This window comes from Ovis aries, chromosome 13 (assembly GCF_016772045.2).
Source record: "Ovis aries strain OAR_USU_Benz2616 breed Rambouillet chromosome 13, ARS-UI_Ramb_v3.0, whole genome shotgun sequence".
Classification (NCBI taxonomy): Eukaryota; Metazoa; Chordata; class Mammalia; order Artiodactyla; family Bovidae; genus Ovis; species Ovis aries.
Window position 1 is genome coordinate 59775170 of NC_056066.1, and position 60948 is coordinate 59836117.

Below are 60948 nucleotides of genomic sequence, written 5' to 3' on the forward strand. Positions count from 1 at the left end.
ACTTAAACCTGGGACTTCCCTGGTGGTAAAGTGCTTAAGAATCCACCTGCCAATGCAGGGGACACGGGTTTGATTTCTGGTCTGGGAAGATCCCACAGGCCTCAGAGCACCTTAACCCGTGAGCTGCAACTACTGAGCCCCCGAGCTGCAACTACTGAAGCCCCCGGGCTGCAACTACTGAGCCCCCGATCTGCAACTACTGAGCCCCAGGCTGCAATACTGAGCCCCCGATCTGCAACTACTGAGCCCCCAGGCTGCAACTACCGAGCCCCCGATCTGCAACTACTAAGCCCCCAATCTGCAACTACTGAGGCCCGGGCTGCAATACTGAGCCCCCGGGCTGCAACTACTGAGCCCCCGAGCTGCAACTACTGAGCCCCAGGCTGCAACTACTGAAGCCCCCGGGCTGCAACTACTACTGAGCCCGGGCTGCAACTACTGAAGCCCATGCTCCTAGCGCCTGTGCTCTGCAGCAAGAGAAGCCACTACGATGAGGAGCCTGTGCACTGCAATGAAGAATAATCCTGGCTTGCTGCAACTAGAGAAAGCCTGGACACAGCAACAAAGACCCAGCACAACCAAAAATAATAAATAAATAAACAAACCACTACTGTAAGACTTTCAGGAAAAAAAAAAAAAGGAAAAACTGATCATGTGAACCTCATCAAAAGTAAAACCTTGGCTCTATGAAAGACACTGGCAAGAGGATGAAAGGACAAATTGTGGATTAAAAGAAAATGTTAGCAAATAACATATAGTATAAAGAATTCTTAAAATCCAACAATTAAGAAAATCTAATTAAGATGGGCAAATATGTCTGACATTCACAGACATTTGCCAAAGAAGATAGGCAGAAACTTGTACACAAATGTCTATAGTAGCTTTATACTTATTAACCCCAAATTGAAAATCATTCAAATGTCTTTAGATGGATGAATGGCTAAGCAAAATATATAAAACATCCATATCATGCAATACTGCTCAGCAGTAAAAAGCAGCTATTAACACATGCAATAACCTCCATAAATCTCAAGGAAATTATACTGACTGAAGAAAGCCAGTCTCAAAAAGACACATACTGCATGATTCCATTATATAACATAAGTGTAACAACATAATTATAGAAACGGAGAACAGATTAGTGGTTTGTCAAGGATTAGGGTGGAGGGGAGGGAGTGGGTGCAGCCCTAAAGAACAGCATGAGTAAGGGAGTGTTGTGATGGTCCTGTTAGGTATTTAGATGTGGTGACGGTTATAGAAAACTGTACAGGAGATAAAATTGCATCCCAGGAATCTCTTCAATCCCTGGCCAACCAGGACAGTTAGCCACTCAAGCAGGAGCCAGCCAGCAGCCATTGCTGCTGAGGAGGAGTTTGGGCTGCACCTGGAAGAAGAGCCAGGTCCTCTGGCTGCTTAGGAAGAAGAGCTCATAGGGGCTGGAAGTGACACACACAGGAGCCACCACATCACTGGGGTGAGCGTGGCCCAATGGAGCAAACTGGCCAGAGATTCACCAATCGTTTGCTTTTCCTCCTTAGCACATGGCATGGCTAGACTGTATTTCCCAGCCACCTTTGCAGGTATATGGGGTACATGACTGAGTTCTGACCAATGAGACATGGAAGGACATGCTCTTTACTTCCCGTAGGTGGTCCTCCATGCCCTGCCCCTTCCACAGTGAGCTTTAAGCCACGCAGTGGCCCAGTGGTAAAGAATCCTCCTGTAATGCAGGAGGCATGGGTTACAGTCCATAGGGTGAGGCACAATTTAGCGATTAAACAGCAACAACAAAGAGCACAGCACAAGCTGGAAGGAACTGAGGTCCTGGCTATCCTGCAAAGAAGGACTTGCTGATCAGGAATACACACTCTGAGCATAAAGCGGTGCAGCCATTATAGCCAGCCTCATTTACTTGTGACAGCGTCCAGTAGTTCCTTAACTGATGGCTCCTGGTGTGTACACCTCCTATTCTGCCATCAGCACCACTGACCCTGATGTCCTCCCTATGTTCGGAGAGGGCGGCTGGATGGCAGACTGGGATTCCCAGACTCCCTCCCCACTACAGTTACAGAGAACCCAAGACCCTTTGAGCAGCTCTAGGTTGGGTGGGGGCCTGAATTCTGGCTCTTAGAACCCTAGAAATACCAATTCTGAAAGGATCGGAAGAAAACACAAAATCTCATCTGTGCCACTGAATGAACTGGGAACCTAAGGCCAAGAGAGAGTATAGGAGGTACTTGAGGTCCCACAACAAATCAAGGGATGAGTGGGTGCTCACTCATTCATTTTTTTCCATTCTTTTATTCATTTCACAGATATTTATTTAGCAGTTTATGTGTCCAGTGCAAGGATAAAATAGAAGATATCGGCCCTCATGGAACTCACAAACAAGCAAATTTCAAACATGAACAGGCCTGGTGGTGCTTGGTACTACAGGCATTAAAACAGGACCAAGAGACAAAGGGCACAGGCATCCTATTTTGTCTGGAGTAGTCAGAGAGGGCCCCTCAGACGAGGTAACCTAGAGTGGAGACAGGCCCTGAGGATATCAGGAATTTTCCAGGCAGTGTGTACACGCTTAGTAATTCAGTCGTGTCCGACTCTTAGCAACCCCATGGACTATAGTCCACTAGGATCCTCTGTCCATGGGATTTTCCAGGCAAGAATACTGGAGTGGGTTGCCATTTCCTTCTCCAGGGGATCTTCCAGACCCAGGGATTGAACCCGGGTCTCCTGCATTGCAGGTGGATTCTATAGCACTGAGCAACCTGGATGTGTAGGGGCTGACTCTCCAGTTTCCTAAAGGTTGATCTTCTAGGGTCACCTTATTTCTCTGCATATCCAAATCCATGTATAAGCCTGGAGAACTCATTCATTCATTCATTCTACAAACAAGTTGCATACCTCCTCTGTGTCCAGCATGAGCCAGGTTCTGGCATTCAGATATGACCTCATCTCTGGCCTTAAAGAGTTAACAATTCAGAGGAAGGGACAGACACATTTATAGTTACTACCTCATGTGATCCAAGCTGTGACAGAGAGATTGTGGAAGCCCAGAGGAGGCCCTGGACTGGCCCGAGAATCAGGGAGGGCTTCCTGGATGAAGGGTATATTCAGGATGGGTCCTGAATTACTCAGTGGGGAAGGGGGCTGGAATGTAGGCCAACATTCCATGAAGAGATCACTCATGAAAGGCTCAGATGTGTGAGAGACTAGGAGACATCTGTGAAATACTGCAAGGAGTTGAGATCTTTGGGATTAAAGGGGTGAAAGGAGAGGTAGAGGGGAAGGAGGATATCAAAGAGGTGAGAACAAGAGGACTTGGTAGGCTCTGGTGGATGGGGACCATGCTGGGACACCTTGATGCCATCCCACCTCTGCCCTAGATTTTCTGGGCTTCCTGGCCTAGGCACCACCCATCCCTAGGCCTCAGTGGCCCATCTGTAGAATAGCCCAATTGAGAGGGATGGCTCTGACATTCTACCCAGACCCCTATGAGGTTGTTTGTTGGTGTTCGTGGAACCCTATGGAAGAAGACCGGCCAGGGCAGAGGGGCCTCACTCTCTGTGTTTCCCTTCCCCTGACACGCCCCCAAATGTCCTCATTGCACTGGGGATCTCACTAAGGACGAAAATAAGGGGCTGGAGAAGGAGATGCGGGCATTTACCTTTTTTTTTTTTTTTTTAACTCAAATTACACACACAGGTAAAAGGAAGAACAACGGTTCAGCAACAGACTGTCAAGGGTAAGTTCCCCAAGTAGTAGCTAAAAAGGTACAGACATGGGACCCAGACAGACCAGTGACCTGCTGTGTGATCTTAGATAAGTCACTCAGCCTCTCTGAGCTTCCCTTTCCTCCCTGGTAAAGTGGAATTAATCAGAACAGAATCTCACTGGGTTGTTTTGAAGACTGTATTCTGTATAAAGTGCTTAGAACAATGCCAAGCACATAGGCCTCAAAAGTGACAGGCAGTATTAGTAATTACTGTCACAGTTTTCAGTGGGCAAGGTGGCGGGATGCAGAAACGTACCCTTTGTTGGGAAGAAGGAGGAATTTTACCCTGAAAGGGTTAAAATTGGGCCAGCTGCTCCCAACCTGTAGATAAGGTTGGAGGAAACACAGTCCAGGCCCTGGGCCCCTTCCCTGGCGAATTTATGAGGTGCCGGTCACTTTGAGGCTTAGGAGAAAAGAAGAAAAAGAAAATCGGAGGCAGAGAGTGGGGTGGAGGGAGACGCTGAGAGCAGGACAGGGTCACCTGGCGTCTGAGCGTCTGTACCTGTGTGTGTGGCGTGGGGGACCATACCTGTGCCCGCCACGGGGCAGCGCAGGAACGACGCCAGAGCGCTCACAGCCGGACAGACCGACCTCTCGGCCCCTGGCCTGGCGACCCCCTCTGCCCCCACCGCGCGCCCGCCCCGAGCGGGTTAACGCGCCGCCCCCGAAGCGCCAGCTCCTCCCAGCCCGCCGCGTCCGGGCTCTGCCGACGCCCTCACTCGACCTGGAGGCCGGGCCCTGGGAGGACGGCGGGTCCCTGGCGGCGGGACTGACCCCGCGCCCGCGGATGCCCGGCGCCCCGCCGCACCGCCGCCGCAGGGTAGCCACTGGGTCGTCGGTCCTCCCAGGGCGCCCAGCACGCCCGCCTGAACCAGGCTGCCCAGATGCGGGCGCCACTCTGCCTGTTGCTGCTTGTCGCCCACGCCGTGGACATGCTCCCCCTGAACCGAAGGAAGAAGCAAGGTATGAGGGGCAGCTGGCAGGATGGCCGGGCAGTGCAGCGGGATAATCGAGGGATGGCTCTGGGGGCATCTGCCTGGTGCCCGACTCCCCAAGCCATTAGCTCTTCCAGACTGCTGTCAACCCCACTCTACAGATGGGGAGACTGAGGCCCCAGGATACTGTGGGGCAAGCTGGCCCAAGAAGGCTCTCTAGGGAAGGAAAGAGCTGGCAGGGCTGACTCCTTATGCTCACTCCCTGTAATAACAGTATTGCTGGGAGGAAGGAAAGTGACTTTTGCAGAGACAGGAAGCCTCAGGTGACAGAGGCTAGGGGTGGAAAGAACTAGGGGACAGAGTCAGTGGCTCAGAAATCATCCCAAGCATCTGTACTGAGCCAGGAGGTGAGGTAAAGAGCCCTGATACCCCGGTCTGAGTCCCAGTATAGACCCTGAATCTCTCCATGACTTTCCAGAAGGCAGTGATTTCTCGTAGGTTCCCCCTGGGTGAGGCCCTGAGCTGCGTGAGCTCAGGGAGACTGGAGTTGGACAACATTTATTCTGGGATGACCTGGAAGACATCTACATCCTCCAAGAGCCTCAGTTTTTCCGTCTTGACCTCCTAGGGCCACTAAGAGGATGAACCAAGGTTCAGATTATAAATGTACTTGGGGCACAAAGCCGGGGGCCCCTTGCACTCTCACCTTGGGACTCTTTGCCATGTTCCCTCCCTGCAGGAGTCAGAATGTCCCAGGAGGTAAGTTTGAGGTTGTCCTTGCAGAGCCAGGGTTGTCAGAGTCTGTGGGGCCGAGGAGGGTGAGCGAGTTCCACACCTGAGCCAGCAGCCCTTCGACCTCTGTCCAGCTGGCAGTCTGAGAGTTGAGGGCCAAATGCCAGCCTCTGTGCCCAGGGTTTTCCACGCATGGAGGGAGTCCCCACCACATCCTCATGACATAGGGATCATCCTATTCATAGAGCCAGGTGCCAAGGCTCAGACAGGCTAAGTAACTTTGCTAAGTTGACCAGCAGGTGAGTAAGACCCTGTGTCGTCTTTCTTTCCAGCTCTGGTGTTAGGTTTGAGCAAGTCTACATGGGAAAGAGAACAAGACTGCTCTCTGGGCGCTTCTAGCCCCTTTTAGTAAAAAGCCCTGAATAGACAAAATCGCTTCTGGAGTGAAACAGGAGGCTGAGAGTGGTTGTTGGAGAATGGAGGGGTGGGCTTGGGTGGGACAGAGAGACTGAGGCCTGAAGGACTCCAGGTCCAGGCGTGACTAGACAGAGGGGTCCAGGGAAGGGAGAGGCGGGTGGACTTCAGGTGAGCTGGGGGGAGTCTGCGACCTCATGAGGACACTGGTCTGTGAACGGCCCTTTTATGGTAAAGCTCATAGCCTCTGGAGTCAGCCTGCCTTTTTCAAATCTCTGCTTCCTCAGTTACCAGCTGAGTGACCTTGGGGACATCACTTTGCCTCTTTGAACCTCAGGTTACCCAACTGAGGGTCTATTAGAAGCTCTCTAAGATTTTCTCAGTTCTCAGAAAAACCAAAAAAAAAATTAAAAATAAAAAACCTCTCTCCTCAGTAACTCCTGTTTAAAATAGGAATAATGATCTTCATATCCAACTCACAGGGCAGATGTGGGTAAGACTCAGGGAGCTAGCGTGTCTGTTAAGTGAGTAGCCAAATGCAATAGACGTTCTCCTTTCCTGCCCGTCATGTCATTGATCACTCACAACAGCCCAGGGGAGGTTGGGGGGATGCTTATTTTCTGCATGAGGAAACTGAGATTCAGAGAGAAAAACTGATCGTCCAAGGTTGCCTAGCGGGTTAGTAGCAAAGCAGGCTTGAATCCCAGCCGGTCTGACATGATGCTGAGAGGATGTCTCCTGAGCTCTGTTGATCTTCCCTTCTCAGAGCCCCAATTTCCCCATCTGAAGAGGAGCTGGTTTAGAAGAGCTTTAAGATGCTTCTCAGTTCTAAAACACATGCCACACAGACACACAGAATCAAGACGAAGAAAACTTCCAGTCCCTCTTCCAACCCCAGTTGCTCAGTGAGGAGGTCAGGCATGGCTGCACCGTTCACGGCCACTATTTGGTGAGGGGGCTACTGGCGGCCCTCCCCATGGTTGCTGATATGTTGCATCTGGAACACATGCATGTCCAGGGCAGCATCTTCTGAGAGAGGCTTTGTGACTCCGTTTACCTGTCAGGTGCAATGGAGATAGCCTTGGATTTTAGTCCCACCCCACCCCCCACTCCTTTTGGGTGAGTGGATTCCCCCAACCTACCTCCTACTCAGAGCCTTGGTTTCCCCACTGGCACTAGGGTGGAGGTAGGGGGGTAGCAGAAAGCTTCCTGTAGCCTGTTCTGCAAGGTGGTCATAGGAGTCTTGGCCAAATAGCTTTGAGCGTTGCTGGCTTCAGCAGATTTCTTGATGGCAGGACTTATCAGAGCATTCGTGGTGAAGAGGCGGAGGACAGAGAATAGGACCTTTCCCAAACCAGTTACAGATTAGCGACCATTTTTCATAAGACAGCTGCTTGGAAACTTCCACACAAGATCCCCAAGGGCCTTCCCAGCTTTGATATTCTGGTCTAACTTTGGCAAGAGAATGTGTCCTGAATGCACCTAGATATTAGCAATGCCTCTTTTCTCCTTTCCTCTCCTTTCTTTTCCCCTCCTCCCCAGCCCCTCTTCCTTCTTTAATTCCTTCCTCTCTCTATTTCCCTTGCTCATTCAATAAGCATTACAGGGCAGACCCTGCCCCAGGCTCTGTGTTGGGAAATCTGGGAGTGTCAAGGTAAACGGACCTGGGGCCTGCCCTTGAGGAGTAGCTAGTGTGGAGGGATGCCCTTCCCTGGTCCTCTCCCACCTCCCATCCAGCTTTTGACCTGCTCTGCGAGGTCAAGAGGAATGTTCTCTGGGCCCAGCAGCCGCTGAGGCTGAGCTGTCACCCTCAGGGCCTGGCTCCCACAGACCCGTGCTTTGTAAAGCTCCAACATCACTGTTTTTTGATGAAACCTAATTTTTCTGTTTCCAAGACAAGAAAGACGAAAAGAAAAGGCTTGAGAATGGTTCTCAGAGCTCAAGTGACTCTTACAAAACAACATGTTGATTAATTAAGTATAAATGAATCAGAACCAGATGGGGACGTTTCTCTCGAAATGCTGGGGTGTCCCGGCAATAGGACAGGCAGGGTGAGGGGTCCTGGTCTGTAACCCTGCCTTGATGTGGAGCTTCATTTAGTCAATGAGGAGAAGATAGGCTATGCCCGACTCTCCTCAGTGTCTGTGGCCTGCTGGGGAGGGACCTTGTGGATGCAACTGTCCCCCATGTTCGCATGGTGCCTTTAGATCCTTCTGGACCTGGGATAGCAAAGGGCAGAGGGAGGAGCTCTGGAATTCAGGGCCCTCTCTTGCCCTGGATGTGTGATTTGGGGCAGGCCACATACCTTCTCCAATTCACAATTCCATATCTGTGAAATGGGAACGGTTGTGCCTACCTCTTTGGCGTTTGGGACGATTCACCACAGTCACAGGGAAAGGTGTCCGAAGGCATACAGTAGGTGCTTCATAAGTACTCAACCACTTCCCTCTCCATTTTACAGCAGAGCGGATGCTCCCTGGGCTGGGAGGAGGGAGTCTCATGTGGGTTGAATCTCACCTCTGCCCTTCTCCCCTCTCTGAGCCTCTAGAAATAGAGATTTCTTTACAAATAAAACTATCTGTGCAGGGACTATGGCAGTGCCCACTCCAGAGGCCTGTTAGGTGGACTGAATATAATAATTCTCCAAACTGAGAACCGCTGTGTTTATGTCCAGACAGGCAGCACTGTCCCCTGCCCAAAGACAGAGAGACTAAGACCCGGAAGGCACTGGCCGTGATAGAGGAGGACCTGGGTTTCCAGTCTCCAGGTCAGGGCCATGGCTGGGCACAGAGCAAGGTATATCTCACCTCCCTCTCCCCTGGGTGGAGATAAGCCTACCCCTGCCCAGCCACCAAAGGAGACCCTTAGGGCGAGCACGTGCCAGGAACTCTGCGTGTGGGTTGTGAAGTCTGACTGTGGCGCTGCCTGCATTACTCCTGTTTCCTAGACAAGAGGTCTGAGGCTCCAAAAGAGGCAGAGAGCTGCCCAGGAACTCCCAACAGCTGAGTTGGGAGGTGGGCCCAGAGTTTTGGAGGCTCCGAAGTCTGTGCATAGAAAAGGAAGTGAATCCCATCAGAGACTTGCCAAGGGCTACAAGGAAGAGTTCAGTTCAGTTCAGTTCAGTCGCTCAGTCACGTCTTTGCCACCCGTGGACTGCAGCACGCCAGCCCTCCCTGTCCATTACCAATTCCCGGAGTTTACTCAAACTCATGTCTGTTGAGTCGGCGATGCCATCCAACCATCTCATTCTCTATCATCCTCTTCTCCTCCCGCCTTCAATCTTTCCCATCATCAGGGTCTTTTCAAATGAGTCAGTTCTTCATATCTGGTGGCCAAATTATTGGAGTTTGGCATCTGAGGCCCTCCATGACTGGACGCTGGCCCTGTCTGCAGTCGGACCTCTACCCCCAATACAAGGAGGAGGGTTGGTAGTGAAACAGGCTCAAATCCCAGTCAGTCTGACATGATTCTGAGAAGATGTCTCCTGAGCTCTGTTGGTCTTCCCTTCTCAGAGCCTCACTTTCCCCATCTGAAGAGGAGCTGGTTTAGGAGATCCTTGAGATGTTTCTCAGTTCCAAAAGACACACACACACATACAGAGAGAAAATAAAGAAAATGAAGACTTCCAATCCCTCCCCTATCCCCAGTTGCTCAGTGAGGAGGTCGAGCGTGGCTGCACCCACTATGGCCCCTGTGAGGGGGCTACTGGCGCCCCTTCCCACAGTAGTTAATCTGTTGCGTCTGGGACACGTGCATATCCAGGCTAGTATCTTCAGAGAGAGACTTGTGGCAAGGAGGAGGCATCTGAGAGGAGCCCCATCAGAGGGCTAGGTCTTGGGAATTTGTCGGCCAGGAGCAGCAGTAGCATAGGAGCTGGGGACTCTCGCAGGTGGAGCAGAGGGTCTGGCCAGTGGGAAGGGCCAAAGGGGCTGTGTGGCAGAGCGGGTGGAGGTCTGACTGCAGACAGTTCCAGCATCCTGTCATGGAGGGCCTCGGATGCCATTTGCCTGTCACCATCGTCACAAAGAAATGTTTACTGAGCCCCTCCTGGGGGTCAGGCCCTAAATGAGGTGTTGACGAGGACAGCAGAGGTGTGCTCCATCATCCCTGCTGTCAGTGCTCAGCCACTCAGTCGTGTCTGGCTCTTTGCGACCCCATGGACTGTAGCCAGCCAGGCTCCTCTGTCCATGGGATTTTCCAGGCAAGAGTACTCCAGTAGTCAAGAACTACTGGAGCAGTTTCCTACTCCAGTCCCTGCTGAGAGCTCAGCATCTCCTAGAGGTGTCAGAAATGAATCCATCATGAAAAAAACGGCACAGACAGGATCCTGCTGCTTCTCAGTATAGCCCAGAGAGGCTGGTCGGTGGTGGTCCTCATCTCAGCTGAGGAATCTGAGACTCAGAGGTGGGATTGTTGCTCAGCTGAGGTGTCACAGGATAAGGGGACCCTCTTCAGTTTGTTCGCCTGCCTCCTCTCATCCATCTATTAGTCTGCTGTCTCTTCATCCATCTTTCCATCCTTCCATTTAGTGAAAAAAACTGAAGCTCATGCTGATTCAGAGCTTTTCAAACTGATGTTTACAATCATTCAGCAGATCTGGGAAATAAATTTAGTAAATGCAACTAGCTTTTAGAATGCTGAAATGGAGTAGAATAGAATAAAACAGAACAGTATAGAGTAGGATAAAATAGAGTGAAGTCAGCAAACATTTTTTGCAAAGGGCCAGATAGGTAATATTTTAAGCTTTGTAGAACATACTCTTCCTGTTTTGTTTTTTTTTTAACAAACCTTTAAAAATATTAAACCATTCTTAGCTCACAGGCCATACATAAAGAAGCCATTCAGTTCAGTTCAATTCAATTCAGTCCTGTCCGACTCTTTGCAATCCCGTGAATTGCAGCACGCCAGGCCTCCCTGTCCAGCACCAACTCTCGGAGTTCACCCAAACTCATGTCCATTGAGTTGGTGATGCCATCCAGCCATCTCATCCTCTGTCATCCCCTTCTCCTCCTGCCCCCAATCCCTCCCAGCATCAGAGTCTTTTCCAATGAGTCAACTCTTCGCATGAGGCGGCCAAAGTATTGGAGTTTCAGCTTCAACATCAGTCCTTCCAAAGTACTCCCAGGACTGATCTCCTTTAGAATGGACTGGTTGGATCTCCTTGCAGTCCAAGGGACTCTCAAGAGCCTTCTCCAACACCACAGGTCAAAAGCATCAATTCTTCGGCGCTCAGCTTTCTTCACAGTCCAACTCTCACATCCATACATGACCACTGGAAACCATAGCCTTGACTAGACAGACCTTTGTTGGCAAAGTAATGTCTCTGCTTTTGAATATGCTGTGTAGGTTGGTCATAACTTTCCTTCCAAGTAGTAAGCGTCTTTTAATTTCATGGCTGCAATCACCATCTGCAGTGATTTTGGAGCCCAAAAAAATAAAGTCTGACGCTGTTTCCACTAAGTTAGCCCATGGGCCATAGTTTGCCAACCCCCTTCATGGAAAATATCAGAATGCATTGCAGATGTTAAGATGAGTTATCATTTTGAGAAACGGGTTTTTGCTTACATGTATGTGGGAACGTGTGGGTGCATGTGTGTACCCGTATGTAGATGTGTATGCACGTGGATGTGGGTATGTGTGAGTGTGGATGAGGGGGTGTGTGTACTCTGTGTACTGTGTGTGTGCTGACATAAAAATGTAATTTTTACTATTGTCCAAAAAGTATGGAGGCCACTGTGTCAGCTGAGCCCAGTGCAGTCCTCTCGACAGTTCTGAGAGGAGGGTTCCAGGGGATCCTGGGATTGCAGATGGGGAGTTGAAGGCCCCGTGGGTCACACAGCCGTAGGCATGTGAACCCCAAAAGTCTGGCTCTGGAGTTCCAAACAGGAGGCTAAATTGCCTTTAAAATAGCAATCGCCCTCAACATATTTGTCCTTACGCTTGTTTCTGACGGCCCTGAATGTGATGGCCATGTCCTTCCCAAGATGTTTTCTTTTCTTAAGGTGGACTTTAGCCCCAGGAAATGGAATGATCCATCGGGGTCTAAATGTCCTCCTGCATCAGACATCCCCAAGCAGCTGGTGAATAGTGGGCATTGTATGTTCCTTTCCCATCGACCCTCCCCCACCCCTGCTGGGTGGATATGGTTACCCTTCTTCCTTTACAGAAGAAGCAGGCTGGCTCAGAGAGGGAAACCGACTTATCCAAAGTCACATAGCCAATGTTCCTGATTCCAGAACCATGGGAGCAGGTCCCGCCTACTAAAGAGTGCTCTAGAAAGTCCATCTAATGCTGCCAATACCCACCCACTCATTCATATAGCTCTTCACAGTTTGCAGAACAGTTCAACTTCCATTTTCTTTCTGGAGTTCTGGAGAAAGTTTATTGAATGATGGAATGCTAGGGCTGAAAAGGCCAGTTGAGACCTTGGAGACCCGTGTTTGTGTTAAAAAAAAAAAAAAAAAAAAAGGAGCTTCAGGCGAGGAAGTGCCTCACCCAAGATCACCCAGCCTGGGTGGAGGTGAGGATGCAGGAAAGGGGGCAGGGCAGCGAGGGTGGCCTTGGATAGGCAGAAGAAGGCAGCTTGCTCCAGAGCCTGCAGTCTGGTTTAGAGCATCTCAGAGCTTCAGTTTCTCGGGTCACTTGGGAATGCTCCATCTGCTTTGTCTTTCTCCCAGGCCCAGAAGAAATGTTAGACGAGAGGGTGCAACTGAGAGGGCTTGCACAGCTCTGCAGAGGTTTCTTAATAACCAGAGGCCAGCCCAGGTCCAGGAGCCTTGTAAGGGCCTCCAGGGTTACCTGAGTGCCACACGGGGTCTGTGGCCTGGCTGTGTGGTTCCACGAGAGTCACCTGGTGGAGGCCTGGGACCCACGCAGAACCGCCATGCCCTTGAAGCCAGTCCTTCTGTGGACACTGTTAGGACGTAGAACAGCCCCAGGTTCTCTGAACACCCAGGAACACATACCTCGTGTATGTGTCAAAGGGGTTCTCATGGGGACACACATCTCAATTAGCCAGAAGGAAAGGGTTAAGTGTGCTTACTCAGTCGCTTCAATCATGTCTGACTCTTTGCAATCCCATGGACTATAGCCCACCAGGCTCCTCTGTGGGATTCTCCAGGCAAGAATACTGGAGTGGATTGCCATGCCCTCCTCCAGGGGATCTTCCTAACCCAGGGATGGAACCCATGTCTCTTATGTCTCCTGCATTACAGGTGGATTCTTTACCGCTGCCCCTCATGTATATATCCACACACATATATGTTCCTAAAAACATTTATTTGTTTCTTTAAAGGTACTTAATTTTCACTGCAATAAAGGTTTAGAAAGTCTCTTTTTGATTTCGTTTTATGGTTATTTCCTCTATGCCAGCTGTTACCTGTATTGTTTTATTTACCAATGTCAGGTACTATGCCATATAAACTGACTAAATTCTCCTAATAAGCCTGTGATGTGGGTATTATTATCATCCCCATTTTACATATGAGAAAGCTGAGGCACAGAGGGGTTGAGTGACTTTCCCTAGGTCACACAGCCAAATTCAAATCCTTCCTAGTCCCGGAGCCCAGACTCCAATTACCAAGCTCAGTTGCCTCCCAGCCTTATTTAGTCCTTGCAGCAACCTGGAAAAGGATGTTATTATCCACATTTCACAGACGAGGAGACTGAATTAAGAGAGAAAGGAGCATTAGTTAAAGAATGTGAAACTGCCATTTTTATAGGCTGAAAAAAGCCAGATATTAGTGATTTCATATGTTCCAGTCTACTAGCTTGGCAAGTAAGTTTGGCAAAGCCAGGATTTAAACCCAGATGATTTATTCCAAAGGTTGGGTCCATAGCCACCCTGCCTGGCCTTCTCCCAGTACATCCAGATAATAGCCCACGAGGTAGTTGGATCCTGTTGTTCTACAGAAGCCTTCCAAGCATGGAGAGGGCTATCAACTTGCCAGGGTCACACAGCCAGGATGGGAAGAGATTGGAATGTGCCCCCCCACTCCAGGTCTCCCTGGCCGGAGCCTCCTTGTCTCAGCTCTGTGCAGCCGTCAGCACCACCCAGGACACACACACACCCTCGGCCCCACCCTGGGGATTCCTCCAGGGTCCCGCAGTGCATGGTCTGGTCCCCGTTGTCCTCATCTTGGGCACTGCTGCCTCAGGCCAGGCCACCCCCGCCCGCCCTGGGATGATTTCTTATAATGTCGCGTGATTCACGGGGCCCCTGCTCTGTAGCCCTTCGTGGGGGCCTCTCTGGGTTTTCGTGGGGGGGGGGGTTCTGTTTCACTAGCTCAGAAGAAAGGCATGCGCAAGCCTGGGGGACCCAGACCACGTAGGGAAACCACTCCCTTTCGCCAGAAGCCTCCACTTTCCCTGCAGACCAACTGCGGTGCCCACATCCGCAGGGTGGGGACACCCAGAAAGGAATGTCACAACTGCTCTTCTGCAGCCTGCTCTGCTGTTGGCAGGCAGGCACGGCTGTCTCCAGCGTGTCCCAGATGAGCGGTGGGAGGTCGACTGACTGGCACGAAGGCCACGGGCTCTGCTGCTCGCCAGCTGAGTGATGTTGGGCAGGTCACCTCTCCCTTCTGTGCCTCTGGTGTCTAATTTGCAAGATGGGGCACAAAAGGCACATAGTGAGTGCTCAGTTGGTGACTGTGAAGAGTGTTTAGTGCCGGGCAGGGAGTGCGGGATTTGGGCTCTGACAGGCCTGGGCTCAGCTCCCGGCTCTGCTACTGCCATGTTCGTGTGAAGATATTTCATTACTGAATCTCAGTGTCGTCTGTCAGTACCGTGGTGACAATAGTAGCATCTACATCATAGGACTGTCTTGAAGATCAAAATTGTGCATGTAACCCACCTGGGAGACAGTAGGTGCTAATAAATGGTGATACCAGTCATGCGTCGTAGGAAAGTTGGCTTGCTCTAGTGTCCAGGACGTTCCAGCCTAATGTCAGACATGCCCCTGCCTGGGTTTGAAAGTCCTTGGCAGACCTAACTCTTCAAAAGAACGTTATCTGGGGAAGCCCAGATTCAGAGGCTAGGGAGGTCCTAAGTGCTGTGTGTCTATAGCACAGCGATTCACCCTCTCTGAGCCTCTGCTCGCTCCTCTATGAAGGGGGACCTCAGAGAACAGCAGTGAAGATAGAAGTGTGTGTGTGTGTTGCTAGCACTTTATAAATGTATAAATGATGTGACGAGGCCTGACATCCTGCCCTCTGCCCACAGCAGCTGGAAAAATGCAGTCAGATGCTGCCTTTCAGACATACTTCTCCTTCCTCCTCCCCCCTTGCCTGCTTCTGGCAGACATGAGAGTCCAGCAGACTTAATTCATAGCACATTATCAGCCTCAGTCAAGCTGATAATGTTCTTATTTTGTATTATCTTATTTTTTCCCTATTTTTTCAATGGTTGTGCTTAGTCACTCAAGTCGTGTCCAGCTCTGTGTGCCTCCACCAGGCTCCTTTGCCCATGGAGTGTGTCGCCATTTCCTTCTCCATTTTAAAAGGTTACAAATTGTCAATGTTTAATTTTACTCTTAACATTTACTTCACTTATTTTAAAATTTTCATTTTACTTAAACATCTTATTTTTATTAATTTTAATGTATTTAGTTTATTTTTATTGAAGTATAGTTAATTTACAATGTGGTGTTAGTTTCAGGTGTACAGCAAAGTGATTCAGCTATATATGTATATATATATATATTTTTTTTCAGATTCTTTTCCCTTATAGGTCATTACAAAGTACTAAGTATAGGTCCCTGTGCTATCCAGTAGATCTTTGTTGGTTGTCTGTTTTATATATAGTGCCTTGCTGCTGCTAAGTCGCTTCAGTCGTGTCTGACTCTGTGCGACCCCATAGACGGCAGCCCGCCAGGCTCCCCTGTCCCTGGGATTCTCCAGGCAAGAACACTGGAGTGGGTTGCCATTTCCTTCTCCAATGCATGAAAGTGAAAAGTGAAAGTGAAGTCACTCAGTCATGTTGGACTCTTAGCGACCCCATGGACTGCAGCCCACCAGGCTCCTCCGTCCATGGGATTTTCCAGGCAAGAGTGCTGGAGTGGGGTGCCATATAGTGCCTTAGCACTTTATAATTTACTGTCTTTGTTCTGGCCATCATCTTGTGGGTAAAAAGCTAATAAACTGTGTTATTTGCATGATATCATATCTTCTTAGATTAGTGAATTAGGCACTTATAAATAAATACTTTATATGAACTCCTTCTAAGTGTCTTTTGTGGATTTGTTCAGCTTGTCTAAAAAATGATTTTATTAGGGTTGTATCAAATGTTAATCTTTCTCCCAAGAAATGTCAAACTCAGATGAACAAACATGGTAAAAATTTCATATGATGAACATTTTTGCAGAAACAGTCTGATGCATTCTAAATGGTTGTTACTATCAAATGAAATTGCTCTCAAATTTTCTTGCAAGGGGTTAATGCAATTTATTTAAGTTTACAAATGTATTTTTATTTTATTGTTACATTTTATTTTTCTAAGCTTTTTGTTTTTATCTTTTACTTTTAAAATGCCTTTTTATTTTAAATTTTTATTAGTTTAAATTATGTTTTATTTTAAATCTTTCAATTTTACTGCTTGGGTTGTTAATTTCTTTTTAAATAATGTTATTGTGTTTTTATTTGCCCACTTTTTTTATTGGGTTTCCTGAATTTTCTTCATCAGTTTATAGGTATGTGTGTGCTCAGTCGGTCAGTCATGTCTGACTGTGACCCCATGGACTGTACTCCACTAGGCTCATCTGTCCATGGAATTTTCCAGGCAAGAATACTGGAGTGAGTTGCCATTTCCTATTCCAGAGGATCTGCCTGACCTAGGGATTGAACCCATGTCTTCTGCGTCTCCTGCACTGGCAAAACAAATTCTTTACCAGTGCACCATCTGGGAAGCCATCAGTTTATAAGACTTCCTTGTATTACCTACATATTAATCTCTGTTGGTTTTCACATGGAAGATATCTTTCTTTAATCTGTTATCCCAACTGCTAACTTTGTATGTCCTTTGGAGAATAGACATTGTTACTTATAATACTGTTCAAGAAAAGGTTTGAAGGTTTTTTGGTAGGAGAGGAGTTTTTCTACCTTATGGTCTGGGCTGTTTGGTCTTACAAAATGTCCTCGTAAGAAGGTCTCATGAGAAGGGTGTGAGTTCCCAATTCTCTGTCTTTTGAGCAGATCCCCCTTCCTGTGAGCAATTCTTCCTTGACAAGTGTTTTCAGTCCTGATGCAGCAGCCCTAGGGCCTTCCCTGAGGATACTCCTGGAACTCTCAAATGCAGGTGACTCTTCTCTGTCCACCTTCATTCCTGGTTGTCCCTGGGTCACTGCATTTCAGCCGGCACACGTCTACTAAACCCTTGCTGTCAGCCAGACTCTGTCCTTGAGGGCCCCAGACTGATGAAGGTGGCAGGCTCAACAGAGTGAATAGAAGCATCAGCTGGATACACCAGCCCCGGGTTAGGGGGAGTTGGCTTGATGTTTTCCACGAGTGAAGCGTCCCACCAATGGCTGACATTCTGCCAGGGCTGCTTTCTCTGAATGGTTTCAATTCTTGGACCATCTTATTCTCTTGCATCAACAATCCTCCCTCCAGCCCCCTCCCTGTTAAAGGAAAAAGAGAGAAACTGGCACTCAGGACGTCTGTGAGTAATGCAGACTTGAGGATTGAAGGTCTGGGGATGCTGCTAAGGGCTCCATCTGCAGTGCAGGTGGTCTCAGGCGTAAGACCACTGAGTCATTCCTGCGGCCTCCTCTCTCCTCCTCCTGTCCGACCCTGCACCACACAGCTCCAGGCCCCTCTCTGTGGGCCTTGGGCTCTGGGCTGTGTGACTTTCAGTGGCACTTTTCTACCTTTGGAGAGCCACCAGGCGCGAAGCAGCAGGAAGGGGCCAACAAGCCATCAGGGAGGTACAGCTCGCAGAAGTTAGGAGCTAGGGCTCTGGTTTGCATCCCACTTGACTCTTTGCTGTGAGTACTCGGGTCAACCACTTTACCTTTCTAAGCCTCAGTTTTCAATCTGAGAAAATGGGTAAATATAGCCCAGCTTTGCAAGGCTGTGATGGGTTTGCAGTGATTTAACAGAAGGACCTGATGGCACAGGGTCCTGGATGCTGTAGATATTCAGCAGGCATCAGCCTGGCTCTGCCCCTCTGCAGACCTGGTCCTTCAGAGGGTCTTTAGGAGCTCATAGAGATCAGTATCTCTGGCTGTGGCTGTTTGTCTTGGTTCTAGTCGTTAATCCTGCCTTTAAATGGATAAGAAGGATTACCATCCCCATTTTGCAGATGAGAAAACTGATAGCAGCTAACAGTGGGTGTGGAATTTCCCTGCCCTGCAAGCCTAGGTCCCTCCAACTGACTGGGTTTTGGTGTGGTGGAGACAGTACCCCAGGACCATGAGAGGTTTCCTAGGCAAAGCCTGTGTCACCTTCTTCCGTTCAGCTCCTCCCTGCTGGCATCATACTAGTTTTGAGCACCTACTCTGTGCCAGATGATTTGTGTGCGTTAATTACCTATAACCTCAGGAGATAGGACCCGTTTTACAGAAGAGGAAAGTAGGATCCAGGTAGGTGAGGCCACATGCCCAGGTTTCCACAGCCCCCATCCATCTGGGTTGGAAGCCAAGCTGGCGCTCCGAAGCCAGAGCTGTTATTCACCATGCCAGGAATTACTGAGCTGAACCCAGGGCAGCAATGGGGATAAAGCTGACTCCCATTTGGTGAGTCCTTGGCATATGAACCGGGCATGCTGCTAGGTGCTCTGTAGGTTATTACCTCGCTTCATCCTCCAGACAACCCTTTGGTAGCATCATTTTCATTTTGCAGCTGAGATGTGAGGCTCAGAGAAGTGAGAGGGACCCCTCAGGGTCAAGGTTGCAGAGCTGGGATTCAAATTCAGATGTATATGACCTGGACTCCTGCCTGCCCCACGCTGCCTCCCCTCATCTCCTACTTCCTGAGCTGGGCAGTTGGTCTAGAGGCCTGGGCGGGCAGATGCCTGTTCTGTTTTTCTCACCTTCGAGAATGACTGGGGGAGCCATCCAGACAGGGCCTCAGGTATCAGCCCAGCTTGGAGGTGGCGGGTGTGCAGCAGGTGTAGGGAGCAACTGAACAGCAAGATGTGAGTGTGACTTTGTCCCAGTGGCCTGTGAACGTCAAGAGGCCAGCGCAGGTCATGGAAGCACGAGCAGAGCCGATGATGTGAAGGAGCAGAAGGGATTCAGGCACCTCTGGAGGAGGCTGCGGACTAGATACCATCATGGGATTCTCAGATCAGGTCTCTTTAGAGCTGAGGACAGGGAGCTGACAGCAGCTTACACCGGCTACCTGCTGCACCATGAGCTAGACTGCTTACCTTTTAATTCTCATAATTACCCTTGAGCAAGACTTGTCCATCTGCTGCTCACAGCCAATAGCCTGGCCCAAACCCCCTAGATGACCACAGGCCTCCAACTCAGGCTCCCAGCTCCCACTGCTGCCCCTTCCCATCCATTCTGCTCAGCCCCAAAGGGACCTCTTGAGATACAGACTCTTGTTGGCCTGCACCCCGCAGGGTCTTCCCATCTTGCTTCCAGGAAAGCCCAGAACTAGCCTTTTCTGAGCCCAGCACCTCACTCTGGGCTGATCTGCCTTTCTGACCAGTCTCTGTGTTCTGGCCTCACTGCCCTCTTCCATGCTAAGCCCCTGGACCTTTGTACCTGCTGGTTCCTCTGCCAGGAATACGTTCCTTGTATGTCTCAGCGAGTCCTGTCTTGTGGCCGGACCCTCCTCTCCTCTGCTCACTCTGTTTCCTTTCATTCACTTACTGTCACTGTCTCAGATGACCTCTCTCTCTCCTTTAGGATGCAGACTCCATGAGGGGAAGGACTGTCTTGTCCTTTGATGGATCCCCAGTGTCTACAACACTTCTTGGCTCGTAGTAGGTCCTTGATACATATTTGTGGAAGGAACAGGCTTTCCAGTGAGTGGATGATTGCCCGTTGCTTACAGTGAGCAAACTGAGGTCCAATAACAAGCCTAAGGAATGAAGTATGGAACTGGGATCTAAAGGCAGGTTTCTTGGCTTTCCTAGTGGCTCAGATGGTAAAGAATCTACCTGCATTGCGAGAGACCTGGGTTTGATCCCTGGGTTAGGAAGATTCCCTGGGGAAGGAAATGGGTACCCACTCCAGTATCCTTGCCTGGAGAATTCCATGGACCGAGGAGCCTTGGCAGACTACAGTCCATGAGGTCGCAAAGAGTCTGACATGACTTGAGCAACTGACACTTTCACTTTTCCTTTCCCATAAAATAAGAAGTGATAACAGCATCTGCCTTCTTGCTTCTTAAAATGAGGTCTGGAAGCCAGCACCATCAGCATCCCTGGGGAGCTTTTTCGGAAAGCAGACTCTCAGGTCTCACCTCAGAACTATAGCATCAGCATTTACATTTGAACCCAAGACCCCTAGGCACTTTGTATACTCATTAGTTTGGGAAGCCCTGGCTGACCTCACAGAGTGGTTTCTTGAAAATCACATGAGTTCATACACACGTGACACCGGGTGAACCACTGTAAAGCGTTAAACCAACAGTACACATCGAGGGATGGAAGTGCCTCTGTTTTAAATAAGCAGACCCAGGTGATTCTTTTTTTTTTTTTTTAACTTTCAATAAGCATAATAAATATCTTCAAAGAGATAAGCTATTTGGTAGTAACTGACAAAATAACCACTTCCCGGGTAGCTCAGGATCCACCTGCAATGCAGGAGACATAAGAGGTGTGGGTTCAATCCCTGGGTTGGGAAGATCCCCTGGAGAAGGGAATGGCAACCCACTCCAGCGTTCCTGCCTGGAGAACTCCACGGACAGAGGAACCTGGCGGGCTACAGTCCATAGGGTCACAAAGAGTCGGACATGGCTGAGCGCCTGAGCACACGTGCAGTAAAATAAGCAGTTATTCTTAAAAGACTAATTGGAGATACAGGGTCTAACAGGAAAATGCATACAGCCTCAGGGGATTCTGATGTGGATTTCATTCTAAGGCTCACCACTGGCTGGGAAACAGCAGATGTGGGTGTGAGCCCTGGCTCCACTACCAGCCTCTGTCTCCCCACCTCCCCAGCTGGTAGAAACCAATGTCTAAGAAGGATTCAAGCAGGGGCTGGGGCAGTGTACTTCCCCACTCCTCCAAGCCAGGTGGTGGCAAGAGAATCACTCAGAGAGAGCCTGGAGGGGACCTGAAGGACAGGGAAACAGTCATTTGGCCCCCTGTTTGAACACATAGGTACTGATCTGCTCCATGTCATGGAGATAAGGGGAGATGAGCATGGGATGAAGGGAGATTGAATGAGATGCAGAAGGGCGGGATCAGTCCTGGGACAACCTATACTGCCACTGTCTGGCTAATTTCCTGTCTCTATCAAGGTCAAATGGACATTGAAGGAGACTAGCCTTAGCACAGCACAGGAAACCTAGCAAAGCCTTAGCAAGGGGACCTGTTACTCTGTGTGGAGGATTAAAGGAGGCATTGGGATACACTGGCAGTGGGAAGGCAGTGTGGCCTTGAGGTAAGCCTTCAGGTTCTGCAGTCACACTGCCTGTGTCAGACTATCCAGTCAGATACCTCTTAGTAAGTCGCTTATCTCTTAGTAAGTGACCTCGAGCAAGCAGCAGCATTGCCCTGGACCTCAGTTTCCTCTTTTCTGAAGTGGATACGATCATTGTACCTAGTGGACCATGCAGCGTCTCTACATGGAAGGGGTAGCAGCTGTAAAAAAGGACGAGGCAGTGATGTGCAGCATTCGCCAGGATACTTCAAGTGAGCAAAGCAAGGTGCTGAAGAGTCTGTGCAGAGCACTGTGGTTTATCCTTGCCCTCTTGGAGCTCACCTTTCAGTGGTGGGAAAGAGATAACAAAACCAACCAACTCAAACCAACCCCTCACATATCAGATGGAGATAAGTGCCAAAGAAGAACAAAGCAGGGTGAGACAGGGATGTGCGATGGGTGTGATTTCAGGCAAGGTGGTCAGGGAGGTCTCATGGGGAAGGACATTCCAGTAGAGACCCCAAGGGGGTTGAGCCCTGTGGATGAATGTAGGGAGGGCATTCCAGGCAGAGGGAATGGCAAGCGAGTGCAAAGGCCCTGAGTTGGGAGTGGTCTTGGCACGTTTGAGGGACAGCAAAGATGAACGAGGCCAGCATGGCCGGAGCAGGGCAAGTGGCTATTGGAAGGGAATGTAATTGGCTTTGGTGTAGACTGATTTCTGATAGACTGTATGAGGGATAGGACACAAGGAGAAGAGTCAGAGTGACTCCAAGATGTTTGACCACAAGTGGAGTAGCCATTGACCCATGTGGACAGGAGGGGCAGTTTAGGGTGGGCAGGGGGAGGAAAGTATTAAAAGTTTCCATTTTGGATGTGTGCCTATTATTACTATATTCTGAGGGTTCTACCCACTAAACCCTCGTGTATTGACACTGTAGCAAGGATTTGCTCTCTGCTTCTTGCCCAAGCTCCCTCCCTGCCACCAACTTATATACAGTGAGTCCCCTACATACAAATAAGTTCTGTTCTCAGAGTGCATTCTTAAGTCCAATTTGTTTGTAATTCCAACAAAGTTAGCCGAGGTACCCAACTAACATAATTGGCTATATAGTACTGTACTATAACAGGTTTATTATCCTTTTCACACAGATAATACACAAAAACAAACTCACACAGACAAAAAAAAACATTTTTAATCTTCCAGTATAGTACCTTGAAAAGCACAGTAGTACAGTGCTACATCTGGCACACAGGGGCTGGAATCAAGTGAAGAGGCGAGAAGGGTTACTGACTGGAGGAGGGAGGGGAGCTGGGAGACGGTGGAGCTGAAGGGTCATAGCCATATGAGATGGGGGCAAGCTGCAGTTTCACTCACGCCTGACGTTGATGGCACAGTTTCTGATCCATTGTTGGATTCAATCCTCTTGCCCCTCTTGAAGAACTGATCCAGTGACATCTGGATAGTAGCTTTTTCTCTCGTCATAGATGACACGGTAGCACTGAATTACACTCTGAACAGCTGCTACAAACTTCATGGACCTTTCTACATTCAGGTCCTATTTCTCAAAAACAAACCATCTTCTCAAATAAAGAACATCCCCTTGCCATCTCCTGCACTATGAGCCTCTTCAGCTCTTCAGTTACTTCTTCTTCCCCTTGTCTCTCTTCATCCTTTCTCTGGACACACTGGCATCTTTGAAAGTTCACAGCCTGAAGGTTCCTATGTAGGGTATTTCCTGTACTGTCATAAACTCACCTTTCTTAGGAAACCTTTCTTCTGACACAAACCAGTCCTGCTCCAGTTCCCACATCTACCTCTCCAGAAAAACATCCCTGTGTGACGCAGGATACAGCATGCTTGGGGCTGGTGCATGGGGATGACCCACAGAGATGTTATGGGGAGGGAGGTGGGAGGGGGGTTCATGTTTGGGAAAGCATGTAAGAATTAAAGATTTTAAAATTTAAAAAATAAAAAACTTAAAAAAAAAAATCCCTGATGAACTGCAGTCTGAACCCAGCTCCTGGCTGCCTGGGTCCTTCATTTAGCTCTGAGCTCTGCTGGGCAGACATCATCAGCTTTCTTGGCAATGTATGAACCAAGTTCCCCCAACTAGACTGCACCTTCCCTGAGAACAGCTTTTGAGAACTTTTATCAAGCCATCATTCATTCATTTAAGAAATAGCAGGCACCTGCAGTGTGCAAGACTGTGGAAATTTGAAGGAGAATGAGCCAAGCTGAACCCCCAGCTCTCAAGGGAGCCCTTTGGGGTGCTTCCCGTGCACCTCCCATCAGTCAAGTGCTAAAATAGTGCTCATTTATCTGCCATGCGCTGTGCTAAGTACTCGGCATGGATGAGCTCACAAGTGCTGGGAGGTGGTTGCTACTACTGTCCACATTTTGCAAAAGAGGAGACTCGGATTCAGAATAGTGAAGCCATTTGCCTAAGATCACACAGCCAGAAAATGGGCTGGAAGCTGAGACAGTGTCCCCACACCCGCCCGCCCCGGTCTCTCCAATCAGGAGTCATCTCTAGGGCCCATGCCTTGCTGGGGATGATGAAATCTGCTCCCATGGCAGGAATGTGCCTGGGGGTCCTCTGAGCCAGCCTCCAGTGGCAAAGACTGCCTCCCATATGTGGCGATCTGAGCAGGCAGATGGGAGCCCAGATGTTGTTTATTTCCTCTGGTCATCGGTGACATGCATCTTCCACTGCCAGGCAAGGATAGGAGAATGCACCATCCAGCACTCTCTGTGTGTGGGTCCCCCCCCCCCCGCCACACATGGTTCTGGATCCTTCTCAAGGGCCTGGCCCTCCTCAGGTTGCCCTGCCTTGGGATAGGCGATGGTGGTCTCTTTTTCTTCTTCTCCATCCTCCTCTCCTCCAGGGAGTCCTTCGGGACAGCTGTGTTAAATCCTGTAGTCCACCATGACACACACTGTTCTCATGCAAGACACACTTCCCTGGGCACACCCCAAATGTGAAGAAACTCTACCTCAAAAATGTTGACATCAAATGAAAAGTTCTGCACTGATTGCCAAAGCAAGTCTGAGATCACAAACGCCAATGAGGCATGGCGGGTGGTGATAGCAATATTACTGAGACCCTTGTTAACTGGCAGGCCTGCTCAGGTCCTCAGGGTTCTCTCAGGTTGGTCAGTGTGATCCCTATTTTACAGGTGGGAAAACTGAAGCACAGGGCAGCTAAGGCACTAGTTCAAGGGGACATGAACAAGGATAAGGGGCAGAGCTGCTTGAACCCAAGCAGTGTGGCTCTTAACCCTGCTCCACTTTAAACTAGGAACCTGTTAGCAGTGCAGATTCTCAAGCCCTACCCAGACTTACTGAATCAGTGACTGAGGGGAAGGCTCAGCAATCAGTGATTTAACCAGCCCTCCAGGTGAACCTGATGCATGCCCAAGTTTGGGAACCTCTACTCTGCATTGCCTTCTAATGTGAATGAATGAAGCAGCTGTAAGATACATGGATGACAATACATGGCACCCAAGGATGATAATACATGGCAGTTGACCTTTGCCCTCAGTGTCAGGGATAATAAAAGGAAGTGGTGGGGACCTTGGCAAATCAGAGAGCATGGGCCCTGTTTGTGGAATTCCAGCCAAGCATTGCCCTGCGGGAATGCAGGCCCGGTGTGTGGGCAAGTATTCATAACTTTTCCAGCTTCTTATGTGAAATCTGATTTTTTAACTGTTAGCAAATTAGTTTTTTTTTTTTTTTAAGTGTATAGCTGAAGTTCTTGGCTTGGGTATTGAGGATTTGTCAATTTCAGGCTCACTGTGGGCTGCCAAGGAGATGGGCCTGCCTGAGAGACCAGGTAATTTTCAGGATCCTAGATGTTGCCCTGTGCCTTCTGACCCCCTCAAGGAAAGGTGGGCAGGAGGCACGATAATGCAGAGATGACTCTGAATCCACTCAGATCCCTAAATGAAGAAAATATAGTGATCACTTGCAAACACTAAACCATCGACTCCCATCAAAACAAGGGGCTTGCAGTCATTCTCAGGATGTGAGTGACCCTGAGATTGGGAATCCTTGTTTCAAAGAACACAGGTCATTCTCTGATCCCAACAGAAAGAATAAACTGCCCTCCACCTGAGACCAAAGCTGCCTCCTCTGTCTCTGCCCTGAGCCCTTCACCATCCCAAGGGTGAAAGGCTCTATGCTAAGACTTTCCAAAGTATTATACCGTCTGCTTTCATCACATCTGCAAGTTAAGTACTACCCCCTTTCACAGCTAGAATGACTGAGGCCCAGAGAGTTGAAGTACTTTTCGCATGATCACTGCCACATTTCGTAACCATTGAGTCCCTAGCACTGGACCTCACAGAGAGTAGGGGCTCACTAGCTATCTGTTGAATGAATGGTTGGGTGGATGAATGGATTACTGAACCTTGGTCTAATGCATGTGCTCAGAGTTGTTATAAGCCTGCATCCCTTAGTAAACTACCTACACCGATGTGATAAAAAGTCCACTGTCATTCTCCATAAGATGGACATCCAAGTCTCAACTTATCCCCTGGCTGCTTGAGGAAAGACAAAGTGACTCCAATGTCGTTCCAAGCCCTTCTGGATGCCGGAGCAACACAAGATCATCCTTTCAGGGCCATTGGTACTTTGACTGCGTGAGGATGGTCTTTATGAAGGGAAATACTTACTAAGAGAGATCACATGGGATGTCATCCCCCGTGATACCCCAGGAAAACTCAGGGAGGTTGCAATCAGAGCTCAAATACTGATACTTCAATGAGAAATGTGCCTCAGAGGGGAGAGAGGGCAGTGATGAAGGCCAGCATCCAGTTGAGGTACAGAAGGAGCCAGGGTTTTCAAAACATGTGCCCTAGAATCCCAGGGCCCCTTAGTGTGCCATGTGGTCAGGCTGAGTGGGCAGAGCTTCAGGCCCTCAGCCTTGCTAAAGCTGAGCTGCTGCACCATGACCTGTTGGGTTCCACTTACCTGGTGACCTACATCATTCTGATTGTAATTTTTGTTTTTTTACTTTATTTTACTTTACAATACTGTATTGGTTTTGCCATACATCAACATGAATCCGCCGCGGGTGTACCCATGTTCCCAATCCTGAACCCCCCTCCCACCTCCCTCCCCATACCATCTCTCTGGGTCATCCCAGTGTACCAGCCCAAGCATCCTGTATCCTGCATCGAACCTAGACTGGCAATTCATTTTTTATATGATATTATACATGTTTCAATGCCATTCTCCCAAATCATCCCACCCTCTCCCTCTCCCACAGAGTCCAAATGTCAATGTATGTCCAATGTATGTCCAATGTATGTAGTTCTATACATCTGTGTCTCTTTGCTGTCTCACATACAGGGGTATTGTTACCATCTTTCTAAATTCCATATATATGTGTTAGTATACTGTATTGGTGTTTTTCTTTCTGTCTTACTTCACTCTGTATAATCAGCTCCAGTTTCATCCACCTCATTAGAACTGATTCAAATGTATTCTTTTTAATGGCTGAGTAGTACTTCATTGTGTATATGTACCACAGCTTTCTTATCCATTCATCTGATGATGGACATCTAGGGTGCTTCCATGTCCTGGCTATTATAAACAGTGCTGTGATGAACATTGGGGTACATGTGTCTCTTTCAATTCTGGTTTCCTCAGTGTGTATGCCCAGCAGTGGGATTGCTGGGTCATAAGGCAGTTCTATTTGCGATTTTTTTAAGGAATCTCCACACTGTTCTCCATAGTGGCTGTACTAGTTTGCATTCCCACCAACAGTGTAAGAGGGTTCCCTTTTCTCCACACCCTCTCCAGCATTTATTGCTTGTAGACTTTTGGATCACAGCCATTCTGACTGGTGTGAAATGGTACCTCATTGTGGTTTTGATTTGCGTTTCTCTGATAATGAGTGATGTTGAACATCTTTTCATGTATTTGTTAGCCATCTGTATGCCTTCTTTGGAGAAATGTCTATTTAGTTCTTCGGCCCATTTTTTGACTGGGTCGTTTATTTTTCTGGAATTGAGCTGCAGGAGTTGCTTGTATATTTTTGAGATTAGTTGTTTGTCAGTTTCTTCATTTGCTATTATTTTCTCCCATTTTGAAGGCTGTCTTTTCACCTTGCTTATAGTTTCCTTTGTTGTGCAGAAGCCTTTAATTTTAATTAAATCCCATTTGTTTATTTTTGCTTTTATTTCCAGTATTCTGGGAGGTGGGTCATAGAGGATCCTACTGTGATTTATGTCAGAGAGTGTTTTGCCTATGTTCTCCTCTAGGAGTTTTATAATTTCTAGTCTTATGTTTAGATCTTTAATCCATCTTGAGTTTATTTTTGTGTATGGTATTAGAAAGTGTTCTAGTTTCATTCTTTTACAAGTGGTTGACCAATTTTCCCAGCACCACTTGTTATAGAGATGGTCTTTAATCCATTGTATATTCTTGCCTCCTTTGTCCATAGGTGTGTGGATTTATCTCTGGGCTTTCTATTTGGTTCCATTGATCTATATTTCTGTCTTTGTGCCAGTACCATACTATCTTGATGACTGTGGCTTGGTAGTAGAGCCTGAAGTCAGGCAGGTTGATTCCTCCAGTTCCATTCTTCTTTCTCAAGATTGCTTTGGCTATTCGAGGTTTTTTGTATTTCCATACAAATTGTGAAATTATTTGTTTTAGCTCTGTGAAAAATACTGTTGGTAGCTTGATAGGGGTTGCATTGAATCTGTAGATTGCTTTGGGTAGTATACTCATTTTCACTATATTCATTCTTCCTATCCATGAACATGGTATATTTCTCCATCTATTAGTGTCCTCTTTGATTTCTTTCACCAGTGTTTTATAGTTTTCTATATTGTAATTTGACATGAGGAGAGCTACCTCATGTTAACTAGTGACTTTCTTTGGGACTATGGAGTGAGCCCAGACTTCAGGGACTAGAAACTGGACTTAGAAGATGCTCAGAAACTCTGACCATCTGGGCCCCGTGAAGTTTTCTCTCCCCCGCCCCATCCCTCTGCATTTGATTTATTTCTCTCTCTTTTTGTGCTTCTGTGTAGTCAGGAGCCTTTGTCTGCAAGAGACAGAAAACCATACTCAAAATGGTTTTAGAAGAGAAGAGACTTTATGGACCCTCCCAGGAGTAGATCAGATGCACAGGCAATCTCTTGTATGGCCTCCATTCTTGGGACCCTCTCCCATCATGCATTGTCCACCAACTCTGGTCTACATCCTCTCTAATCAAATAGAGTGTAAACACACACACACACACACACACACACACACACACACACACACAATCCTAAGACTAGCTTCTATCGGAACACGTGCCTGTGTCTGAACCAATCACTGCAGTCAAGGGGACCTGATGCTGATTGCTCAAGCCCACGTTAAATGCATCTGGACAGAGGTGGTACCACATGAACCTCAAAGTCAGAGATGGGCCTTTGCTAGAAAAGAGTGTTAGTGCCCACCAAAGCTTCTCACACTTATACACTGGAACAGGCCACCCTGCCCTCCTGCAAATGTCCTTAGGTCAAGAGGCCATCCTAAACCATGGTCTGTCCACCCACAGTCAAAATTCTCTAGAAAGATGGTCTAATGGTCCCAGCATGGATGACTTGTCAGGCCTTGGTACAGCTGTACAAGCATACTTGCCAGGTCTGATTCTCAGGGAAAGAAGATTGTGAGCAAGAAAAGACACACACAAAATGCCAATTATGTCTATTTTGGTCTTGTTTAAATGTACATTCCTGAGCCTAGAGGCTTTACAAGCCTCCCTGGAGATTCTTATGCATAGTCAAGTTGAGAAGCCATCAAGTCTGGATCTTTCTAAAGCAACATTGTACAAACTTTAGCTGTCATCACTTATTATTCATAAAATTAGCACTCAAGTCTCTACATCTGTAACCATGGGAAAATGGGAGGAACAGCATTGCCCTTTCTAATGAGTTATAGTCAACTACTGCACAATTGCACTCATCTCACATGCTAGTAAAGTCATGCTCAAAATTCTCCAAGCCAGGCTTCAGCAATACGTGAACTGTGAACTTCCAGATGTTCAAGCTGGTTTTAGAAAAGGCAGAGGAATCAGAGATCAAATTGCCAACATCCACTGGATCATGGAAAAAGCAAGAGAGTTCCAGAAAAACATCTCTTTCTGCTTTATTGACTATGCCAAAGCCTTTGACTGTGTGGATCACAATAAACTGTGGAAAATTCTGAAAGAGATGGGAATACCAGACCATCTGACCTGCCTCTTGAGAAACCTATATGCAGGTCAGGAAGCAACAGTTAGAACTGGACATGGAACAACAGACTGGTTCCAAACAGGAAAAGTACATCAAGGCTGTATATTATCCCCAGCTTATTTAATTTATATGCGGAGTACATCATGAGAAACACTGGGCTGGAAGAAGCACAAGCTGGAATCAAGATTGCCAGGAGAAATATCAATAACCTCAGATATGCAGATGACACCACCCTTATGGCAGAAAGTAAAGAGGAACTTTTAAAAAGCCTCTTGATGAAAGTGAAAGAAGAGAGTGAAAAAGTTGGCTTAAAGCTCAACATTCAGAAAATGAAGATCATGGCATCTGGTCCCATCACTTCATGAGAAATAGATGGGGACAGTGGAAACAGTGTCAGACTTTAATTTTGGGGGCTCCAAAATTACTGCAGATGGTGATCGCAGCCATGAAATTAAAAGACACTTACTCCTTGGAAGGAAAGTTATGACCAACCTAGATAGCATATTCAAAAGCAGAGAGAGACATTACTTTGCCAACAAAGTTCCGTCTAGTCAAGGCTATGGTTTCTCCAGTGGTCATGTATGGATGTGAGAGTTGGACTGTGAAGAAGGCTGAGAGCCGAAGAATCGATGCTTTTGAACTGTGGTGTTGGAGAAGACTCTTGAGAGTCCCTTGGACTGTAAGGAGATCCAACCAGTCCATTCTAAAGGTCCTGGGTGTTCTTTGGAAGGACTGATGTTGAAGCTGAAACTCCAATACTTTGGCCACCTCATGTGAAGAGTTGACTCACTGGAAAAGACTCTGATGCTAGGAGGGATTGGGGGCAAGAGGAGAAGGGGACAACAGAGGATGAGATGGCTGGATGGCATCACCGACTCGATGGACGTGAGTTTGAGTGAACTCTGGGAGTTGGTAATGGACAGGGAGGCCTGGTGTGCTGCATTTCACTGGGTCACAAAGAGTCAGACACAACTGAGTGACTGAACTGAACTGAACTGAACTGAACTGAACTGATAGTCAGTCAGTCAGTTCAGTCGGCATCTCATCCTCTGTCGTCCCCTTCTCCTCCTGCCCCCAATCCCTCCCAGCATCAGAGTCTTTTCCAATGAGTCAACTTTTCGCATGAGGTGGCCAAAGTGCTGGAGTTTCAGCTTCAACATCAGTCCTTCCAAAGAATATTCAGGACTAATCTCCTATGAGTTATAGAGATGTGATGAAAGCCAGAGTGAGGCCATCAGATTCAAAAAGTCAGGGGTGTCATTACAACAGCAAGGCACTAGAGGGCACCCTACCAAAGGCTGGGATCAGGGATGCAGCAAGAGGCAGAGCCAACAGCTGTTGAAAGAGGTGGTGATGAATGATGGTAGTTGAGATCCATCACCTGTCCACACACATGCATGCATGCACACTCTGACACCCTCCCAGGTCAGAGGTGAGTCCTTGTTGGGTTGTTTTTTCTGCAGCATGTTGAAATCTCACTCTACAAATACTGCAGTAGCTCTAATTGGAATTTCTATGCTATTTGGCTGCCTGACCTTGGGGAAGGCTCCATGTTCTCTGGCCTCTGAGTCCCCAGGGAAGCTGCAGGGATTGGGCTGCGTGATCCCTAAACTCTTCCAAGAGACAACAGTTAATAAGGGTTTCGCTTTGTCACCATCTGCGTTGCTATTACAGTCATTTTTGTGGGCTGCAACCCTCCCAACCAGGCTGTAAGGTCCCAGAACAGCAGGGCCACGTGTTGCTCATGCCTGCAGCCCCAGGCTCTGCCTGACACAGAGGAGGCCCCCGAGCAAATGCGCCGAGTGGCAGTGTGGTGCTGACTGACGTGTGTCCCTGCACCACTGATTCTGGGGGATGCTGGGTGTGTCATTTCACCTCTTTGAGCCTCTGTTTCTTTAGTTCCAAAATGGGTAGTACCACTCACGCCTGTGTCAGGCTGTCTCCAACCACAAACTCAGTTTTCAGGAAATACCCTTCTGTTTCTCTGTCATTGAATATAATTTCTAATCTGAGTCCTATTTTGCCAGGTGGCAGAGATCGCCTCAAGCCAACAGAAGGTCTCTTTGCCCTTTGTTGGTGGGGTCACATCGCAGGGCCAGTGGGCTTACATAGTGCCAAGGTAACTAGTTTATTAAACAAGCTGAACTTGGTGAGTTATGAACATGCAACAGTTTCATGTTTCCCTAATCTCTGCCTCTATGAAGCTGCCTGGCCCTTTCCTGGCCCTTAATGACACCCGGTTACTTTCTGACTCTCCCCAGCTCCACCTACCCCCAGTGGTCTACCGTCCTGCCTCTTGCTGAGGCGCCTGCCAGAAACCAGCCTTCTTGGGTGAGGCTTCTTGAGCCTGACTACTCCTGGGGAGACCTGCCACTGAGAACCCCTCATGCTGGCCATAAAGGATGTGCAATTTCTTCTGCTGCCTTCCCCCTCAGCTTGGCCCTTCCCTCTCCTGGTCTCTTTTCTGTGCTCAAAGCGGTGTTGGAAGGAGCAGAGCCACACAAGCTAACATCCAACCGGGGTGTGAGGTGCTGGTCACCCCCTTTATGCAGGCAACAGTCTTTGTGAGAGGTACCCTTGCATCTCCTCTCACTTGGTTTGGGGGTTTGGGAAGTGAGAGGAAGCCACAGCAACCCCATCTTCCCCAAGTTGACAGCTCCTAACTCTCCTGAGTCCTCCTGTCTTGGTGTCAGCATGATCAGAGGTAATCGGACTGCAGAGACTCCCTGTAAGCCCTGGAGGAGCTTTCTTCCTAGGGTATTTCTCACCTTTTTCTCCCCAGCTTTGGCTGCCACTTCTGGAACAAAAAGTTCCTTCCCTTTTCTTGCTGTACTTGAGGATGTTGGGAGCCCTTGATAATGGTGTCAGTGAGGAATGGGGTATTGTTCACAAAGGCAGCAGGGAGACGAGGGTCTTCTCCCACCCTCTCATGCATGTGCACCACAAACACACTCAAAAATACACACTGTATTAGTGAAGATTTACTATGCCAGGGAGTGACCGACTTCTAATCTTATTTCTCCAACATCTTTAACACATGATCCAAAAGAGACGCTTGTGCTCCAGCTCTCGTGTTCACATTCCACCCAACAGGAAGGATCAGGGGATGACAAAGGGCACGCCCCTGCCCTTTAAGCTTTCTAGAAGTTGCACACACACTGCTTTACCTTATAACCTACTAGCCAGGGTTTGGTCACATGACCAAAGTCACATGATATAGTTGCATCGGAAGTGCAGTCATTTGGACGGCCACGTGCTCAATTACTGTTCTATCCCAATGAGACAGTCTGAGCTGCTGACACTTGTGGTTTCACTATCTCTCTCTCCCTTTCCCCACTCTCCATCCTGGTCTGGCTGGCAGCGGGCACTGGTCTGGGGGGCAACTGCACAGGCTGTGTTATCTGCTCAGAGGAGAACGGCTGCTCAACCTGCCAGCAGAGGCTCTTCCTGTTCATCCGTCGGGAAGGTATCCGCCAGTACGGCAAGTGTGTGCACGACTGTCCCCCCGGCTACTTCGGCGTCCGAGGCCAGGAAGTCAACAGGTGCAAAAGTATGTGGCCCCTTCCTTATCTTATGCTAGCACTGCGCTGCTGCGCACTCCTGGTCTGCTGCGCACATCCCACCTCTCACCTAACACAATAGCCCCTGGGGAAGTAGTGTATGCCTGAGCCCAGACTCAGATATATGCTTGCTTTCAGGCTGGCTCTGAAGCCCTAAGCAAGTCAGTTCCCTCTCTGAGCTCAACACTAACAACAGGACAGGGAACTTCCACCTCTACACTTGTTTGCTCTGTGGCCTTTGGCATGCTACTCACTCTCCCTGGGCCTAGCTCAATGGCAAAAGGAGTCCTAACTCCTAACTTTGGTTTTCACTGTGAGCTGGGCAAATCATGACTATCTTTGAGCTTTGGTGGAAATGGAGTAGGGAGTCCTTGCTTGCAGCCCAGATTCACTGTGTGACTTCAGGCAAGGTATTTGCTCTCTCTGAGCCTCAGCTCAAATGATAAAGAGAATCAAAATAACTATGTTACCTTGGACATGACACCTGCCCCCACTGAGCCTCAGTTCAAATGAGAAAAGGAGTTCTGAAATGCAGCCCCATTTGTGGACAAGTTTGGGATTCAAATGAGATGTTAGTCACTCAATTGTGTCTGACTCTTTGTGACCCCATGGATTGTAGTCCACCAGGTTCCTCTGTCCATAGAATTTTCCAGGCAAGAAAACTGGAGTGGGTTGCCATTCCCTTCTCCAGAGACACACTGAATCTGGACCCCAATGCTACAGAGCTTGGGTCACTCAGAGGCCCTCCCCAGTCCTGGGCAGTCCCAGAGGGTCCCCTCCCCAGGTAGCTCCCCTCACCAAGGCTGGTCCTGGCTGTATTACAGAATGCGGAGCCACATGTGAAAGCTGCTTCAGCCAGGACTTCTGCATCCAATGCAAGAGGCGGTTTTACCTGTACAAGGGAAAGTGTCTGCCCACCTGCCCGCCAGGCACTGCGGCCCAGCAGAGCACACGGGAGTGCCAGGGTGAGTGGGGGCATCCTCGCCCTGCCCTGTCCCCTCCCTCTCTGGAGCAGGGGCTGGTGAGGGGTGTCAGGAGACCTGGAAGAAACCGTAGCAGAATGTCACGTGATGATGGGAAACCCAATGCAATGTCAGGGACACACAGGAACCCTTCAATACACTAGACCCATCATAGGCACCACTGTGATGGTTACTATTACTATCAACATCTACATCATTATTATTGCCAAGGGCGGCTGCAGAGCCCAGAAGAAGAGTATTGCTTTTGGAATAAGACCTGGGTTCAAATGCTGTCTCTAAAAATCACCCATTAGTGAACTTGAGCAAGTCAGTTAAGCTCTCTGTCCTTCAGTTTCTCCAAATGTTAAGAAAATTACAATAGGAGATAAAATCTACTTCATGGGAGAGGGTTGTTGTAAGGGGTAAATTAATACACTTTAAAGTACTTAATACAGTAGCTGGCACAGTAAGTGCTCAATATATGTCATTGTTATTGCCTGTCATATTAGTCGTCGTGACTGCTCTCTTTTCCCCCTACTCCTTTCAGATTCCTGTGTGAGCACCGCTTCTGTGATCTGTCCTTTTATGAGGCTCTTTACCAGCGTTCTCACCTGAATCACATATCTCTGCCCACACAGTCTCTCTGGGCTCATGTTCACGGTCATTCCAAACACTGATGGCTCCTAACTCACTCTCCTCAGCTTCATCTTCTCACAGGCAGCAGACTCACATCCTCACCTGCCCTGTGGGTGCCTTTTTCCCTCCGTGCCCACCCCCAGCCTGGTGCTTCCTCTGGGCTTCCTCCGTCAATGACCTGCTCCACCACCCACAGGCTGGCCATCCTGGAAGCATGGGCATCACTGTGGACTCTTGCCTGTCATCCTGCATCCAATCCAATCTCCTTCATCCACTCAGGAAATATTTGCTAGAGCATTGTCTATGCTCCAGGCAACTTTCCAAGTTGCTGAGGACATGTTAGTGAACAAAACAGACAAAGTTTCTGCCCTTGTAGACATGACATTTTACAGGGGAGACAGAAGATGCACAAGAATAAATACAGATGTTAGGTGGTAAAAAAAAAAAAAAAAAACAACTTTGAGGGAAATGAAGCAGGATAAATCTCCTGAACTTGCCCCAGCCTTCCTTTCCCTTTTCTCCACCCTACTCCCAAACATCCCTTTCTCTCCCCACTCTCTACCCTTTGCTAGGATCTTGGCCACAGACTCTTGCCCATATGCCTGCCTCCAGTCTCACTGCCTGCAGCCCACACTGTCTCTCGTTCCAGAAGCCAGAGCGATGATTTGAGAATGACAATCCGATCAGGTTTCTCTTCTGCTCCAGGCCCCTCAGTGGCTCCCATTGTTCCCTAGGCTGTGGGCAATGTGGTCCCCGTCTGCCACCTCTCCAACCCTATCAGGTTTTTCCTCCCCCATTTGAGTCTGTGCTCCAGCTTCCCCATGGAGGGCAGAGTCATCTGGGGATTTTGCTTGGGGTGTTTCTTTCAACTATGGGCTTTTCTGGTGGCTCATATGGTAAAGAATCTGCCTGCAATGCAGGAGACCTGGGTTCAGTCCCTGGGTCAGGAAGATCCCCTGGAGCAGGGAATGGCAACCCACTCCAGTATCCTTGCCTGGAGAATCCCATGGACAGAGGAGCCTGGCGGGCTATGGTCGTGGGGTCAACAAAGAGACACGACTGAGCGACTTAACACTTTCACTTTCATTTCTTTCAGCTGGAGCACTTGTCCTTCCTGCCCCTCCCTGAATCTGGCTGACCTCCCCATGCCCACTTCAATACTCAGGTTAGGAGTCTTCTCCTCTAGGAAGCCCACCAGGTGGCTAGGGATGGGGCCCCCTGGTCTCCTACTGCTGCCGGGGCTTCCCCAGGTCTGGACAAGCACCCTGCCCTTCCAGCCCCACTGCTGTAGACGGTGAGCTCTGGGAGGCAGACCGGGGCTATGCCTTCCCTGCCTCACCCGGGCACCCCGCACAGCAGGGGGCACATGGCAGGTATCAGGCTGTGCTTCCCAGATGAATGCATCTGTGAAGGACCGTAGTTCCAGGATCTGGAGACCTGGTTACTGGGCCCTGCTGGATCGTAAACACTTGCTGTTCTGCTTTGCAAGCGCCTCTTTTCCCTAGTTGTTGTTCAGTCACTCAGTCATCTCCAACTCTTTTCTGACCCCATGGACTGCAGCACGCCAGGCTTCCCTGTCCTTCACCATCTCCTGGAGCTTGCTCAAACTCTGTCCCTTGAGTCAGTGATGCCATCCAACCATCTCATCTTCTGTCGCCCCCTTCTTCTCCTGCCCTCCATTTTTCCCAGCATCCAGGTCTTTTCCAATGAGTCTGCTCTTCGCATAAGATGGCCAAAGGATTGGAGCTTCAGCTTACCCCTTACCTGCTCTAGGCCTCCGTGTCCTAATCTGCAAAGTGGAGGTATTAAGAGCTTCCCTATTCTCTGCCTACCTTTCCAGGGCTCTTAAAAGAACCAAATGTGAAAGAATACTATATATTATATATTCATATATTTTAAAAAAATTACTCCCTGCCTTTTCTGTCCATGACCTCATTTTTCCTCACAACAGCACAGCGTAACTCCCACCTCCTAAACTTATCAGGGGCACATGATCAGGTTCAGAAACCAGGTCTTGGCCCTGAGGGCCTCCCAGCCAACCTTGCAGCCTGTCTCCTGTCCCTCCCATCCTGAACCGTCCCTCTGCCCCTCACTACAGCATCCTCATGCCCCACACAGGATGGCCAGGCCTCCAGGGCTGTGCACACCTACCTGGGATGCACTTCCTTCCGCTGCCGCCTGATAAGTCTGCTCTTCCTCTGGCTCCTACGTCACCTCCTCAGGGAAGCCTTCCCCTTTAAAGCCACATAGTCGGTCACTCAGGCTTCCGGCCCGCCACGGCCTGTGTTTGCATTAGTACCGCTCTCATCCCAGGATCTCATAAGTAGCTGTTTAAACGTTCCCCTTTGGCTCCTTAATGACAGCCTGGGACTCTAACACTTGGAGATGGTATCTTCAGGGAGCTGAACTCCTCAGACCCTGCACTTGATCTGAGGGACACTCACTGCCAACTGACCCCATCCGTCTGTCTGTCTTCCCCTCCCCTCCCCCAGAGGAGTGTGAGCTGAGCCCCTGGGGCAGCTGGAGCCCTTGTACACACAACGGGAAGACCTGCGGCTCGGCCTGGGGCCTGGAGACCCGCGTGCGGGAGACCGGCCGGGCCGGGCGGGAGGAGGCAGCCACCTGCCAGGTGCTGTCTGAGTCAAGGAAATGCCCCATCCGGAGGCCCTGCCCAGGAGGTGAGCACCAGGGTGGACACGGTGATTGCAGGACCCAGACCCCACAAAGCGTCCCTGTAGGGCTGCCTGAGGGCTTCGCTAGTGGCTCAGATGGTAAAGAATCCGCCTGCGATGCAGGAGACCTGGGTTCAATCCCTGGGTTGGGAAGACCGCCTGAAGGAGGGCATGGCAGCCCATTCCAGTATTCTTGCCTGGAGAATCCCCATGGACAGAGGAGCCTGGTGAGCTACCGTCCATGGGGTCACAAAGAGTCAGAGGCAACTGAGTGACTCAGCACAGCACAGCCCAAAGGCCCCCACTAGCCACAGCTTCCTGTGTGTTGAGCATTGCCCTCCCCAGCGTCCACCTGCAAGGGTCAGCCTCAGACCCCTTAGGAAGACCAAGCTTGTCCTTTCCAGCAGGGGTTTGAGACCCCTTCAGACTGATACCTCCTATAATAAAGGACTGGGGACCTCCCCTTGACACTCTGAAACAAAGTTATGAATAATGTGACCCATTTGCACTGGTCATTAAAAAATAAAAATCAGTATAGTACCTAGCTGGGCTTCCCAGGTGGCACTAGCGGGAAAGAACGTGCCTGCCAATGCAGGAGATGTAAGAGATGAGAGTTTGATCCCTGGGTCGGGAAGGTCCCCTGGAGGAGGGCACAGCAACCCACTCCAGTATTCTTGCCTGGAGAATCCCATGGACAGAGGAGCCTGGTGGGCTATGATCCATAGGGTCACAAAGAGTCAGACACAGCTGAAGGGACTTAGCATGCACCCACGCCTAGTGTCTAACTATAAGGAGAAACAAATTTCATTATGGCCGTGCTTGGGTCCAACACACCAGAGTACTGACTGAAGTAACATCACAGTGAAGGCGGTAGCCGTCCACAGTCAGGGCCTCAGTCACCGCCATGTTGCCATCAGAGACGCAGTTTCCCAAATGGCGACCAGTTCTCTGTAATGTCCAACAGAGCTGTCTCACCTCCTGATTGACAGCACATTGGTGGCCCTAGAATAGTCAGCAACAGGACAAGTGTTCCACAGCACTTGGCATTCATTCACACACGAGACAGAGTTCAGCTCTGAGCGAGCTAATTCCTCGCTACATGAAGCTAGGGCAGCCGCTAGGGAACTGGATGGGATGAGCCTTCTTCCGGGGGGACTGTCCCATACATGGTGGACAGCTGGGGACAGGGGATGAGTTTGAGATGGGACCAGAGAAACGAAGATACCCCAGACCTGGGGACGCCCCCAACAGCTCCTGTAGAAGAGTGTGGGGCCAGTGATGCAAGAAGGTGGCCTGGATGTGCAGACGCTTTTAAATCAGAAATTTAGGGCTGTCCTTGGTCCCACCAGAGTCCCTGATAGCTCAGTTGGTAAAGAATCAGCCGGCAATGCTGGAGACCCCAGTTCGATTCCTGGGTCAGGAAGATCCACTGGAGAAGGGATAGTATTCTTGGGCTTCCCTGGTGGCTCAACTGGTAAAAAAACCACTTGCAATGCAGGAGACCTGGGTTCAATCCCTCAGTTGGGAAGATCCCCTGGAGAAGGGAAAGGCTACCCACTCCAGTATTCTGGCCTGGAGAATTCCATGGACTGTATAATCCATGGGCATGCAAAGAGTCGGATATGACTGAGCAACTTTCACATTTTTGCTCCCACCCATGCCTCCGTCTTCTTGCTTGTTGATAATCTCTCACAACAGGAACAGCATTCCAGGCAGAGGGCACAGCCAGTATGGGGGTGTGGCAGTGGATGAAGCTGCCAGTGACCAGGATGGTGTGAACAAGGGCGGGGGTTGGGGTACAGGCCATGGAGACGACGTGGTCTTTTGCTCCAGGTGAGCCAGGAGTCACTCAAAAGTAATGCCCAGAACTCTAGCCTTGGCTGTGCCTCTGAGTAAGTGAGGGCCCTCCTGGGCCTCAGTTGCCTCACCTGAGAAAAGGGACTTGTTTGTGTGTTTGTGTTAGACACTCACACCAGCTCCATAGGGGGCGGGGGGCACAGTGGGGTCAGGATTCCCCGGCAGGTCTGGGGTGTTCATCCACTCCCCACGGCGGGAGAGCCAGTGGGTACAGACGCCAGTGACAGCATCATATGGGGCATCCAGGCTGCCCTTGCCTCGCGGATATCCTGGAGATGAGATTCACAGGGCACCTGGAGACACAGCTGGCAACAGCGGGAGCATCAGCCAGATGCTGCTGTCACTGTCATTTGAGGGCAGAGCTGGGCCGGGAGCAAAGTGGGGAGGTTGGTGCTGAGACCCTGGTGAAAGGTGTTGCGTCTCCAGCAAAGAGCCAGGTAAAACTTGCCGTGAGTGCACGTGGGTGGATCCTGTTCCCCAACTCCTTCCAGCCCTCGAAGCCACCCTAGCTCTTGACAAAGGGGCCCCCACATGGACCTCGAGCCCTAAATGAGGCAGATGCCCAGCATGGGTGGTGTCCCACAAGTCAGTGCCCTCTTCAGCCCCTAAGGAATTGAGAGTGTCCGGTTTAGGGTATGTGATGCTGCCGTCCCAACGCTCAGAAGGAGTGGTTGTCAGGTCAGCACCCCTGTGTCATTCCGAGCCTGCTGCGGGGAGTGGGGCTACCCCTCGTCTGTCAGGATGGCCTCAGCAACAATACTCTGTGCTCTTGTTGCAGAGAGAAACCCCAATCGGAAGAAGGGCCAGAGAGAGCGGCGCCCGCGCAAGGACCGGAAGCTGGACGGCAGGGGGGATGGGAGGCCCCGGCCAGCGCCCGCCTAGGCGCCCAGCCCGCAGCCAAGGCGTGGGCCACTTCAAGAGTTCGCTCTCACCCCTTCACTCTCTGGCTGTTCCCCCTCCTCTCCCTTCCCTGTTCTCTTTTTCTCGCTCACATCTCCTCTCTCTTTTCTCCTGCATTTCTTACATTTCTGCCACCTTGGTTTTCCCCTCCTTCCTACCCTTCCTTTCTCATTTTTCTGGCTTTCCTTCTATCTTTTCCTTTCCTCCTGTTTTTCTTCACTGTGTCCCCAGCACCACCACGCACACACTAAGACAGAGACCTACTCCTGTGCACCCCGCCCCCTCCCCACCTCCTCACTCTCTATTCCTCCTTAAAGAAAGCGCACCTCTTTTTCTAGGTCTTTCCCGGACCCTCCTCAGCCCCGTTGCAGAGAAGGTGTTTCTAAGAGCGAGGCCCGGGCCACAGCCCAGGCAGGCTTGTTGAGTCCTGAGAGTCCCTACTTCCGCTCCAGAGGAGACTCCGGAACCCAGAGTTATGGGTGCCTCCAGCTCTAGTCAATCCCTAGAGGCATCTCTACAGCCCCCAGCTTCCCTGGGAAGCCCCTGGAAGAGGCTCCTCGGGCTTCTGGATACCCCAGCTGGCCATGGAGGAGCCGGGATGGGGCCTCTGGCCAGACAGCCAAACTTGTACCGAGTCCACCCTTCTGGAAGCTGCCTGCTGCACGCAGCAGTGCTCCCTCAGCACCCTCCCTCTCAAGGTGCCCTGGGCCCTGCTTCCCGAGCCCCTGGTCACCTATGTCCTGCGTCCCAGCTCATTCCAGAAGAGGCCATGCAGGCTGAAAGGAACTTCGAGATTCTCTAGGCCACTCCATTCCCTCCAGCTCCTCCTGCTTGTTGTACCTCTGAGGAGACTGAGGCTGAGAAGGCACTTGTCCAAGGTCACCCAGGGATCCCGTGGGCTGCGCCTTCCACTTGCTCACCTGCTCAGCACACCCACAGCTGCAAGGAAGCCTTGGGAGCCTTGGGGAGGTGAGGAAGGAAGTTGTTGAGTCAGGAGTAAGGGAGGATTCCCCTCCTCACCCCTGACACCCCAGCCTGTGGCACGCCTCCCCCAGCCGCCAGCCAAGGCCATACACCAGCAGGAAGAGCAATACAGGGCATCTCCTCACTGCCTGGCACTCCACCATCAAGGGCGTCCCTTTTCCTTTGCTCTCCTAACGCCCCAGAAAGTGGCGCTTCCTCCATTGGCATTGCCCGCAGCCAAGAACAAGGAGAGAATGAGGCCCCAGGGCCCCAGGGTGGCCTGGGAACAGGGGTGTTAGCGGGATGGAGGAGAGGTTGAAGGTGATGGAGGAGGACAGCCCCGCCCAGAGACAACGCCCACCCTCAGGCTCCCCTCCACCCGGTACAGGCAGATCCCCCTATCCCTGCCTCCAGCAGACTCTGGGGGCCCCGTCCCCCAAGGCCTCACTCTTTGTCTCTCTGAGGTCCGCAAGAGCCCCTCGCCTGGCCAGGCCACTAGCTTCTCTTCTGCAAAAGTTTGTGCCTCTGAAACGCTCTGTTGTTGTTTCAAGATCCCACTTTTTTTTTTTTTAATAAAGGGAAAAGAAACTCACAGATGCTTCTTGGGCATCAAGTGGTGTTGCAAAATCATGATCCTGATGAATTTGGAGTAATCGAACCTAAACCATGTAGGGTGGTTTTCTCTGGAATGCCCGGGGACCAGAGGACCAGGGTGTGTAAGGGACTGGGTGGGGAATGGGCCCTCAGCCCCTCCAGGCCTCTCACAAGAAGGGGGCTCAGCCAGAGGCAGACGAGAGCTGTGCTCCCCTACTCCTGTACCTCTCAGCCCCAAGATCACAGGAGAGGCCCCAGGAACCCATCTGCGCCCCGTATGATGTGTCTGGAGGCTCAGGGACACCGAGGAGGTGTGACTGTTCCACAGAGCTGTCCCAACTCCCTGGGCCGCTGTTGGTGGGGGCGGGGGGTGGCGGTTAGCGCTGGGAGGCACAGGTCCAAGTCTCAGCTTGTCACCAGCAATCAGTGGGGTCAAGGCCAAATCATTTCCTCATTCTGGGCCTCAATACCCCCTTTTGATGGATGAAGAGGAGGCATAACTGGGTTAAATCCATTGCCTAACCTGGGGGAGGGGTCTTCTCAGATGGCTCAGTGGTAAAGAATCCACCTGCCAAGCCGGAGACACAGCTTCCATCCCTGGGTGGAGAAGATTCCCTGGGGTAGGATATAGCAACCCACTCCAGTATTCTTGCCTGAAAAATCCCAGGGACAAAGGAGCCTGGTGGGCTACAGTCCATGGGGTTGCAAAGAGTCGGGTATGACTGAAGTGACCAGAGAGCAACAACAAAAACCTAGATGGCCTAACAGCACTTTCTGGTGCTTCCTAAAAATTCAGATTTCAGGGCCCTGCCCCAGACTTAACTAATTGTGAACAAATTTAGGAGCAGACAGTGAGAGCAAATTGACTATGCCAAATCCTTTGACTGTGTGGATCATGACACATGGTGGAAAACTCTTCAAGAGATGGGAATACCAGACCACCAGACCTGCCTCCTGAGAAATCTGTATGCAGGTCAAGAAGCAACAGTTAGAACTGGACATGAAACAACAGACTGGGTTCCAAATCAGGAAAGGAGTATGTCAAGGCTGTATACTGCCACCCTGCTTATTCAACTATATGCAGAGTATATCATGTGAAATGCCAGGCTGTTTTGTTGAAGGACAAGCTGGAATCAGATTGCTAGGAGAAATATCAATAACCTCAGATATGCAAATGACACCACCCTTATGGCAGAAAGCAAAGAAGAACTAAAGAGCCTCTTGATGAAAGTGAAAGAGGAGAGTGAAAAAGTTGGCTTAAAACTCAACATTCAGAAGACTAAGATCATGGCATCTGGTCCCATCACATCATGGCAAATAGATGGGAAACAATGAAAACAGTGAAAGATTTTATTTTCTTGGGCTCCAATGCAGCCATGAAATTAAAAGATGCATGCTGCTTGGAAGAAAAGCTATGATCAACCTAGACAACATATTAAAAAGCATAGGCATTACTTTGCCAACAAAGATCCATCTAATCAAAGCTATGGTTTTTCCAGTAGTTATGTATGGATGTGAGAGCTGGACTATAAAGAAAGCTGAGTGCCAAAGAATTGATGCTTTTGAACTGTGGTGTTGGAGAAGATTCTTGAGAGTCCCTTAGACTGCAAGGAGATTCAACCAGTCAATCCTAAAGAAAATCAGTCCTGAATATTCATTGGAAGAAGCTGAAGCTCCAATACTTTGGCCACCTGATGTGAAGATCTGACTCATTTGAAAAGACCCTGATGCTGGGAAAGATTGAAGGCAGGAGGAGAAGGTAACGACAGAGGATAAGATGGTTGGATGGCATCACCAACTTGATGCACATGAGTTTGAGTTAGCTCTGGGAGTTGGTGACGGACAGGGAAGCCTGGCATGCTGCAGTCTATGGTATCACAAAGAGTTGAACACAACTGAACTGAACTGAAGTGAGAGCAAACACTCATTCCAAGATCAGACTGGGGGTGAGGGACACTCTCAGATGACTTCCAGTCCCAGATTACTAGGTCTAAAGTTCAGTTGACTGCACTTCTGATTCTGATCTCAAGGTGTAAACTGATTCTACAGAGTTGATATTCTACATGGAGTTTTCTGATAAGTGTCAAATTCTAGGATTTTGAATGTTCTAAATTCCAAAATTCTAAGACGCAAAGATAGGAATGGACAGTTCCAGTCCTGCTATCCCCTGACTATATTCTTTGCCTCAGAGGACCTGGTTCCCTGCCCCACCCAACTGGGGGCTACAGACAAGGTTTTTTCTAAACGTTTTCAAGTTAGGAGATGAAGTTTCTTCAGGGCCTAAACCCCTCCTGCAACCTTTGGGTCTCGGCGGTTCATTGCCCCTCCGCCCCAGCTCTGGTTGGCGTTCAGTCGCTGTCATCTCCAACTCTTTGTGACACCATGGACTGCAGCACCCCAGGCTTCCCTGTCCCTCACTATCTCCCAGGGTTTGCTCAGACTCATGTCCATTGTGTCCCTGATGTCATCCAACCATCTCATCCTCTGTCGTCCCCTTCTCCTCCTGCCCTCAATCTTACCCAGCATCAGGGTCTTTTCCAGTGAGTCAGCTCTTCACATCAGGTGGCTAAAGTATTGGAGCTTCAACTTCAGCATCAGTCCTCCCAATGAATATTCAGGGTTGATTTCTTTTAGGATTGACTGGTTTGGTCTCCTTGCAGTGCAAGGGACTCTCAAGAGTCTTCTCCAGCACCACAATTTGAAAGCTTCAGTTCTTTGGCACTCAGCCTTCTTTATGGTCCAGCTCTCATATTCGTACATGACTACTGGAAAAACCAGTTTTGACTATATGAATCGGCAAAGAGATATCTCTGCTCTTTAATATGCTGTTGAGGTTTGTCGTCGCTTTTCTTCCAAGGAGCAAGCATCTTTTAATTTTGTGACTGCTGTCACCATCCACAGTGATTTTGGAGCCTAAGAATACAAAGTCTGTCACTGTTTCCACTTTTCCCCCATCTATTTGCCATAAAGTGATGGGACCAGATGCCATGATCTTAGTTTTCTGAATGTTGAGTTTTAAGCCAGTTTTTCACTCTCCTCTTTCACTTTCATCAAGAAGTTCTTTACTTCTTCTTCGCTTTCTGCCATAAGAGTGATCTCATCTGCGTATCTGAGGTTGTTGATGTTTCTCCTGTCAATCTTGATTCCAGCTTGCAAGTCATTCAGCCCGGCGTTTCACATGATGGACTCTGCTTCTAAGTTAAATAAGCAAGGTGACAATATGCAGCCTTGACAATCTCACCCTCACCCACAGTATCCCCAGAATTTAGGCCCCTTCCTTGGAAGAAGACCCTCCCAGGAGACCACCTCTTACAGATCAAGCTCAGAGAGAAGCTCAGAAACTGGTGGAGCCACCCAGCAAGAGAGGGCATTCAGACAGCGTACATGGGGAGGATCTAGGGGATGGCCCTTCCGGATGCTACCCAGAAGGAGAGAACAACAGTTTAGCCCAAATTTAGGCTCCCCTACCTAACCCCTGTAGGCCCCACTCCAGAGAGGCCCACTAAGGCTGTCTCTCCAGGCCGCGTCTCTGCATGGCCTGTGCTCACTTCATATACCTGCCTGACCAGGTACCACGGTGCTTGTTCTACCCACCTTCTGTCACTAGAGGGCGACGCCCAACCAGAAACAGGCTTGCAACAGACCACCAGCGGCAACGGGATTAGTGGCATTCACACAGCTCCAGAGGGTGGGCCGTGAGGTCCAGAGCCCAGGCCCTTTCTCGCACAGAAGGGAAACGGACTCAGCAAAGGACGCTCACCCAGCATCCCATAGCCAGTCTCCATGACGGCGGCAATTCTGATCCTCCTGCCAAGACTCACAACATCCCCACCCCACCCCCAACACCTGGAGCTTCATAGTCTCCATTTCCATTTCCACGTGTATGAAAACCATGCTATTGGCCGTTCTGGCTCAGGAAATCTGCTTTCTTATAACCAAAAAAAAAAAAAAGTTATAACAATCAGTTCAGTTCAGTTCAATTCAGTCTCTCAGTCGTGTCGGACTTTTTGCGACCCCATGAATTGCAGCACACCAGGACTCCCTGTCCATCACCAACTCCCAGAGTTCACCCAAGCTCATGTCCATTGAGTCGGTGATGCCATCCAGCCATCTCATCCTCTGTCGGCCCCTTCTCCTGCCGTCCCCAATCCTTCCCAGCATCAGAGTCTTTTCCAATGAGTCAACTCTTCACATGAGGCGGCCAAAGTATTGGAGTTTCAGCTTTAGCATCAGTCCTTCCAATGAACACCCAGGACTGATCTCCTTTAGAATGGACTGGTTGGATCTCCTTGCAGTCTAAGGGACTCTCAGAAGTCTTCTCCAACACCACAGTTCAAAAGCATCAATTCTTCGGCAATGCTGACTAATAACAAGAATATCTTCTATGTGTTGAGCACCTACTGTGTGCCAGACACTGCTAAGTGTTTTAGGGGCAGTATCTCATTTTCTTTACTTTCCTCCCCTCAGTATAGATTATATTAACTCCCATTTTTCTGCCTGCCTCTTATGCACATATATTTTCACATCCTTTATCTCCTGCCACCTTCTTGGCATCCCTGAAAACGGTTCGTAGAAGAGGAAATTGAGGCTCAAGTTAAAGCCATTCAGAAGTCATTGATCTCATTTCTTTATCCACCCGGTAAATATGCATAACGTGCCTGCTGTGTGCCTGGGACTGTGCTGGGTGTTGGTGATAAGGACCCAGATCTTGTCCCTGGATCTTTCAGCCTGTGAACAAGTCCATACAATGGTATGATAAGGCCCCTCCACAGGGAACAGGATCTAGGAGGACGGACAGCAAATCTGGGAGCTCCACTTCCAGGACCAGAGAGTGAGGAGGTGTGAATGTGATGGGCGGGGAGGGTCCCAGCTCAAGGAAACAGTAGGTGCAGAGAGGCCTGGAGAGGAAGCTGCTCGTGGGGGTGCCAGGCCCAGAATTCCTAAGGCTCTTAGGCTGTTAGACCCTGGAACAGGGGGACACAGCCCTGGGACCTGCTGGCTCCCCACCCTGCCCCCCATGACTCCCAGCCTCACCTTTAGCAGTGCTTTTCCATTCAGCCTGCCACCCACAAGGCAGAATATCATCCAGCCAGACCTGCCACTAAAGAAGCCATCTCCGGAGCGGGTCCGCCAGCCCTGGCCTTTCTAGTCCCAGCTGTAGCGTCTTCCCAGACAAGGCCCCGGCAGAGATAAGCCAGCCCTGCTCTGTTCTGTCTGGACTCCGATCCTCAGAACTCATGAGCACAGAAAAATGGTTGATGCTTTCCACTTCTCAGGTTGGGAGGTCTTGTAGCAACAGACAATGGAAACAGGGGTTGACCGTGTTACCTCTCTCCTAGGGTGGAGGGACAGACAGCAAGGCCACTAATCCCATCTCCATCACTGAGCCTTTAGGCAAGACCCTCTGGTTTTCTCACTCCAGTATTCATGCCTGGAAAATCCCGTGGACAGAGGAACCTGGTGGGCTACAGTCCACGGGGTCGCAAAGAGTTGGACACAACTGAGTGACTAACACACTCTGGTTTTCTCTGTGCCTCAGTTTCCTCATCTGTAGAAGGGGAAATGGGTGTCCCTCCCATTGTCACTGTGAGGTTTAAATAGGTTAATATAAGAGCAAGGGCTTATATATACACAGCTAGTGCTCAATAAAAGTTTTTATTATGGCATATTTGTTTATTCATTCAACAAACATTTCTTATGCACTGTGAGCCAGGAACTTGTGCCAGGCACTTAACATTAAAAACTTAAATCTGTGCTCTGCTAGATCTCTCTGGAGGAGATTTTATTGTTATTCCTGTTTTTTTCTACCGACATGGAATCTGAGTCTCAGAAAGTGAGCAGTGGAATGGGAGCTCAAACCGTTGCCCTCCACCAGGCTGCCTTTTCATTCATGCATGGGCACCTGAAGGCTTTGCTCTCTTATGGCAAAAACACTGATCCAGAATAAGAATTCACACACGCTAGCAAAGGTGGTCAAGCTCACTCAAATTAAATGACAATAAAATCACACAGAGCTACTATTTCCCACCTATCTGATTGGCAAAGAGCCAGAATTTCAAACCACCGGGCTGTGGGTCAGCTTCTGGCACTCACTCCTACCTTCCCCAGGGAACCAAACTCTACAGAGAGGAAAAGGCAAGCCTCTACAGCTGACAGGGAAGCCCAGCCTCTACCCAGAGCCCAGCCTCTGAGCGATGTGGACAACATCTATCAGAATTACATTGTGCGTGTCCCCTGACCTGGCAATTCACTTCTAGTGATTTATCCTCTAATTAGCCTTGTTCACATGCAAAGGGACAAGCTGGTACTTGGCTATTCCTTGCAGGCTATGTGTGATCACATAAAAATTGGAAACATCCTGAACATCTCTAAGAGATCTGTTTACACTACAATCACATAGCTTGCGATGGAATGAACACTGTGCAGCTGGGAAATCTGAGGAGGCAGGAGGTGTGCTGGCCCAGAGCGCTCCCGAGACCCACCGTTACCTGGGAAAGGCCAGTTGCACAGCAAAGTGTGGTGTGCATGGGCTGCGGTTAAAGGGCATGGAAAGGAGATTTGCTTTTCTCTTGTTCCTTTTAACTTTTAAGACATAGAAATATATTACCAAGTCCAAAAAGTAAAAATGAAATACTTTGGAGACATTTTGCAAACTGGTCATTAAATAATATTCTTAATAAAAATTCAAAAGGCTTTGACAGAAATTCTGAAATGAAGCATTTTTCAGGCAGTATCTTAGAGACACGTCCTTGAGTGCAGAGAGTGAGACCCCACCTTTGATCCCCAAGTGTGGGCACCCCAGTTGCCTGCCAAAGAGCAAGAGGCAGCTTCCAAGATGAGGCCTTGCCAGCCATCCCACAGCAAGCTTCCGTCTCTCTCGGGGGGTTCCATTTCCATTACTTGTGCAAACCTGATGTGAAATTCTGCTAAGGGGTTGTTCGGATGCCAAGATTCAGGGGTAAATTGTGCCTGGGATCACTGGTTTCCTTGATCCACCCCAAAGTGAAAACGAATGAGCATACCAGTCAGTCCCCCAGACTGGGTGTGAATCCTTGGGTGTGTCACCTTGCCCCCTGAGTCTCCCTTTTCACAGCTGTCAGTGAAGCCAAAAGCATTAACACTCATTCCCAGGGTGTTGGAGGATGAAATATCAGGTGTGTGAAGATGGGCGCACAGCCTCGCTTAGTCATGGTTGTTGTTCAGGCCGTAAGTGGTGTCTGACTCTTTGTGATCCCATGGACTGCAGCACACCAGGCTTCCCTGTCCTTCACTGTCTCCCGGAGTTTGCTCAAAGTCATATCCATTGAGTTGCTGACGCCATCCAAAGATATCTTCTGTCGCCCCCTTCTCCTCCTGCCTTCAATCTTTCCCAGCATCAGGCTCTTTTCCAATGAGTCAGCTCTTTGCCAAAGGATTGGAGTTTCAGCTTCAACATCAGTCCTTCCAATGAATATTCAAGGTTGATTTCCTTTAGAATTGACGGGTTTGATCTCTTTGCTGTCCAAGGGACTCTCCAGAGTCTTCTCCAGAACCACAGTTCAAAAATATTAATTCTTGCTCACTCAGCCTACTTAATGGGCCAGCTCTCACATTCCTACATGAGTACTGGAAAAACTATAGCTTGATGGTACAGACCTTTGTCAGCAAAATAATGTCTCTGCTTTTTAATGTGCTGTCTAGGTTTGTCAAAGCTTTTTTTCCAAGGAACAAGTGACTTTTAATTTCATGGCTGCAGTCACTGTCCACAGTAATCAGCTTTTGATAATGTATTAATAACTCCACATTTTCTTTCATTAGCTCATCAATATCCCAGACTCCAAATAGTATCTATCCTTCAGCATAAATGCTCCTCCAGGAAGCCTCACTTGATCCATATCTTTCCCAATCGGAAATCCCCTTCCTCTTGTGACTTCATCCTTCTTCCTTCTTTCACACCCTTCGTCTGATTCCCTGGTAGTAGCCTGGGTATGCTTTCGAATTTTGATGCTGGAGAAGACTCTTGAGACTCCCTTGGACTGTAACGAGATCAAACCAGTCACCCCTAAAGGAAATCAACCCTGAATATTCATTGGAAGGACTGATGTTGAAGCTGAACCTCCAATACTTTGGCCACCTGATGCAAAGAACTGACTCATTGGAAAAGACCTTGATGCTGGGAAAGATTGAAGGTGGGAGGAGAAGGAGACGACAGAGAATGAGATGATTGGATGGTATCAGCGACTCAATGGATGTGAATTTGAGCAAGCTCCGGGAGACAGAGGACAGGGAAGCTGAGCATGCTAAATCCATGGATTCACAATAAGTCTGGACAAGACTGAGCAACGGAACAACTGGCAGTGGCCTGAGTTTTATCACTGTTTTGGCCACTAGAGGGCAGCACTACCTAGGAAGCTAGAGAAGCAGGACTTGAGCCAGTGGCTGAAAGACTCACAACTCAGAAGCTTGGCTGTGTGCCATGGCCGTGCTGAGTACTCTGCCCACTTTGGCTCATTGAGGAAAACATTGCTATGGCCACCCTTCCATCATACCCATTTTATCTTCATTTTGTTTTTACGGTGTGGATGCCAAGAAAGTTGAGTTAATGGTTCTCAATTCCCGTAAACCCCTCTCTTGCTTTGAAGTGAAGTGAAGTCGCTCAGTCGTATCCAACTCTTTGAGACCCCATGGACTGTAGCCTACCAGGCTTCTCCATCCATGGGATTCTCCAGGCAAGAATACTGGAGTGGGTTGCCATTTTCTTCTCCAGGAGATCTTTCTGACCCGAGGACTGAACCCGGGTCTCCCGCATTGTAGGCAGACGCTTTACCGTCTGACCACCAGGGAAGTCTCTCTTGCTTAATTTCCCTCTTAATGTTCCTTGCTCTTCCGCTCTCACCCAGGCACCGACTCTTACGGGTCCACTCTGTGTGCTTGAATACTCGTGATCCCTGTGAACCATGTGGGAATGTTTTGTGGTGTGTGTGGTCTTTTATTTATAGAAATGGCCTCCTGCTACAGATTTCTATCTTCTTTTATCCCCCCACGCACCTGGTGTTTCTTAACTCCAGTTGCCGTTCTCCCGCGTCCCTGGGCTCACTTACCATGACGTCAGATGTGGCTTATTGCTGACTGGTCCCTTCCTCACACCTCAGCACAGGCGAGAGACCCATTACCTCTTGCGGTCCCCTCCAGGGCCTGCGGCAGAATCTCTCCAGGTTTTATACGCAGGAGAAGGGTGGCTGGGCTGGCACCATGTCAGTCCAAACACCAGCAGGATGAAACTACCATCTCCCACAGCCTCGCTAATACGAGGTAGTTCCTGGCTTCCTAATTTTGGCCAGTCCACTGTGTCTGTGTGTGTTTGTCATTCAGTCCTGTGCGACTCTTTGTAACCCCATGGACGGTAGCCTGGCTGTGCATGGAGTTCTCCAGGCAAGAATACTGGAGTGGGTAGCCATTTCCTTCTCCAAGGGATCTTCCCGACCCAGGGATGGAACCTTGATCTCCCACCTTGCAGGCAGATTTTTACCATCTGAGCCACCGGTCCAGTAGGCGTTGGCAGAGGGGTTGTGCCTCTTACTGTATAACCCACAGTTCTCCAGTTTCTACTGAGGTTTACATGCATCTGTTCACACACTTGTTGGCTACATTCTCTCACATTTTACAGGTGATACAATTGAGGCTTAGGCCCCCAGGAAGTAGAAGGAGGAGCACTCACCTTGGACCACCTCACTAACAATGGCAACAATGCATTCATCACCCACTCAGTCAATGAATGTTGCTGATTCCTTGGTGATCTCAGGGGATGTGGTAGAGAGCAATGGCAATGTTAACCCAGCATTAAACAAGAGGACTGAGGATCCTATGAAAAGGGGGTCCAGGGAGGGTGGGCCTTACTGTTGGACAAGCCGGGGTGGATGGAGGGGCACTGGGAGGGATCTGGAGATGGCCACCCTGCCCACTGACCTTGACAAGAACAGAGCAGGGGGCCAGGAGCCACCAGGAACAAGGATCCAGAGGGCATCTTGCACTATGTCGGGGCTGGTACGAGCTCATGGTGACCACAAGGCCCAACCTAATCGACCCCCACGACCCCTCTGACCTTGTCTTCTGTCCTCTTGTCCTTGCCTGTTTCAACCACACTGGCTTCCTTTGTTCCTTAAACACACCAGTCTCATTCTGGCCCCAGGGTCTTTGCATTTGCTAACCTCTCTGCCTGGAATGCTCTCCCTCTAGATCTCACATGCCTGGCTCCATCTCTTCCTCTGAGTCTCTCAGGTCAGATGCCACCTCTTCAGTTGAGGCCTTCCTTTGTAACCTTATCTGAATAGCCTGCGCCTCCCCACAAGTCATTCTCTGCTTAGCATCTTTGAAATTTTTCTTCACAGCCTTTATCAAGATACAAAGGATCTTGCTTATCCAATTTTTGACCTTTTACATCTTCCCCCTCCCCTGGGTTCTGACCCTGTTTCAAAAGGCTACTATTAGACATCCCCCTACTCCCCTTCAAGCCCCCAAATGTCGCTCTGCCTCCTCTCCCCCCACGGTGCAGCCCTAACTGCGCTTCGGTCACCTTACACACATTCTCTTGAATCATCTTGCCCACTTGGAGAGGACGGGTCGTGGCACTCCTCCCTAAATGAGGAACTCAACTGCAAGCAAGAGTGCACGGCCCGTGGCTGCAGAAGGTATGAACTATGTGACTCCCCCTCCATCCCATTTTACCCCTCACCTCCTACACACAGCTGTGCTCTCCACCTGGAGCCCTCTGGCCCTCCTCTTCACCTGGTTAACTCCATTATCCTGGAGGTTTCAGCTCTGACTCTGCCTCCTCCTGGAAGTCTTCCCCAATAGCCCCCCAGGCAGGACAAGTACCTCTCCCATTTGCTCTGCACCAACTTCCCTGTGAGGTCCTGACTCTATGTGCCTGTCTCACCCCGAAACTGAGAGCCCCAAGAGGGTCAGGCCTGGGTCTGGCTCAGCTCTGAGTCCCCAGAGCCCATTTCCAGTCTGGTACAAGGGTGGGACCCGGGTACTGCTGAAGGGATGAGTGAATGAAAGTAACTCTGGGCAAGAGTGCGGTCTGGGGTGACCTGACAAGCAGCAGGCACTGCCTGTGCCATCCACAGGCCCCAGAAGATCCGCATCCAGTCATGGCCTTAAAGCCCCAGAATGCAGTTTCGTCTGGTCACTGAACCACCCCCATCCCCTGCCCCCTGTACTGTGCTTAGCCATTCAGTCACATCTGACTCTTTGTGACCCCATGGACTGTAGCCCACCAGACTCCTCTGTCCGTTGGGATTCTCCAGGCAAGAATACTGGAGTGAGTGGGTTGCCCTTCTCCATGGGATCTTCCCAACCCAGGGACTGAACCCAGACCTCTCGCACTGCAGACGGATTCTTTACTATCTGAGGCACCAGGGAAGCCCTACTCCCCTTCAAAGCCCTGCCCTCATTCACTCTAGGAGGGCAAACAAACTGCCACAATCTCTAACTCTGTGGGGCATTTGGAAGTAGTTGTTAAGTTTACAAATAAATGTATGGTTTCCTTAAATATTTTCCCATACTAAAATATTCAATATTGAATTTATTACTGTTTTGTTGAAATATAATTTACTCCAGGAAATAAAACGCATCCCTTTGAGGTGTAAAGTTCATTGTGTTTTAACAAACAGCTAGTCATGCAGTCAGCACCACAGTCATGATCTGAAACAGGTTCATCACCCTAGAAAGTTCTTTCCTGCCCCCTTTAAATTGATCTCCTCCAGCCACCTCTCCTCCCCTACCTGCCCCTGGCAAACACTAATCAAACTGCTCTCTGTCCATTTGGTTTGCCTTTTCCAGAAGGTGGTGGAAGCGAGATCACACAGTATGTAGCTTTTTGAGTCTGATTTCTTTCACCCCCCATCTTGCCTTTGAGATTCATCTGTATTTTTGCTAGGATCAATAGTCCATTCCTCTGTCTTGCCAAGTAGTATTCCATCTTGTATCCATCCACCACTGTTGCAGGACCACGTTGTTTCCAGTTTGGAGTGATTATGAGAAAACCTGCTATAACTGTTTGTGTCTGATTTTTTCGCAATTTTAATTTCTCTTGGGTAGATATCAAGGAGTATTATTGCTGGGTCATATTGTAACTATAGGTTTAATTTTATAAGAAACTGGCAGATTGTTTTCCCAAGTTACAGTGGCTCTGTACCCTCATCAGCACTTGGCATCAGCGTTACTTTTAATTTTAGTCATGTTAATAGGTGTGCGGAGAAGGCAATGGCAACCCACTCCAGTACTTTTGCCTGGAGAATCCCAGGGATGAGGGAGCCTGGTGGGCTGCCGTCTCTGGGGTCGCACAGAGTCGGACACGACTGAAGCGACTTAGCAGCAGCAGCAGCAATAGGTGTGTAGTGGTATCTCACTGGGCTTCCCTGGTTCAGTTCAGTTCAGTTCAGTCGCTCAGTCGTGTCTGACTCTTTGCGACCCCATGGACTGCAGCATTCCAGGCCTCCCTGTCCATCACCAACTCCCAGAGTTTACTCAAACTCATGTCCATTGAGTTGGTGATGTCATCCAACCATCTCATCTTCTGTTGTCCCCTTCTCCTCCCACCTTCAATCTTTCCCAGCATCAGGGTCTTTCCCAGTGAGTCAGTTCTTCACATCAGGTGGCCAGAGTACTAGAGTTTCAGCTTCAGCATCAGTTCTTCCAATGAATATTCAGGACTGATCTCCTTTAGGATGGACTGGTTGGATCTCCTTGCAGTCCAAGGGACTCTCAAGTCTTTTCCAACACCACGGTTCAAAAGCATCATTCTTCAGTGCTCAGCTTTCTTTATAGTCCAACTCTCACATTCATACATGACTACTGGACAAACCATAGCCTTGACTAGACGGACCTTTGTTGGCAAAGTAATGTCTCTGCTTTTGAATATGCTATCTAGGTTGGTCATAACTTTTCTTCCTAGGAGCAAGCATCTTTTAATTTCATGGCTGCAATCACCATCTGCAGTGATTTGGGAGCCCCCCCCAAAATAAAGTCTGTCACTGTTTCCACTGTTTCTCCATCTATTTGCCATGAAGTGATGGGACCAGATGCCATGATCTTAGTTTTCTGAATGTTAAGCTTTAAGCCAACTTTTTCCACTCTCCTCTTTCACCTTCATCAAGAGGCTCTTTTGTTCTTTGCTTTCTGCCATAAGGCTGGTGTCGTCTGCATATCTGAGGTCATTGATATTTCTCCCAGCAATCTTGATTCCAGCTTGTGCTTCATCCAGCCCAGCGTTTCTCATGATGTACTCTGCATATAAGTTAAATAAGCAGGGTGACAATATACAGCATTGATGTACTCCTTTCTCTATTTGGAACCAGTCTGTTGTTCCATGTCCAGTTCTAACTTGCTTCCTGTCCTGCTCAGGTTTCTCATGAGGCAGGTCCGGTGGTCTGTTATTCCCATCTCTTTAAGAATAGCTGGTAACTCAGCTGGTAAAGAATCCGCCTGCAATGCAGGAGACCTGGGTTCAATTCCTGGGTCAGGAAGATCCCCTAGGGAAGAGATAGGCTACCCACTCCAGTATTCTTGCCTGTAGAATCCCCATGGAGAGAGGAGCCTGGTGGGCTACAGTCCATAGGGTCACAAAGTGTCAGACATGATTGAGTGACTAAGAACAGCACGGCACAGTATCTCATTGTGGCTTTCATTTGCGTTTCACTGATGATTGATAATATTGAGTGTCTTTTCATGTACTTATTTGCCATCAATATCTATATTTTGGTGAAGTATCTTTCTAAATGTTTTGCCCATTTTTATTGGATTATTTGTTTTCTCATTATTGAATTGTGCAAGCTCTTTTTCTATTGAGTTGGCCAAAAAGTTCTTTTGGGTTTTTCCATATGATGTTGAGGAAAAATCCAAACAAACTTTTTGGCCAGTCCAATATATTCCAGATACCAATTTTTTTTAATCAGATATAGTTTTTGCAAATATTTTCTCCCAATCTGTGGATTGCATTTTCACTTTATTTACAGTGTCATTACAAAAAAAGAAGTTTCTAATTTAGATTAAGTCAAACATAATTTTTTTTTTCTTTTCTGACTCATGCTTTTAGTGTCTTGTTGAAAAAAATGTTTGTCTAACCCAAGGTGACAAAGATTTTCTCCTACTTTTTATCTGGATATTTTAGGGGTTTACCTTTGACATTTAGGTGTATGACCCATTTCAAGTTAATTCTTGTATATGGTGTGAGGTTAATTCTTGTCTATGCTTTGTAGGTTAAAATAATTTTATTTTACATATTGATGAAGACTGTAATGTCACTTCCAGAAAAATATCCTACGCATATCTTCCCACAAATGTATACATTAGATATTCAGTGCAGTTGCAACCTAGACTGAAAATGGAAAATATTGGAAACAACTTAAGTGCCCATCACTTGAAGACTGGTTGAGTACATGTTGACACATCCGTGCAATGACAAAACCATGCAGACACAGAGCTGGCACCAGCCACCAGCGCTGTACAGTTGTAGAGGTTGTGCACTGTTGGGATCCATTCTACTTCGTCAATGTCTGTGCCAAATATATTTTGACTATCACCTTGGTCAGGCATCAGAAGGAATGAGATATTCTTCATGGAACATATAGAAAGACTTGTAAAGGGAGTTTTAGACAACAAAAGGATGCTACAGAATAGTGTGTGAAGTCTGCCATCACTGGGTAAAAAATTCCTGTGTACTTCCTTACACGTGCATAAAGCATCTCTGGGCAGATTCACAAGAAATTGGTGGCAGGGTTGCCTCAGGAAGGAGGGTCTGGATGTTTGGAGGACGGGGTGGGAAAGAAATTCACTTTTCACTATGTCCCTTTCTTTTTGTACCTTCAAGATCTTGTACTATGGATATGAATTATACTTTCAGAAAATAAAAGCCAAACACAAAGTCCCTACTTTTCCATCGGCACGTGGCCTAGAAGATTCTGCCCTTGGCGCACAGGCCTCCATGCTTGGGAAACACTCTCATGCTGCTCCTCAAGCTTCCCGGCGCATGATGGCCCTGCCAGGCTAGAGTGAAGGAGAATGCTCATTGCGGGACAATGTCTGCTTCTCAGAGGGGGAAACTAGGCTCTAAGCAGGACCAACATTCCTGAGGCCATCTCACCCAAACCAAGGTACGCTCTTGGGTATCTACCAGGACCAGCGGGGCTGAGAGCCAGGGAGGAGGTCTGCAGTCTGGCCCCACGGGGACCCAGACCAAGTCACGTAAGGTACCGCTCAGAGCTGAGCCCATCTGGAAGCCATCGCCACCCACATCCTGGGCTGCAGAGGAGGATGGGCAGGGCCCAGACTCTGTGCATCTGTTCCTCATCAAGGCTCATGCTCTGAACTGGGCTCCAGCCCTAGAAATCCCATTTCCCAGCCGGGCCAGGCCACCCTCACACCAGCCACCCTCCCCACTAGGACCTGCACAAAGGGAACAGCAGGAGGTGGCTTACCAGTTCCAGACTGCACATCCCTTTACTTCTCAGAGCTTTGGGTTCCTGTCGTTGTAAGGATTAAACAAGCCAGTTCATACACAGAACCCGCACACCAGCATTCAACACACAGCTGTTGCTCAGTCGCTCAGTGGTGTCCGACTCTTTGCCACCCCGTGGGCTGCAGCATACCACGCTTCCCTGTCCTTCACCATCTCCCAGAGTTTGCTCAAGCTCATGTCTGTTGAGTCGGTGATGCCATCCAGCCATCTCATCCCCTGTCACCCCCTTCTCCTCCTGCCCTCAGTCTTCCCCAGCATCAGGGTCTTTTCCAGTGAGTCGGTTCTTTGTATCAGGTGGCCAAAGTATTGGAGCTTCAGCTTCAGCATCAGTCCTCCCAATGAATATTCAGTGTTGATTTCCTTTAGGGTTGACTGCTTGGATCTCCTTGCAGTCCACGGGACTCTCGAGCTCTCCACACTGTTCCTGTCTCTGATACCCATCCGCGTTTCATTCCTGTACTTTAGGCGCTCAAAGGTCAACAGCTAACGTGCCCAGCATTGTCGTAAGCATCGAGTATGTACTAACTCCTCACAACAACCATCAGAGCTGGATGGTCCTACTAACTTGGCTTTTCTGATGACCCAGCTGAAGCTCAGAGATGTTGAATAATTTTTCCAAAGGCACTCAGCCAGCAAGGGTCATAGCCAGGATTCAAACTCCAGGCCTCTGGGCTCCAGAATCTCTACTCCAAAGCACTCCCTACACCACTTCTGTGGACCCAAACCTCTTCCCTGCTGACCTCCGATTCCTGTGGGTGCCTGTGACAGTGTCCCCTGAGATGGTGATGAACGCTGGTCTCGAGCTGTGATGGCTGACTGAGAGACGAGCATCAACACACAGCAAGGAGAGGATGCTGGAACTCCAGTCACCTTGAAGCCAGCAAGCAAACCAGAGAGGCAGGGAGGCTGGGGCCTGCCAGGATGGAGGGGTGGGAGCCACAGGCACCCACTGGGGGAGGGAGTGTGCTAGTCTAGAGCAGCCTGCTGGGGAGCTGGGACTTGATGGTACCCCCGCATGTAAGGAGCATGTCAGCCTCAGGTCCAGGAATCTGCCTTCGAGAAACTGGTGCCCACGTGGATGAAGAAGCACAAATGTGGGCTGACCCTGACACCCTGTCACAAATGGAAGGTGCTGGGCTGCAGCTCAGGGGTCCACCTGGGACATTGGCCCCACTGACTGAGGCCCAGCCAGACTGTGGCGAACTACATAGGGATCGAAAAGCCTGATGCAGGGGCCCTGCACTGCCAGGACACCATGCCCAACCCTCTGTGTGGTGGTCAAAGGGGCTGCGGGGCCGTGGGAGGATGGAGGGGGCTGGTCTGTGTGCACAAAGGGGATGGTGAGGGGGGCGGGAGGGTGTGCAAGTGGACAGAGGGCTGTGATTTTAACTCTTACACCCTTCCAGAATGTCTTTCACTGAATCATCATCTCAGAAAGAGAGAGAGCAGCGGGCAGCGCTGACCCTAACACATATGGAGCCCAGTTGAAATGGGCGAGGGTGTTCTGAGCGCCTGGTGGCTGCAGGGCTGAGAGAGGGGTGAAGAGGGCTGGCCCTTGGCAGCCCCTTCCTGCACTGTGGCTCCAGGTACCTGACTGAGAACTGTGTGGATGGAGGTGACAGACAGTCAAGAGGAGGGGACAGCGGGAGTCTGAGAGCTGAAGTCTTAGGGAGGATTTATCGTTGCTTGCAAGGGCTAGGCAAGATTCTAAGCAAGAAATCTTACATTATCATCCCCATTCTGCAGATGGAGAAACTGAGGCTGGAGGGAGTGACCCATGGGCTGCCCACCTCACCTTCCACTTAGGACTCCTCAGCTCACAGCCCTCTACTCAGAACTCTCTGCTCACAGCCCTCCCACCCAGCCTGAGCACTGGGCCAGGAGTCTGAAGCCCAGCTCGTGACCCACTCTGGCCTCTGCTCCCTCATCTATCAGCCCCTTCCAGTGCTGGGTGAGGGCAGCCAGAAGCCAGTGGCCGCTCGGCCAAGAAGGCTGGGAGCCATTAGGCCCTAGCCTTATTTTTTGGACAGAAGTGCCTTCTGCATTTTAATCAAGCAGGGCATCAAGAGACCAGCCCATTTCTGCTCTCCAGTGGGACTGAGGCAGGACTTAAGGGAGAGAAGGAGCATCCCCTCAGGAAAGGGGAGGGAAGGGTGGGCAGAGAAGCCCAAAGAATGTGGAGCACCTGGTCCACTGGTCCCCTGGGCCGAGACCAGTCCTCCTGGAGGCAGAATTGGGCTTCGCTTCCTCCCTGCTCATCCTTGCTCCCTCCAGGCTCTCAAACAATTTAGGCCCCAGGGTTGATTTGTGTTCCTGACTGCTCCTCAAGGTGGAAACAACCTTGGGTCGCAGCAGAAGGGAGCTGAGCAAGGCTGGGGAAGGAAGGAAGGGGCTGGGTCCATTTCCTGAGAAGAGGTCAAGCCCCCTTCCCCAACTCCACGCAGGGCATCTGTGAGGTAGGTGAGCGCTGTTCCTTGACACTGTCTGAGAGGAGGAGGCACAGGCAACAGCTGGGTCAGTCTGAAAGCTGGAAGAGGCCTCAGAAAGGACCTGCATTAATGGTTACAGCAACAATAGCAATAGCAATAGAATGGTCAAATGACACTAACTCCTAGCAGTTACTGAGTGCCAGTCACTGTACATTTAATCCTCACCATAACCCCAGGGACTTGGCCATCCCCAGTGCACAGATGAGGAGATTGAGGCACCGGGGGTTAAATAACTCACCCAAGGACAGCCAGCCAGGAAAGAGTAGAGCCAGACCAGCCCCCTCCTCAAACAGAAGAGAGAAGGGCGGCCCAGAGACAGGCAGAGACACAGCCCAGGTCACACAGTTAGAGGCAGAGCAGGGGCTGTGAGAGCCGGACTTCGGGGCTGTCTGAAAGTCAGATGATACAATAGGATGGGTTCAGGATGGTCACAGCCTGGTCCTGAGAGCAGACGAGACTCTGTGCACATGGTGTTTGATGCAGTCTTTAAGGCTTGTGCTTTACTCCCAGGGAGACCCCCTATCTGGACAGTTCCCCTGATTTATCCTCCCTCCACCTCCCCAATGCAATGTCTGGAGGATAAATGAGCCGATATCTCCCTCCATGTTCCAGGAAATGATGGAGGGAAACTCAGGCCATGAGCAGGTGTCTATCGTCTCCATGGATCTTGGTGGGCAGCCACCATCTCCCTCCTCTGCTGACAGCCCTCCGCTTGCCCACGGAGGAACCATTCCTGCCCACTATCAGCCTGTGTGGTGAAGGCTGCTGCCAGGGCAGTCAGCTGGCATGTCCCATCCCTGTGGGCCTCCACGGTCGGTCCAGCAGTGGGACAGGACCCCGTCAGAGCCAGTGAGATGCCTTCCCAGAGATCTAACAAGAATTGGACAGAGAGGTACTACAGTCAAGAATGTTTTCCACTATAAGTAACCGGGAATAATGCAGTGACTTCAACAGCAGAGGCTTATTTTTCTCTCTTAGGAAGAAGTCTGAAGGTAAGAATTCAGCAGATTAGCAATGTCAGGGCTAATACCATGATGATTTTCTTGGTGTTTCCCTCAAGGTTGCAAGATGGTCCATGGTCCAAGCATCACACTTGTGTTTGTTGACCTGAAGTAAATAGACAGCCAGATATTTCTCCTGCAACGATGGGTTTATTCAGGATCCACAGAGGATTGCGATTTGGGTTTGGT

The 60948-nt window shown here is 49.4% G+C and overlaps 1 protein-coding gene across 1 annotated transcript; it reads left to right on the forward strand.

Moving 5' to 3' along the window:
* The first annotated feature begins 4601 nt into the window (after positions 1-4601).
* Positions 4602-41740, forward strand: RSPO4 (R-spondin 4). Its single transcript, XM_004014778.5, has 5 exons — positions 4602-4738; positions 32988-33176; positions 34011-34151; positions 37277-37462; positions 40092-41740. Exons 1-5 carry the CDS (start codon positions 4660-4662, stop codon positions 40193-40195), a joined length of 699 nt encoding a protein of 232 aa, XP_004014827.2. The 5' UTR covers positions 4602-4659; the 3' UTR covers positions 40196-41740.
* Positions 41741-60948: the final 19208 nt, after the last annotated feature.

Excerpts from the sequence above, each read along its gene's own strand:
- RSPO4 (XM_004014778.5), top strand. The coding sequence starts at position 4,660 with ATGCGGGCGCCACTCTGCCTGTTGCTGCTTGTCGCCCACGCCGTGGAC. Across the intron at positions 33,177-34,010 it reads GGAAGTCAACAGGTGCAAAA|AATGCGGAGCCACATGTGAA; the intron begins GTATGTGGCCCC and ends GCTGTATTACAG. Across the intron at positions 37,463-40,091 it reads CCGGAGGCCCTGCCCAGGAG|AGAGAAACCCCAATCGGAAG; the intron begins GTGAGCACCAGG and ends CTCTTGTTGCAG.